This window comes from Schistocerca americana, chromosome 5 (genome assembly GCF_021461395.2).
Source record: "Schistocerca americana isolate TAMUIC-IGC-003095 chromosome 5, iqSchAmer2.1, whole genome shotgun sequence".
Classification (NCBI taxonomy): domain Eukaryota; kingdom Metazoa; phylum Arthropoda; class Insecta; order Orthoptera; family Acrididae; genus Schistocerca; species Schistocerca americana.
Window position 1 is genome coordinate 663,736,361 of NC_060123.1, and position 72,089 is coordinate 663,808,449.

Here is a 72,089-nt window from a genome sequence, read left to right on the forward strand (position 1 = left end):
GGTCATTTTTGAAAGACCCTGTACTTTCTTGTTATTCATGTCCCATGTTTAGTGACACAGCAAAATATTGTTCTTTGCTGTCGGTGGTATCGCAGTAAGTGTGTTGTTCCCCTTGTGGTCACGGGTATGAAACTCCGCACGTATGTAAACTGTCTCAGGAACAGGGTTGCAGCATTCTGCGACTGTATGCTGATTACGAACCTGTAGTATGCGTACAAGTATCGTTGTTAAGTGGAGTACAAAAGGCGGTGTAAATATAACGTCGATATTTATTTTTTACGGAAAATAGTTGTTTTGGGTATTATCTTTAATTTAATCGTTTCTAATTTATTAAAGTAATTGGCTGCACATCTAATTTCTACAGGTTAGATTAGCAACTGTTCAGTTATGAAAAGATATCTCTAATAAACAGTGGTTTATGTTGATTTACAGTAAACATCCTGCTGCATAGATTGGCTATATTGGTTACTGCGGTATCACTTCCTATCTGTACTACAGCGCATGGTATCACGCACGTTTTGTAAGGCGCATTACTCCTTTCGTTGTGTATATTTGGACTTGTTGCTCATTCAGTTGTGTTCCTCTCTTTAATATGACTCCACCAAATGAAATATCGAAAAAAAAAATAAGGCCGGCCGAAGTGGCCGTGCGGTTAAAGGCGCTGCAGTCTGGAACCGCAAGACCGCTACGGTCGCAGGTTCGAATCCTGCCTCGGGCATGGATGTTTGTGATGTCCTTAGGTTAGTTAGGTTTAACTATTTCTAAGTTCTAGGGGACTAATGACCTCAGCAGTTGAGTCCCATAGTGCTCAGAGCCATTTTTAGAAAAAATAAGGGAAATAGATTCTACAGAACATGTTCTTTTGAAAGTTTACATCCACAGAATGAGGTTAGGGCAAGCAACACTGAACGAAGTTCGTCGCCACCAAGTGCTTCCAAGAACCACCTTGTGAACAGTAATGAAGTGTATACTGAAACCAATGTCAGTGATTTAAGCCTCAGACTACGTTTAAGTGTACTAAAAACAATATTCTATCAAACCGATTGCTGTAATTTGTGTGGTAGAGACACAGAAATTTCTGGAAATGTCTTCAAAAGAAACGGTTTAGTTCTTATTTTGGGACTGTTTTGTTCAAGTTGTGTGAGTAAGAAACAATTTTGGGCATCTGAAAAATGTAAAAACGAAAACCATTTTCAGACAAAGTAGAAATTTCTATGGGCTGAGATACATCGGTAAAGCTCCTCTATAAATGTTTCAAGATACATAGGTGCTTTAGAGGAAATGGTGTAAGTAACTGAAGAATAATCAATGAAATCTGCAATAGTGGAAGCAGTTAAAGAAAATGATGGTAACGACATTTAAATGGCATTTGACGGATCGTGGCAAAAAATGGGTCATCAGTCTAATAATTCTTGTGCAGGTGGCATAAGTATTGATACCGAGAAGGTGCTTGATGTGGGAGTATTGTCGAAACATTGCTAATGAAGCACAAAAGTGGCTACAAATAATTAAAAGAAACAATTACGTGAACACAACTGCCAGAAAACATGTGAGGGATCCGGTGGAGAAATTGAAAGTGCCTCAGCGGTAAACATCTTTCAGCGCTCTCAAAATTGGTGATGGTGATTCCAGTTGATTCAAATCAATAACTGACAGCAGGCCCTATTATGGCCCCACACTACAAAAGTTATAATGTGTCTGTTATGTGCGGAAACGAATGGGTACCCGACTGCGTAAAACCAAGCATAGCTTTTCTAGCAAAAACTTGAAGATGGCAAGACTATTAGAGGAAGTTTGACTGATAAAACAATCAATCAGCTAAGTGAATACAATAGCCATGTCATTAGAAAGAATATAAACTACATGTATGGGATGAGAAAATCTGTATGGGCAACGCATTTCCAAAAGACTTCAAGTGATGAGAAGGTACTACACAGCTTGCGTTCAATTGACTGGTATAAATACAGCAAAGCTGAGATTGCAGGAACCGAATATACCCACAGAAACATCGTCCCTGAAGCTGTTGTAGCAGTAATAAAGCCAGTATATAGATATCTGACACATCGAGGCCTTCTTATGAAATGCTTCATAGGAAAAACTCAAAATGTAAATGAGTCTTTCAACTATTCTGTATGGACCAGGATGCCCAAAGACGTTTTTTTGGGCTTAAAAACACTGAATATTGGGGTCAACGAGGCTGTGATCGCCTTCAGTGGTGGAAATGCAGGCTGAATTAAGGCTCTGAGACAATTTGGAATTAAGTCTGGCCATAATACAGAAGCAGTCCTACAAGAAGTCGATACACAGCGAATCTCCAAGACAGAAATTATGATCAAAAATACTACAGAAGCTGCAGGATCCCTCAGGCTTAGGATTTCTCTTCATTCAGTAGTGAGTTTTCCTTTACTTCAAGTGCGATTTGTAAAAAGCAACTTTTTGCCGATGTTTCCCATTATCTCAGAAACTGCTTAAGCTAACGCTCTGAAATTCGTACGTCTTTGTACAGCAGTTTAATGTTTATGTGCATCTACAGTGGCAGAGACAGCACTCATATTTTGATCACAAAAACAATTTTTAAAAATTATATAAGTTTTTAAGACATTCATTAAAAATTCATATCATGATTCCTAACGAAGTTATATACTCGATAGTATATGGTCCATGAACCATGGACCTTGCCGTTGGTGGGGAGGCTTGCGTGCCTCAGCGATACAGATAGACGTACCGTAGGTGCAACCACAACGGAGGAGTATCTGTTGAGAGGCCAGACAAATTTGTGGTTCCAGAAGAGGGGCAGCAGCCTTTTCAGTAGTTGCAGGGGCAACAGTCTGGATGACTGACTGATCTGACCTTGTAACACTAACCAGAACAGCCTTGCTGTGCTGGTACTGCGAACGGCTGAAAGCAAGGGGAAACTACAGCCGTAATTTTTCCCGAGGGCATGCAGCTTTACTGCATCTGCATCAAACCTGTCTCAGGAATGAAGACCACAACAACAACAGTATAAGATATGACTCTTTATCTCGTCAAAATTATGCTTCATTACCATGGATACTTCCTGAGAAAACGGGATATAAACATCTAAAATTTATCAGGATCGGACATTAATACTCCCCTTATGCGACTGTAGAAGCATACAAGGTGACTTAGAATTTCTACTTGGTGTGTTGAATGGCAGCTTAAAATGTAGAAAAATGTAAGTTAACGTGGATGAACAGGAAAAATTTTCGATCACAGTATTAGTGATGTTCTGCATAAGAAAATCGATTAAATATCCAGGCGTCACGTTGAAAAATGATATGAAAAGGAACGAGCGCGTAAGGACGGTATTTGGGAGGGCGAATGGTCGACTACGGTTTACTGCGAGAATTTTAGGAAAGAGTGGTTCACCTGTAAAGGAGAACGCATATAGGACGCCGTGCGACCTATTCTTGACTACTGCTAGAGTGTTTGGGATCCGTATCAGGCCGTATTAAAGGAAGAGATCGAGGCATTGTAGAGGTGAGCTGCTTCGTTTATTACCGTTAGGTTCGAACAACAGTTAAGTGTTAAGGAGAAGCTTCGGGAACTAAATTTGGAATACCTGGAGGAAAAGCCACGTTTTTTTTTCGAGGAACACTAACGAGAAAATTTAGAAAACCGGCATTTGAAGCTAATTGCCGAACGATTCTACTGCCGCCAACATACATTGCGCTTAAGGACCACGAAGATAAAATACGAGACATTAGTGCTCATACGGAGGCACGCAGAGAGTCGTTTTTCCCTCGCTCTGTCTGCGAGTGGAACAGGAGAGGAAATGACTAGTAGTGGTACACGGTACACTCCGCCATGCACCATACGGTGACGTGCGGATATGTACGTGTAAGCAGATATAGATGTAGACGCTAAAGTTTCTTCTCGTTGCAATCGGGTTTGGAACTCTGGAAGGACGACTGCTTAAGAGCTTCTGTGCACGGCATAATTTGCCCAATATTTCCTTCGCGGTTTTCACGTAAATGGTACTTAGGGATATGAAGCACATTTCTAGCTTCTTTACTTATACCATTTCTTGAAACCTTTTAAGCAGTCTTTCGACCGCAAGTTGCAATCTACTTTGAAGCGTCGGTCCATTCACATTTTTCAGTATTTCCGTAATGCTCTCCAGTGAGTCAAAAAACTTCTGATCATTCGTATCACCCTTCCTTGTATCCATTCAATATCCCGTGTTAGTCTTATTTGCTATGGGTCCCCTGCATTTGAGAAATATTCCAAAATGTTTCATAAGCAGTCTCCCTTGTAGACTGATTGCGTTTTCCCAGTATTCTGCCGCTTCTCTACCTACGGTGTATGAATTGTTGTACCCATGTGTTTGTATGAAGTTACTGATTGCAGTTGAGACTCAGTAATATTGCAGATATAGGACAGTTCTGCGGTTTGTTAATAGCAAATTTTATACTTCTGTACGTTGAAAGTAAGTTGCCAATGCTTGCTCGACTTTGAAATCTTATCGAGATCTGTTCTTCATCTGGTAATTCATTACAAATAAATGAAGCATCTACAAGAAATCTGATGTCATTATTAACGTCATGAGGTAGCTCATCAATGTTCGCTCTGAGCTGTAAGGGTCTCCTCACAGTTTCTTGCACGTGGCTGAAGTTACTTCCCTATCTGTCGATGGCTCCCTATCCAAGATGCACTGGTGTCCATAAAATGAACTACTACAGTACAGCACAGAAATTAATTGAAAAAAGAATAGTACGCCATGAGACGGATAGAAATGAAGCTTTTATTCTAAGACAAATACACCGAAGTCACTACTATTGATGATGGTCCCCTGGACGTTACAAAATACTGAACACCATTCGTAATCACCACTTGATCACCACGGACGGCAGTACATTCCCTGGAACGTCCTCCCATGTGGGCCACAAGGTTGATAGGAAGTTCCTGTCGTAGGGCTTTCCATTCCTCCACCAGTGCAGCTGACAGCTGCTGGATGGCCGTTGGTGGCAGTGGAGGTGCTGCAGTTCGTCTGCCCAGTACACCCTAAACGCGCCCAATGGGATGTAAGTCAGAGGAAGGCCCGCACCTGCGCTGTTTAATGCGATGGCGCACTGTCATCCATAAAAGTGAAGCCAGGCCCGAATGCACCGCTGACAAGAATCACGTGGAGAGCGAGTACAGTGTCACGACAACATTGATCGGTGAGCCCAACGTTTTCAAACATTCTGAGGGCAGTACGCTCATGCAACGTTATGTCTCCCCACCCCGTAACACCTGGACCACCAAAACGGGCAGGTCTTCCTGTGTGATTTACGTTTTCCCACCCCTCACCACATGACGCTATGTCCAGCATTGTCGAACATGAACCCACTTACGCGTCACTATTGCAAGTTTCGCGTAACTTCTTCATTTCATTCTCACATTTAACAAGTCCATTTTCTTGTTTTTGTGAATCGGTGTATGTGTTTTTTGTTTTTATTTGCTCATTTTTATAACTGATCGTGACTGCAAAGCCGGAATTGGGTATCAATTTTAGTAAAATAGCATGTGACTAAGACACTGACTTTTATAACTAAACCAAACTGATATACACATGAATATCTGGTGTGAAAGGAATGAAGAGTCAACTGGATGGTAAAGAGATAGGAAATAATGACTCCCAGCTATTCAGGGCATTGCGACAATGCAAGAGTTGAAAATTTGTGGCAGACCGTGACCTGAACATGGATACTCCGCTTCTCTGGAATGGTTGCCTTAATAGCCTTGGCCATGCGGACAAGCTTTGAGTGGGGCCGTTGCTGTCCGGTGCAGCGATTGGCAGGTTCCTACTTTGGTTCTGAAGTAGGGCTGAGGCTGTTAAGGCAGAGCACCGAGTTTCGACTCCCGGTGCGGCACAAATTTTCAACTGTCGCTGTTGCATTTCTGCAATGCCCTGTGCGACTAGAAGTCATTACTTACTTCCTTTCTGTTTCCCATCCCATTGCCTTTCCATTCCTTTCATCCTAGTCTTTCATGTTTATGTCCCAGCTGCGCCGGCCGCGGTGGTCTAGCGGTTCTAGGCGCGCAGTCCGGAACCACGCGACTGCTACGGGCGCAGGTTCGAATCCTGCCTCGGGCATGGATGTGTGTGATGTCCTTAGGTTAGTTAGGTTTAAGTAGTTCTAAGTTCTAGGGGACTGATGACCACAGATGTTAAGTCCCATAGTGCTCATAACCATTTGAACACATTTTTTTTTTTCCCCAGCTGCTTCAGTGTGAGTGGTGTTTGTTGTGTCGGACATGTCTAACAGAACCGAAAACTTAATATCTAAAAGATGATATGCCTGAGTAAGCAAACGATTAGCATTTCAGCTCAACGTTACAAGGTAAGTAGGAGTAAAACCATCTACAGCGCATGATTAAGGAAACATTATACAATCGGTTTCTCATTCAGAAATAGCATTTCAGCGTTTGTTATTCATGAGCAGACTGTGGTACACATTGTGTAACACCTACCAGCACATATCTGTATTCGATAAAGGCAAGATCGCAGCCTACCGAGACTTTGGTTTATCGTTCCGTGATACTGCCGCTCGTATTCGTCGTGATCTCACGACCGACATGAGAACACCTACGGGTTCAAGACGGCCAAACTGTCCGCCAAGTAAGAATTCAACGGACCCACGCGACTAGCGCTCGACAGGACAGACGTACTGTCCGCTCGAACTTGCAGGGTGCTACAAGCAAGTCACGTACCTTCAGTCAAAAAATGGCCTAGTTTACAAGACAAATATCCAAACTGGAAAGTACAATGATGGCTTTAGCACCACAAACCGCCAGGACGGCGACTACTTCGTATCTTTCCTTGACGTGGCAGCGGAGAGAAGCACGCAGACAATGGAGCACCCAACGACAATAATAGACACAAGAATGGCACCACGTCGCCTTTTAAGATGAGTGCCAGTCCGCGTACAACATCATGATGGGTATCTGGAGGCTCTGTGGAGTATGAATGTCGCCAGATTGCATCCATCATCGTTTTATGGGTCCAGCACCTTGAGTGGCAGTACGGGTCGTCTTGTCAAAGGATGCACAACATGGTCACCTATGGTTCATATAGCCCATAATTTTAGAGTCGGCGTTAGATTTCAAACGTACAAAGCCCAGTGTCTGTGCCTGATCTTTGAGACATATGTGACACTTTGAACAAAATTAAGCAAGACTGCTATAGTAACCAGAATCGGACACAAGCAGGAGACGCTGGTCGATGGGCTGAGGGCATCGGCGGTGAATCACCGAAAACCATGAAACACAACAACAGAAATGGACGACCAACAATGACAACATGACAGAATGATGAGTCCGGAGTGTAAGCCAAATCCAGAGCCCAACTTAGCAATATCAGGAAGCAAGCAATGCTGCATGCAATGAGTGATACGCAGTCGGAACGTGACTGAGGTAAGGGCCCCTGCGCTTCGAGCTTTTAAAGCGTGGCTGCGTGCGCCGATACGCTGGAGTGGTGGGCGTGCCCATGCCTATCGATGAGTCTGCGACTTATTAGGAGTACCGCCTAGCGGCTGTCGTCTCGGTCTATACGTTCAGGTGGGCTTTCGAGCTCGTGAGGCCGGGATACCAGAACTGCCTGTTGCGCTTGCTGTTCTAAACTAAGTCGATACAGCAGGCGCTTCAGTCCGGAACCGCACGACTGCTACGGTCGCAGGTTCGAATCCTGCCTCGGGCATGGATGTGTGTGATGTCCTTAGGTTATTTAGGTTTAAGTAGCTCTACGTTCTAGGGGACTGATGACTACAGATGTTAAGTCCCATAGTGCTCAGAGCCATTTGAACCATTTGATACAGCAGGTTCTTGAGATATCTCTCCCATTGAAGCCGGCGGCGGTGGTCTCGCGGTTCTAGACGGTCAGTCCGGAACCGCGCGACTGCTACGGTCGCAGGTTCGAATCCTGCCTCGGGCATGGATGTTTGTGCTGTCCTTAGGTTAGTTAGGTTTAAGTAGTTCTAAGTTCTAGGGGACTGATGACCACAGATGTTAAGTCCCATACTGCTCAGAGCCATTTCTTTTTCTCCCATTGAAAACACCTGGTCGTGGATTCTCTAGAAATTGGCACACCACCACAACCCACCACTATGATTGAAGCAGCATGAAATGAGGTAGCAGTTTCTGCCATGCATCCTCAAATCGACTCAGGGCTTAATTTTGGCCGGAGGACGCCGAAGCGGCTTTCTGGCACTCCCACCGCTTTTTTAACTCACTGGAGCAAGTCGGAAATGGACATTAAAAATAGTACAGGTGTATTAAATCGAAACTATGATTTGCCGCTAAGCCGGCACCAGAGAACGCAACAGTGAGTGACCAACGTACTCTGTAACAACAATAACATGTTAGTTAATGAAATAAACTCTCAGACCAAAAAAAAGACGTACCACGAAGGAATTATCCGAAAGGGACGGAAATCAGTAGATGAATCTTACATGTACAGCAAACAAACGATTAAAATTTCAAAAGAATTTGATTATTTATTCAAGTGAAAATCACAAATTGAGCAAGTCAGTAACGCGCTGGGTCATCTCTGGCCCTTACGCAATCGGTTATTCTGCTTGTCACTGATTGATGGAGTTGTTGGATGTCCTTCTGAGGGATTATCGTGCAAATTCTGTCCCGCAGTCAAAACTCCTAGAAGATTGTAGGGTTCCGCCCTTAATAAACTCCTCCCGCACAGGCCATGAAGGCCCAAAGGTACCGACTGGCCGCCGCGTCATCCTCAGTCCAAAGGCGTCACTGGATGCGGAGATGAAGGGTTATGTGGTCAGCACACCGCTCTCCCGGTCGTATGTCAGTTTCCGAGACCGGAGCCGCTACATCTCAATCAGGTAGTTCCTCAGTTAGCCTCACAGGGGCTGAGTGCACCCCTCTTGCCAACAGCGCTGGGCAGACCGGATGGTCACCCATCCAAGTGCTAGCCCAGCCCGACAGTGCTTAACATCGGTGATCTGACGGGAATCGGTGTGACCGCTGTGTCAAGGCTGTTGGCTCCGCCCGTAATGCTCCAAACATAATTGGGGAGAGACCCAGCGATCTTGCTGGCCAAGGTACGGCTTATCAAGCACAAAGACAAACAGTACAAACTCTCGCCATTTGCAGGTAGGCATTATGTTGGTGAAATATAAGACTAAAACAGACTGCAGCAAAATGGGGGCCGTATGGCGGACGACAGGCTGCATTGACTGGAGTCGGATTGTCTTCAGTGATGAGTCTCGCTTCGAATTCAGCCTCGGTGACCAGCAAAGACATGTCTCGAGAAGCGGCGGCGGGACACCAACCTGTCGTCCGCCGTACTGCTCGGCAATCAGAAGTCACGGTCTGCGCTGCCAATTCTTTTCATAGCAGGACCCTTTTGGTTGTCATCCGCGGCCCCTTACAGTAAAGAAATACGTCGAAGATATTTTATGCCACGTTATGTTTCCCTTCGTGGTATGCCATCCTGGGCATACATTTCAGCAAGATAATGCCTGTCTGCACACGGCGAGAATTTCTATTGCTTTTCTTCGTGCTTGACAAGCCTTACCTTGACCAGCTAGGTCACCGGATGTCCCCCCAACCATATACGGGTTTTGACGCTCTAACGCGCCAGCTCGACAGACTCTGGCACGACATCTCTCAGGTGGACGTCCAACAACTCTGTCAGTCAGTGCCAAGAGGGATTACTGCTTGCGTTAGGGCCAAAGGCGGACCAATGCTTTATTGACGTGTTCAATTTGTGAAGCTCTTTCTCTTGATTGAACTGTCCAATTTTTCTTAAACTACTGTCATTTGTTTGTCTGTTCGCGTACATCAATTCTACTTATTGCCGTTCCATTCGGATAATTCTTTTTTCTTTCTAAAGCCTAGGAAGACGAGGATACAACCACAAGTTCTGCTTTGCCGAGCAGCTACAACGCAACTATTCGAACGTTGCGGCTGGCAGCAGCTGCAAACATGACGTCATTTTCACGAAAACTACCGACTTGTGCCGATACGTGTCGAGCAGAACTAGGGAGCAACGTGTCATTGCTACGGAGACAGACGGTAGCACCCGTTGTTTGCATTAAACTTACGGTTTTATTGTTTATATTATCATAAATTATATATTTTTATAACTTGCATTTCAGAACAGTTTTATCACAAGTTTTCAAAATTCGAAAGTTGTGACTTTTTCCGCTGGGGTAGGGGGTTGCATTGTTGAAGAGCTGCTTACCGTCACCTAAAATTTTAGAAATTAAGCACTGCTTCGACCCAATACCGATCGCTTTAGAACCATTTTTGTTGCTACAGGCGGCAACGCTGCGTTTTAAATTTCGCACCTCCACCCCACGAGATCTCCAACAGACTTTGATATCCTACCATACTTTGTCATTTGCTATGCTAATAGGTGTTGCAGTTTTAATGACGAGCAGTGTATTTCCTGTGCTGTATTTATTTGCTGCTTTCATTTGTCTTGATCCTGTTGACCATCATTCCTAACTTTTCCACTGTTTTTATTATTGGCTCCGACAGTCACTGCACATCATTCTTCACTTCCTGCCGTGACTCATCAGCTGTATATTTAATAGTTTTCACTCCCTGTCTTTCTTTTACTCTCTCTTTGTCGTTGTTGTCTTCGTCCGTAACGTCCACGCAATAACAGTAAGCTGTTCCGTGGACCTGTATGCTGAACTACGGGCTCCGCAGTTTACAGCGCCGGAGCACCTCTGGCAGCGACGCTGCCTAGACGCGCGCGTCTAGCTCTAGAGAACAGCTCAACCTTGACGAGCAGCCAACTCGAGAGCCCTTCCTGGCGAAGGGCTCGCAAGTTGCGACGGGCCCTTACCTATGGGTCTAGCGGCGCTCGATACGCGGAGGCCGTGCTGCAGCCAACGTCTGCCGCCAAGTGGAAGAGTGGTGGGGGTCCGCCACCTGGAGAGCTCTCGTTACTGTCTTCTCGCAGGGGCGGATCTCCACCTGTCTGCCAGATGCTGCTTACATTCACTCAGCAAATGGAGGGCGCATTTTAAAACGAAACTCGCAGCTACGTAACCTTTTTCTGGAAAGAGAGCGTTGCTGTTTTAAGCAGGATTAATGTGGTATCTGCCTGTGTAGCCACAGTCGATAGCACGCACATAAGCCACGGTTTGAGGTTTCCATGAATGCAGAAACCGCTGATATATCCGCAGTAATCTTTACTTTGCCTTCACTGATCCACAATAATAATTAATCAATTGCTGAAAGTTAAAAGACTCTGTCAGTATAATGAATTTCCTCTACTGCGTTTACAATGATCTAAGTCACAAACTGCTTTAAATGAACTCTCTGAACGTTTCCTCTCGTGTTTTTTTTTTTTTTTTTTTAATGAAGAGTGGGGGAGAGAGTTGTGCCGACAGATTAGTGTACCTAGGAAATCATGATGTTTTTTTGTCAGTACTTCAGTCTGGTGACTGATTTTACAATCACTTGAAACAATTCGCACTAGATATCAACATAAACAGTTTCGGCCATTTTCTACATTTCTTTAGACATTAGGTTGTGTTTTGTGCAGCATTTGTAAATATTTACACTTTGAGCACTCCATCTTCAGGCCACAAGTGACCCATCGGGACCATCCGACCGCCGTGTCATCCTCAGCTGAGGATGCAGATTGGAGGGGCGTGTGGTCAGCACACCGCTCTCCCTGTCGTTTGATGGTTTTCTTTGACTGGAGCCTCTACTATTCGGCCCAGTAGCTCCTCAATTGCCATTACGAGGCTTTGGGAACAGCTCACTCCGGCCCGGATAGTCACCCTCCACAGCGCTTAACTTCAGTGATCTGATGGGAACCAGTGCATAAACTGCGGTAAGGCCGTTGCCCTACACATTCACGTGCTGTATTTTATATATATATCGTTAATTCTCCAGTCACATAATTTTACGATGAGTAAAATTATGCACATTTTTACAACTACTCCTGCAACATTTGGACAGTCAAGCCGTACTTTGTCGCTCATCCACCATCGTGTAACTACAAACAGGAGAACATTATTTACCATGCAACACGTCATACTTGCAAATAAAGTGAGTTTCTTTAATGTCTTAGCAATTTTATCTGTCTTGAAAATGGAAATTTGTATTGATTTCCAGTAATCTCTATTTTAAAATGTATTTAACTTACAACTGATTCTTGGTAATATTCCAGCCGAATCCGATTTCATTTACTGATTACTTGTATGTAGTATAGTAATTATGTAACTGATAGGCAATTAAATACAGTAGTGCCAGGATTTTCTCGATTACACTGCTTTTAAATTTCGATAGCACATTTGTGCCTAAGTTAGTGGGCCGGCCGAAGTGGCCGCGCGGTTCTGGCGCTGCAGTCTGGAACCGCGAGACCGCTACGGTCGCAGGTTCGAATGCTGCCTCGGGCATGGATGTGTGTGATGTCCTTAGGTTAGTTAGGTTTAACTAGTTCTAAGTTCTAGGGGACTAATGACCTCAGCAGTTGAGTCCCATAGTGCTCAGAGCCATTTGAACCATTTGAACCTAAGTTAGTGTGTCCATTTCATTTTTATTAAAAAGAAGAGGACGTTAAAAATTTTAGAAAAAACCTAGAATAAATGAAGGAAAAAACGGAACAAAACTTGTGTTGGTAAAATATATTGGTCATCATTCACTCAGATCATCCAAATAACTTTTTAGTTTTTCTGCTGTGCTGTTACCATAATTTTCATTTTTATTTATTTTATCAAGAAGTGCATTTTCTCTTGATATTGTTCATAAAAGTCAACACGTGATATATCATTAAAGCGTATTTTGAAGACGAACAAGACCTTCATTGATTCAACTTCAATTCTCCTTTCTTTAAAAAAAAAATGTTGCCACGAAGAATTCATTAAGGAAACCGCACGCTCCCCAGGAGCACATGACCCAGAAATTGCCAGGCAAAACACCCCCTCCCCCCCAAATGAATCATGCTTTCCATGTTAACATTTTACTATTGAAATACGCAAACAATTTACATCACATTGACTAACACTTTATCTCTTCCTCCACTTTTTATTAAATTCTGCGCAAGTGAAAATTCATCCAAGTGTTCATCTTTGTCAACAGAAAAATTTGATACAATACTTCTAACAAAACTGCAACACTCCTGAATATCCTTCCACAGTAGCAGCTCCTTTTCAATGATCACCCATTCAAATGCTTTAAAAGGTGTGAGAAATGATGAAAACCATTCATTAATACGTTCAGTGCAAGAGTCATAGAAGAAGTCAGCATAACTATGAAATTCTTCAACAGTAATTTCATACTCTTCTTCCAATTTTCTTATCGGCTCATGTATAAAAGATGTGATAGATCTTTGGGACTTTCTACACTCTAATTTGCCCAATAATTTGTTTACTTCTTGATACACTTTCACTACTATGATTTCTTGTTTCTCTGTATATCTAGTTGTTGTGGAGGAAAGGTTTTAGCTGGCTAACAAAAGTGTGAAAGAAAATAGACAGAGGATTGTCACAGAATTGCTTAGGCATAACAGGACACTTATCAACTGAAATGGACAGGATTTTTAAACAGGAAATATCTCTATAATCCTTTCGATTACTGGTAACAGAGATAGCCATCTTGTCTTATTGTGTCCGAGTAGAGTTTTGTATTCAGGTTCAGCAAACTTAGAGAAAGCCTTGAGAGATTCACCCCTTACTGTATAAATGTGGAAATGCTGATAGATTTTGTTCACAATTAATTGGCAGTCAATGGGAAAGCAATCTGTGAGAATTTGGAAGGAATTGTGCGCCATATGTGCTACGCGACAACATCTATAATACAGTATTACTCAGTATTTTCTGTTGTAACCTATAAAACATACTGTTTTTATTTCTTTCCTTTGTTTACCATCAAAATTAGTGTTAGTATTGTCTGCAGAAGCTGTAACTACCTTTTCCTCTCTTTAAAATATCCTCCACATTATTCTGAAGTAAATCTGAAATTTCTTCAGAAAAATTAAAAAACTGAGCACTTTCACCATGATTCCATTTCAGGGTTAAAATACCTGACAAGGAGAAGAACTAACTTCAAATGCAGACGATTCTATGAATCAATTACTACAGAAACGAAATGAGCATTTGTCAGTTCACTTAAAACCTGCTGAACTTCATACAGTGCAATAACATTTCAATGACTACATTACATTTTGTGTGTCTATATGTTAATGTTAAGTCAGGACTGAACAATTTTTTTTAACAAGTGCAGTAGCACAATCCATTGACTTAAAGCTAAGGTTATGCATTGCACTGTGGTAGGCAAACGTAGCTTCTTGTGGTGTCATCCATTTCAGTTATTACAATAATGTTAGAAGCTAAACGAATGAATTAAAATTTTTGCTGTGGCCAGGATTTGATTCCATGCTCACTAGGCAAGTGTGCTAGCCATTACACCACCACAGCAGTATAAGTAATGCTCCTGCATGGACTACCATACTCCAGTGCCCTCCCTAACACAAACCTGAGTTCACCGTCTTCAGATCATTTTTCCATTCTTAAGTCGTCACTATTGCCGAGGCGCTCCGATATGGGAACAGCACCCCAGCTTTTGACGTAATGGGGACATCCTGCCTATACTTCAGGTGCAGGTGATCTATAGATGAGATATAATTAAATTTTCCTCGAAACCTACAAGTATGAGTTCCAAATTTATCTGCGATAATGTTAGCAAATAAGAAAGAAATATATCAAAACTAATTTCAGTGCCATTTCGTTTCTATATTTGGTAATAATTTTCAAAAAAGAAGTAAAAGTATTTTAACTCATCTAGGTAGCTTCACTGTTGAGATGAATATTGTTTAGAGGCATAGTTATTCTTGCAGCACAAAACTAAGCTCAGTTATATGAATGTAAATTAATTCTTGGCACTTAAAACTAAAAATTGTATTTAACAGACAACAGTTATATTTACAAATTTTACACAAACTTGTGATGTTACTTTGTTATTATGTTGGCCTGGTTCATATTTCAGCGTTGCGGTTGTGTTTATATTCAGTGGTAGTTATTTTATTTAAATAATATTAGTCAAATGAAGTTTTCTTTCGTGTTTCATTGACTGTGAGGTTAAACAATTATTAAGCGTAACAGTAGGTAGCCTCCCGATACTCACTGTGAGATTTATTTATTCTTCATTCATTTCATTGTGTTTAATAACGAGTGTAGTGATAACTGAAATTCTTTATCACTGTTATTTCATGACGTTTTTTGTTACTGCAAACTTGTTTGTAGCCTTCTGTATTCAAATCACTGCTTACTCATTGTTGTTTGCAGTTCTAATAACTTAGTGAATAGACAGTGTCCAATTGGGGTGGCCATCGTTTTTTCATGTATTCCAAAAGTTTTAATAAAGTTAATTGTTTTGTATCCCAAGCGCCATTCGTTGGAACACTACGTAAATGACTGCACAATTTTTGATAACTGAACTAGATTTAACTGAAGGCAGAGTAGGCGGAATAAGCTATCCTCAAAGATAGCTTGCTGTAAACCTCTCACTCGCTAATCGGTGTTCCATTTTGCTTCGGAAACGATAGCCTTGCCAACCTTTATTTTCTGTTAGGCACACGCGAGCACCGTCAAACACATTTTCGCAAAAGCTGATTATGTAAAGGAGTATGTTACAACGTATGCGCTAAAACGTCTTCGGACTGCTTTCAACAACCAACAGAAAATAGAACACGAAACAGTACTACCAACAGCGGAAAACATACATCAACAGTGTAGCGAAGAAAACAAGTGGCAATAGTGTAAATGATCTCTGTAACTAGAAGAGGATAATCTTTGTTGTTATTCGAAACCTAGATTTATGTAATTGCTTTGCTTCCTGTATAGTTCTCTCTGACTCCTTTCGAGTTAACGAGGAAGTAAAGTACTAAAAGTCATCACAGCTTTAATGATTGTGGAACGTAGTATCTAGATCAGTAAATAAAAAGTCTGAAAACAAGTTCTACAAATAGCGCTTCCTAGCCTTCCCAGCCGCTATCTTAATTACAAGACCATGTTGGATCTCGGAACATGTTTTCACATTTGGAAGAATCTTCATTTTCCGGAATATTTGTACTATCAACGAAAGAATGCAATACATAAAAATGAATGCCCTCATTTAAAATTGAAATAAGGAAATATATTAAACTTCCATTATGCAGCTTATCAGAAACAAAAGCCTGAAAAGTGTACCAAGGAGCAACTCTCAGCCCCTATAAGAAAATATATGACCTCAGTAAATTGTCCCGCAAACGTGGAAATTGTGTAAACAGGCAGAATACTGCGCTGCGGTCGGCAACGCCTATATAAGACAAGTTCAAATGATTCAAATGGCTCTGAGCACTATGGGACTTACCATTTGAGGTTATCAGTCCCCTAGAAGTTGGAACTACTCAAACCTAAATAACCTAAGAACATCATACACATCCATATCCGAGGCAGGATTCGAACCTGCGACCGTAGCAGCAGCGCGGTTCCGGACCGAAGCGCCTAGAACCGCTCGGCCAACGTTAAGACAACAAGTGTCTGGCGCAGTTGTTAGATCGGTTACTGTTGCTACAATGGCAGGTTATCAAGATTTAAGTGAGCCTGAACGTGGTGCTATAGCCGGCGTACGAGCGATGGGACACAGCATCTCGGACGTAGCGCTGAAGTGGGAATTTTCCCGTATGACCATATTGCACCGTGTATATCAGGAATCCGGTAAAACATCAAATATGAGAAATTGCTGCGGCCGGAAAAAGATCCTGCACGAACGGGACCATCGACGACGGGGACAACGACGTGACAGAAGTGCAACCCTTCCGCAAATTGCTGCAGATTTCAATGCTGGCCCATCAGCGAGAGCGTACGAACCATTCCACGAAACATCATCAATATGGGCTTTCGGAGCGGAAGGCCTACTCGTGTACCCGTGACGATTGCACGACACAAAGCTTTAGCCTCGCCTGGGCCGTGAACACCGACACTGGACTGTTCATGAGGGGAACAAGTTGCCTGATCGGTCGAGTCTCGTCTCAAATTGTATCGATCGTATGGACGTGTACGGGCATGAAGACAACCTCATGAACCCATGGACCCTACACGTCAGCAGGGGACTGTTCAAGCTGGTGGAGGCTCTGTAATGGCGTGGGGCGTGTGCAGTTGGACTGATACGGGACCACTGGTACATCTAGATACGACTCTGACAGTTGACAGATACGTAAGCATCGTGTCTGATCATCAGCATCCATTCATGTCCATTGTGTATTCCGAAGGATTCGGGCAATTCCAGCAGGACAATGCGACACACTCCACGTCCAGAATTGCTGCACAGTAGCTTCAGGAACATTCTTCTGAGTTTAAACACTTCCGCTGGCCACCAAACTCCCTCGACATGAATATTATTGAGCAAAACTGGGATGGCTTGGAGCGTGCTGTTCAGAAGAGATCTCCACCCCTCGTACTCTTACGGATTTATGGACAGCCCTGAAGGACTACGTCAGACATCAGTCGAGTCCATGCCACGTCGTATTTCGGCACGTCTGCGTGTTGTGTTCGGAAGGGGAGGGGGGTGGGGTGACAGGGTGACATACACGATGTTAGGCAGGTGTACCGTATATATACGTGTATACGAGTATATACACCGAAGAGCCAAAGAAACAGGTATATATATATATATATATATATATATATATATATATATATATATATGTGTGTGTGTGTGTGTGTGTGTGTGTGTGTGTGAAACTCGCATCACAGATACTGCGGAAATGGAAAGTGCTACTGCTACACTAGTTTCACAGAACGGATTGGTAGTCAGGGGCTGGTATTGTTAGAAAGTCAACAGATTGTAATAATACCTACAAAGTGTATTTTTTGTGCCAACGTGCACTGTTTTAAACGTAACAATGCCTACTGACATTACCAGACCAGAAGTAGGGTACATTAGAATGTCAGTGGTGTTCGTTCCAGGAGTCTAGAGCGAGTCGTTTATAACAAAATTTCTCACACTGACACTTGTAGTAGCACACACTAACGAACAACACAATTGCGTACACTAGTTATGCGGATTCTAATCAGTAACTAGTAAGTTCTCTAACGCTATAGATACAGCAATAAGGAATAGCGCAGTAGGCAGTACAGTTGAAGAGGAATGGACATCTCTAAAACGGGCCATCACAGAAGTTGGGAAGGAAAACATAGGTACAAAGAAGGTAGCTGCGAAGAAACCATGGGTAACAGAAGAAATACTTCAGTTGATTGATGAAAGGAGGAAGTACAAACATGTTCCGGGAAAATCGGGAATGCAGAAATACGCTGAGGAATGAAATAATTAAGAAGTGCAGGGAAGCTAAGACGAAATGGCTGCAGGAAAAATGTGAAGACATCGAAAAAGATATGATTGTCGGAAGGACAGACTCAGCATACAGGAAAGTCAAAACAACCTTTGGTGACGCTAAAAGCAACGGTGGTAACATTAAGAGTGCAACGGGAATTCCACTGTTAAATGCAGAGGAGAGAGCAGATATGTGGAAAGAATACATTGAAAGCCTCTATGAGGGTGAAGATTTGTCTGATGTGATAGAAGAAGAAACAGGAGTCGATTTAGAAGAGATAGGGGATCCAGTATTAGAATCGGAATTTAAAAAAGCTTTGGAGGACTTACGGTCAAATAAGGCAGAAGGGATAGATAACATTCCATCAGAATTTCTAAAATCATTGGGGGAAGTGGCAACACGTGGTTGTGTAGAATATATGAGTCTGGCGATATACCATCTGACTTTCGGAAAAGCATCATCCACACAATTCCGAAGTACAGAAGAATGGAAAAGAAAATTGAGAATGCGCTAGGTGACTATCAGTTTGGCTTTAGGAAAAGTAAAGGGACGAGAGAGGCAATTCTGACGTTACGGCTAATAATGGAAGCAAGGCTAAAGAAAAATCAAGACGCTTTAATAGGATTTGTCGACTTGGAAAAAGCGTTCGACAATATAAAATGGTGCAAGCTGTTCGAGATTCTGAATAAAGTAGGGATAAGCTATAAGTAAGAGTAAGTCGGAGAAAGACGAAGGTAATGAGAAGTAGTAGAAATGAGAACAGCGAGAAACTTAACATCAGGATTGATGGTCACGAAGTCAATGAAGTTAAGGAATTCTGCTACCTAGGCAGTAAAATAACCAATGACGGACGGAGCAAGGAGGACATCAAAAGCAGACTCGCTATGGCAAAAAAGGCACTTCTGGCCAAGAGAAGTCTACTAATATCAAATACCGCCCTTAATTTGGGGAAGAAATTTCTGAGGATGTACGTCTGGAGTACAGCATTGTATGGTAGTGAAACATGGACTGTGGGAAAACCGGAGCAGAAGAGAATCGAAGCATTTGAGATGTGGTACTATAGACGAATGTTGAAAATTAGGTGGACTGATAAGGTAAGGAATGAGGAGGTTCTACGCAGAATCTGAGAGGAAAGGAATATGTGGAAAACACTGATAAGGAGAAGGGACAGGATGATAGGACATCTGCTAAGACATGAGGGAATGACTTCCATGGTACTAGAGGGAGCTGTAGAGGGCAAAAACTGTAGAGGAAGAAAGAGATTGGAATACGTCAAGCAAATAATTGAGGACGTAGGTTGCAAGTGCTACTCTGAGATGAAGAGGTTAGCACAGGAAAGGAATTCGTGGCGAGCCGCATCAAACCAGTCAGTAGACTGATAGACTGATGATGAAAAAAAAAAACTATCCAACGGCCAGTCAAAAGTTGCGACAAAATGACCACCTACAGTGGCAATACATGCTTCCAGTCTGGTAAGGAACATTTACTGCACACGTGCTAACATTTCAGGGGAAATGTTCAAAGAGGCTACAGTAATATATCATTGCATATCATCGGCTGTAGTTGGTATGTCTTAGTAGACGGCGTGTTTCAGCTTTCCCCACGGAAAAAAGTCCACACGCGTCAAAACCGGGAAACGGGCCAACTCAGGTACAGGTCCTCTGCATCCAGTTTAACGATTTCGAAACATTTCGTGAAGACATTCTGCAGTATTTTGTATACTATCGGCTGGACAGCCATCATGTTGATACCACAGGTTCCTGCTAGTCTGCAGAGGAACGTCGTCTAGCATCTTTGGAAGAGGGTCTGTTAGGAGGCTGCGATACTTACGTGCGTTCTGTGTTCCACGTATGAAACAGGGGCCTATAAGCTGGTGGTTCACTATTCCACACCACACGTTTAAATCCACGGATGGTGACGTTCTACCTGACGAAGCCAACGGAAATTGTCAACAGATCAACACTGGATGTTTCGGAGGTTTACCTGATCATGATTGGTAAATGTGGCTTCATCATTAAACAAGGTAGATGATGCATTTGGCATATCCTGTCTTAATGCCTATGTTCAGCATTTAACATGATTCTCATAATCCTTTCCATGCAGCTCTTAATGGAGATATGTGATAGGGATACAGTCCATGTCGACAGGGAATGTGTAGGACATTTTCCTGACTCATGGCACTCCACTGTGCTGTTGTGCAGGAGCTAACGTGCAGATCAACTGCTACAGCGGTAGGATCATAAATAATTTTACATCTTCTGTCGTTAATTGTTTCCTTTTGTGAACTTTTCTAGGTGTTACACTACCACTGGTGGAAGAGGTTGATGGGTAACTGCCGAGATGGTTGATGTCTGTTATGATATCTTGCCATATACACAGTACAAGAACGAACTGCGTTCTTGCGTGCGTGCCAGCATGTACGGCAACAACCGGATATACTTCAAAAGGAGCGTCATTTCTTAGCCGGAGGGTAGAGATGTGCATTGTTATGAATGGACGCCACGTTGAACACTTCCAGTAAACACGTGTTTATCGCAAAAGTGTGCATTGTTAGACCCATGTTTACTGGACTTACTTTTCTTGTACTACTTTTCTTGTGCTACCACCTCTCGAAGTATTCGATACTTTTTTCAACACCCTATACATATAAAGGCGCGATTGCCATGATAACGTCAGTGCGAATGCACAACAGAGTCGGAACCTCTTGCGGGAACACAGGACTCGTCGTGTACAAGTAGCTAAATGGACACTGAACGCTACTTGTGAGTGACAGTTTGAGAATTTGTACAGGTGGCCCAGGTGGTTAAGGCAACAGCTCGCATTAAGCGGGAGATCCGAGTCCCCATTCGGCTAAAATGTTCGACTCTCGCCATCGAATTATTTCGATGCCCGACTGGCATCGGTCTTTCCTTCGAAACAAGAAATAAATGTTAACCCTATCTCACCGTGGCTGTGTAAATACATTGAGGAGTGGTAGATGCTTTCATTGTGCAACGGGAAGAAATGGGGCAAGAATGAATAGTTGAATGAATTTAAGATCACGATTATTTATCGAACTTTTTTAACATGATTTGTGAATGTATAGTTGCTCTCCCTTATGGGCATGCGAAAAGCAGTGAGAGTGTAGAAACCTAATATCTGTCCACCCAAGAGCATGAAATTTAACAGTCACGTCGAATATAATCTGGAAAGAGCATTCAGTCTTCGCATCTCTCCAGCATTACTTACCTTACGACCTGTAAAGGCATGGAAAGAATTCAAAATAATTCTGCAGAACGCGTTTTGGCTTCACTTTGACTAAAAATTCTGCTTAAGAACTCACAGTAACATTCGAGCTTAAATCGGTACAGATTCAAAAATGAATTTAGAAGCACGTGTGCAGACCACATGTGGTAATAATTTCTTAAATGGCTGGGTTAGGAGAAAGGAATCGTACATGTTTGAGAGGAATACATGATTATCAATTCTCAGTACAAAAGCAGCGGCTTTACCCTTGTGCTATGATGGGGAACGCGGTATAAAAATTCATTGTACGTGAAGCACTGAATAAAGGAAAAGTTCGATACACACTGACAGATACAGAGCAAACCTAAATCAGTGAGAATATAAGAAAACGGGACGCTAGCCACCTGGAATTACAAGTTAAATACTGATACTGTACTACGAGCATGGAACACGGTCAACCTCTTTGAACAACGTAGGTTAAAATTGAATGTGAATGAAGTTATATCCATGGACACGAAAAGTGGCAAACAAAATATTACACGAAGCTGAAGTTACAGGCGTCGTAGCTCCTCGCACGGAAGTGGCCATCAGAAAGCAACCTCAGTTCAAATAACCAGTATTCATAAGCAAACTGTGATACCAGTCGTCCGTAGCAATCGGAAGCAGAAATCAGCAGACTAACCCAGAATACAATACGAGTAAAGATGCTTTCTCTGCCGTTGAGCACGACTCGCTAATATGAAATTCGGCCCACGCAACTTCTGATTGGTCCATACACAATGCCTCCGAAGTATTCCCTAGCAGACATAACTTCCCCAGTCAATGATTGTAGTACGTTAAGTAATCGACAGCAGGGTGTGGTACGTCTTTGCAACAGATTTGCGACTTAGAACTTGCCTAAGCATTAATCTAACTTAAATTGCCGGATTCTTGTATCAACGAAAAAAAAGCAAGTAAACTACGCAGAAGTAATACTTCAAGTTCCAGAACATCAGCGGGATGCAATAAGTGACACTTGACATCATATAGGCCACCGTAGCACAGACATCCCTAGAAATACACTATGTGATCAAAAGTATCCGGACACCTGGCTTAAAATTACTTACAAGTTCGTGGCGACCTCCATCGGTAATCCTGCAGTTCAGTATGGTGTTGGCTCACCCTTAGCCTTGACGACAGCTTCCACTCTCGCAGGCATACTTTCAATCAGGTGCTGGAAGGTTTCTTGGGGAATGGCAGCCATTCTTCATGGAGTGCTGCACTGAGGAGAGGTATCGATGTCGGTCGGTGAGGCCTGGCACAAAGTCGGCGTTCCAAAATATCGCAAAGGTGTTCTATAAAATTCAGGTCAGGACTCTGTCCAGGCCAGCCCATTACAGGGATGTTATTGTCGTGTAACCGCCACAGGCGGTGCATTATGAACAGGTGCTCGATCGTGTTGAAAGATGCAATCGCCATCCCCGAATTGCTCTTCAACAGTGGGAAGCAAGTTGGTGCTTAAAACATCAATGTAGACCTGTGCTGTGATAGTACCACGCAAAACAACAAGGGGTGAAGCTCCTTCCATGAAAAACACGACCACACCATAACACCACCGCCTCCGAATTTTACTGTTGGCACTACACATTATGGCAGATGACGTTCACGATGCATTTGCCATACCCACACCGTGCCATCGGATCGCCACATTGTGTACCGTGATTCGTCACTCCACACAACGTTTTCCCACTGTTCAATAGCGCAATGTGTAGGCTCCTTACACCAAGCGAGGCCTCGTTATGTAATGTTTACCAATCGAACCCCATGAAATTGTACCGATGAATCAGCAAGGTTTAACTGTTGTCATGTGTCGTGACGAGACTTTGGGACCTCATCTGTGGTTGTTATGTGCTGCTGTGGGGCAAGACGTCGTACTGATGGACGATAATCCTCGACGTCATGGAGCACGGATGGTGGATGTTTTCTTCGAAACGGAAGATATTGCACGCATGGCGTGGTCTGCTCGCTCTCCCGATTGCAGTCCCCTGGAGCATGTCTGGGATGCAATACTGAACTTGCATCACGTCAGCATCCACCAACCACAGTCCAAGCTTGCGAGCAGCTCTGCAGGAAGAATGGGTTTTACTGCCTCAGCATGAGACTGATGACATCATTCACAGCATGTCCTATCTAGCTCGGAGCTGTCCTTGAAGTGACCGATTGTGTCATTGTGGTGCCCACTGCTGCTCAGATAGCTGCTCCAGATGTAGTACGATGCGCCAGAGCCAATGAGGTGTTGATAATGGCGTCTTTGTAGCGTTAAAGGCATTTTTAACCAACATAAACTAACTATGTCCAATCTCAGAGGTAATTAACGCTCACGGTCGTTATAGCGTGTATTTAAAGAAAACCTGGATTGCATTCTCATAGTGGCGCTACTAGTGCTACTCCCATGCGAATGGTGTTGCGATTTTTTCCCCGTCAGTGTATTTCAGAGTCTACCACCTGCAGTGGAGCACTCCTAATATAATCAACATCTTGCAGCAGCACAGTAGGGAGAGACGACGAAATCGACAGAGTCCAGCCGAGTGAACCAATGGCCAGAGGCAGTAGCAGAGAGAAGACAGAAAGCGTAGCATGAGGTGACTGCCAGAAGAGAACAGGCATCGTTCTGCTCTGTGGTCCAGATTAACACTACCAGTGGTCATGTGGCGAAGTTACCGCTGCTTGTGGTGGAGCTGCTACATCTGCGATGTCCACAGTCCCTACCACTGACTCGTCTTCGTCCATCGATGGCAAACGTATGAGACTATTATAACCCAGACTGGTTGAAGTGTCACTACCGTATCTTGAACGCACAGTGTCCTAAAGATAGCACATGCGTCTTTGCCATCTACAAGGGGTAGACACAGCAATGAGTTCATCTTCCTCGTTTTCCTCAGAACCACATGCAGACTGGTGTCCAAAATTTAAAGTAACAAAAGGAAATTTAACAAGGCTGCGTTTATTTTGCCTCAAAACAGTGTACACAGATGATAGTAAAGTGTGAACAATGTAAAGAATATATAATGCAAACGACTGCAACGTGCATAACGGTAGACAGAAACGTTATTAGTTTTTTGCAAATTAATGGATTTGCACACACATTCCTACAGCTGCTTAATGTGCTCAGTACGGATTGTGACCAGCTCTGGCAGCAGTATATGCCTGACAACGATAGGACATGCTGTGAATGATGTCATCAGTCTCATGCTGAGGCAGTAAAACCCATTCTTCCTGCAGAGCTGCTCGCAAGCTTGGACTGTGGTTGGTGGATGCTGACGTGATGCAAGTTCAGTATTGCACCCCAGACATGCTCCAGGGGACTGCAATCGGGAGAGCGAGCAGACCACGCCATGCGTGCAATATCTTCCGTTTCGAAGAAAACATCCACCATCCGTGCTCCATGACGTCGAGGATTATCGTCCATCAGTACGACGTCTTGCCCCACAGCAGCACATAACAACCACAGATGAGGTCCCAAAGTCTCGTCACGACACATGACAACAGTTAAACCTTGCTGATTCATCGGTACAATTTCATGGGGTTCGATTGGTAAACATTACCGCCATCCATTAAGGATCTTCCTGGATCTCGGTCTCTTTCCACAGTGTTTGGGTCCGGAAATCGTGTTCCACGTTCCCTCCAGATGCTAATCCATCGAGAATAACTCACCAAACCAAATGGGGACTCATCTGTGAAAACAACATTGGCCCACTGTTCGACCGTCCAGGTGGCATGTTAATGACTCCACTCCAGACGTTCCCTACTGTGAAGACGCATCAGAGGTAGATATACAGCATGTCTCTGACAATATAAAGGTGATTCTGCCGAAGCCTTCTACACACCGTTTGCCTCTATACAACAGGTCCAGTGGATGCTGCGAGCTCACGTGCCAGTTGCCGTAACGCGGTAATGTCGTGCCCTTACAGCCAAATAACGGTCCTATCTTCTGAAGTCACACGAGGTCGGTCCTGCCCTGGTCTTCAGAGTGCAATTTCGGTCCCTATAAACCTTCGCCATATGCGAGAAACAACAGAACAATTCACATTAAGTCATCAGGCCAAATCAATTTGCGACAGTCCTGGTTCCTTTCTTTCTATGGCCCTTCGCCGCAGAGAATCTGGTAAACATATTATCTGTGTCATACTGCACCGTCTGTGACTGTGTACACAATGATTGTGGATGTGGGGCTACGCGGAAAACACTACCTCGTTTCATAGGTGCGCCAACGTCATCGTTGGCATGGTTGTTCGCTGACTGGAATACCATCTCCCGTGTAGACCATGATCGTACGGCTATCTGGCTGAAAGTTTGTATGATCATATCGTGAATTAGACGAGGGAAAGGGAAACAGCGGTTTGTTGTTTTAATTTTGGATATTAGTGTACATGTACGCCTGAGTTAGTCAACTTCGTTTAACATTAACAGATGTCAGTTACGTTATTGCCGAAAGCTGTCACAAACTGTTATGAAGGTTGTTACAGGACACTCAATCCATTGGTATCTTCGCCTCGTGGTGTTTCTCCTGGTTGTGCATCACATACCGCTTAATTAATGTCCGGTATAAAAGCAGTGGATATATCAACGCCTCTCTTAAAGACTGGATTGGTGCATAAGTACGTGCATATGTTTAATGAACACAACAGATATACATAACATATACTTCAGTCATCAGTAAAATATTCTCCTTCACTATTTACAACAGTCTGCCAACTCTGGAGCGCCGGCCACGGTGGTCCCGCGGTTCTAGGCGCTCAGTCCGGAGCCCCGCGACCGCTACGGTCGCAGGTTCGAATCCTGCCTCGGGCATGGATGTGTGTGATGTCCTTACGTTAATTAGGTTTAAGTAGTTCTAAGTTCTACGGGACTGATGACCAAAGATGTTAAGTCCCATAGTGCTCAGAGCCATTTGAACCATTTTGAACCAACTCTGGAGCAACTTTGCGATTTCGCGACTGAAGAAATTACATAGTTGTGAACGAAGAACTCGTCGAGCTATCTTTCGAGCACATTTTCGTCCCGGAAAGGACGTTCCTTGAAGGTTGTACGATATAGAGCGCAAAAGGTGAAAATTTGACGGGCAAGTTCGGGTGAATAAGGTGGATCCGAAATAATCCCTATCTTGTCAGGCGGGCATTACTGTAGAGTAGCATCTCTTGAAGCAGTCTTCCTGGCCGTTGTTGTTGGACTGCGTCTGCAAGACGTCTCAGTTGTTGACAGTAAGTGTCGTCAGTGATGGTTACAGCTCGTGGAAGGAGTTCGTAATACTCCACACCACGTCTTTTTCTCCAGGTGCATTACATTACCTTTTTGTGGACGTGTGCAGGTCTGTGTACGGGGACTTTCTGCTTTTTTGGGGGGGAAGGGGGGGGCTTCACCTTACGTTAACATAAAAACACCATCTCTCGTCACCAATAACAATACATCATAGGAAAGGTCGGCGTTGTTCACAAGCTAATTTAAGAAGTGCAAGCGGGGATACATATATAGCCGCCCGCTGATTCTTTGTTATTTTGGCTTTGACCATGCGGTACCCTTACACCCCATTTTTTGAACCTTCTCGTTGCCTGCAAATGTCACACTGTGGTGGAATGATTACAGATCATCACGTCTGCCAGTTATCGAGTGCACTGACATGTATCATTGTGAAGTAATGCGTTTGAACCGTCTTCATCAAGCCCAGAAAGCCTTTCCGAACGAGGAGTCACTAATGCCAAAACGATCGTCCTTAAAAAGAGAAAACAATATTCTAGCCGTGCTCTGCCCAGTAACATTATCTTCACACACGGTTCAAATGTTTCTGGCTGCCTCCGCTGTTGTCACCCCTCTACTGAAATGTCGGAAATATTCCGATTTTTTCAATTGGCATTCCATTTTCTAGCGTCCACAGCTCCACTCACTATCTCCAAATGACAAAATGAAAATATGTAAACTCACATAGCAACAGTGAGCTATAAACAGATATATGACAATCGATAAATAAACTCGTATCAACCGGAATATCAACATTCGAAACAAAAACGCTACTAACTTATGTATCAACCTAGTATAATTACAAGCAAACAATGCGACGCTTAACGAAGTGGGAAGTTCAGCATATTAACTTTTTTACATTATCGTAAGTTAACGTACTTCTGTTAAACGGACTATGTGACTAACCAATTTAAAGTACGCAATATGCCATAAAGTATTTCACCATTTCATCTGGACCAATGACGCGCTCTTCAAATTAAAATGCCATCGAACATAATATTAGTGACCCCTTTAGAAGAACACACTGGTCGTTTTGATCTTTGCTCGGTGTACAGCCGGTGCCAGGCGGTCATGTCACACCCCACTGTTGGCATGCGTCACAACAGTACTTACTTTACTTTTTCGTGTGCGGAGACCAATCGTAGTCTTTCAGCCCAGTACTTGGCCATGTCTAGAAGTTCTTTTTTGTCGAGCAACAAACAGTCAAGGTTGCACCTGTAAGGACAGCTTGGACAGGCCAGGAGATATTCCATGTCCTGCACAGCATCACAGTCGCACATGTCATCATCCATGTCGCCACGGCAACACCTGATCATGTATGTTTTCACTGGGTCCACCCCTATTCTTATGCGATTCAGAGTCTCCCATCTTTCCCACTTTGTTGTGGAGCCACGAGGCACAATCTGAGCTTGTGGATGGTCAGATGGTGGATCTTCAATGGCCGTGTTTAAGAACCTTTTACGGGATCCAGGTCGTCCAGGCTCGCACTCAGTGCCATCATAGTTGGTTTGTCTGAGCCTCTCCGTGAATTCGTGAGATGTTATTTGGAATCTGGGACACGCAATATTAGCCGCTCTGTAAAGCTTTGACAGGGAGTTTCATAAGCCCTGCTGTTATTCGACTTGCTCGATTAAGGCATATGTCGACTTTCTTCGCGTGGGTTGCTCCATTCCATGCCGGGCTGGAGTATTCTGCTGTAGAGAAGCATAGCGCTTGCCTTATGCGGTGGTCCTCAGGATAGTAGGTTTTGCTTCCCTTGTTGCTGTTTATGAATTTCCACAAAATATTACCAACTAACGGATCTTTTCATAGTATTGTCTACATGTAAGAGATCTATCCAACGTCACACTCACAAGGAAATCCTTCAGTGCGAGGTCGCAAAAGAGGCCAATGATGTTTACGGCATTCGAGGCTCCACATATTGTCTACCACGCAACCACAATATTGGCTGCTAGTGGCAACAGAGGACGGGACTGGACGTATGCAACGGTGAGCATAGCATGAAGCTACGGAGCGTAGCTGATCTGCTTAGTCGACGGATAGAACAGTCCTACAGTTCTACTGGTGTTGATACAAAGCGGCGCAGCTATGGCAACGATAAACAAAGTAAGTAACGCTTTATATCTACAACAGCGGTTGCCGAAGTTGGCATTTCGTCAGAAAGGAACTCAAGGCATTTCGCAGAATAAGATGGAACTAAAGGTTGAAATATTAGCGTTCTGCAGGATGAGTTAGTGGAATGTGTGGTGTCATATACGCTCGACTGTACGGTCCATGTACATGAGGAGTACAATGATGACGATATGTCGAGTGATGTAGTTCATCATCCTTGTCGGACAGCAACAAATCCAGTCTCCTGTAAAATATAATAGAGGACAATTACTGTCCAAGCAGCGGGTACGAAACATAATCACGTACATGGAAGATCTGTGGGGCACGGGAAAAACCCACCGTGGTACAACAACAAAGTTAGGAAACTACTGCGAAAGCAAAGAGAGCTCCACTCCAAGTTTAAACGCAGCCAAAACCTCTCAGACAAACAGAAGCTAAACGATGTCAAAGTTAGCGTAAGGAGGGCTATGCGTGAAGCGTTCATTGAATTCGAAAGTAAAATTCTATGTACCGACTTGACAGAAAATCCTAGGAAGTTCTGGTCTTACGTTAAATCAGTAAGTGGCTCGAAACAGCATATGCAGACACTACGGGATGATGATGGCATTGAAACAGAGGATGACACGCGTAAAGCTGAAATACTAAACACCTTTTTCCAAAGCTGTTTCACAGAGGAAGACCGCACTGCAGTTCCTTCTCTAAATCCTCGCACAAACGAAAAAAATGGCTGACATCGAAATAAGTGTCCAAGGAATAGAAAAGCAACTGGAATCACTCAATAGAGGAAAGTCCACTGGACCTGACGGGATTCCAATTCGATTCTACACAGAGTACGCGAAAGAACTTGCCCCCCTTCTTACAGCCGTGTACCGCAAGTCTCTAGAGGAACGGAGGGTTCCAAATGATTGGAAAAGAGCACAGATAGTCCCAGTCTTCAAGAAGGGTCGTCGAGCAGATGCGCAAAACTATAGACCTATATCTCTTACGTCGATCTCTTGTAGAATTTTAGAACATGTTTTTTGCTCGCGTATCATGTCATTTCTGGAAACCCAGAATCTACTATGTAGGAATCAACATGGATTCCGGAAACAGCGATCGTGTGAGACCCAACTCGCCTTATTTGTTCATGAGACCCAGAAAATATTAGATACAGGCTCCCAGGTAGATGCTATTTTTCTTGACTTCCGGAAGGCGTTCGATACAGTTCCGCACTGTCGCCTGATAAACAAAGTAAGAGCCTACGGAATATCAGACCAGCTGTGTGGCTGGATTGAAGAGTTTTTAGCAAACAGAACACAGCATGTTGTTATCAATGGGGAGACGTCTACAGACGTTAAAGTAACCTCTGGCGTGCCACAGGAGAGTGTTATGGGACCACTGCTTTTCACAATATATATAAATGACTTAGTAGATAGTGTCGGAAGTTCCATGCGGCTTTTCGCGGATGATGCTGTAGTATACAGAGAAGTTGCAGCATTAGAAAATTGTAGCGAAATGCAGGAAGATCTGCAGCGGATAGGCACTTGGTGCAGGGAGTGGCAACTGACCCTTAACATAGACAAATGTAATGTATTGCGAATACATAGAAAGAAGGATCCTTTATTGTATGATTACATGATAGCGGAACAAACACTGGTAGCAGTTACGTCTGTAAAATATCTGGGAGTATGCGTGCGGAATGATTTGAAGTGGAATGATGATATAAAATTAATTGTTGGTAAGGCGGGTACCAGGTTGAGATTCATTGGGAGAGTGCTTAGAAAATGTAGTCCATCAACAAAGGAGGTGGCTTACAAAACACTCGTTCGACCTATACTTGAGTATTGCTCATCACTGTGGGATCCGTACCAGGTCGGGTTGACGGAAGAGATAGAGAAGATCGAAAGAAGAGCGGCGCGTTTCGTTACCGGGTTATTTGGTAACCGTGATAGCGTTACGGAGATTTTTAATAAACTCAAGTGGCAGACTCTGCAAGAGAGGCGCTCTGCATCGCGGTGTAACTTGCTCGCCAGGTTTCGAGAGGGTGCGTTTCTGGATGAGGTATCGAATATATTGCTTCCCCCTACTTATACCTCCCGAGGAGATCACGAATGTAAAATTAGAGAGATTAGAGCGCGCACGGAGGCTTTCAGACAGTCGTTCTTCCCGCGAACCATACGCGACTGGAACAGGAATGGGAGGTAATGACAGTGGCACGTAAAGTGCCCTCCGCCATACACCGTTGGGTGGCTTGCGGAGTATCAATGTAGATGTAGATGTAGATGTAGATCCGCAGCACAGTAAAAAACATTTATGAAAAGATCTCGAAGAAAAAGTGCAGCAATATGACTACGTAGTGCATAAGAACAACTACGGATATTGAAGGGAGGACAAGGTGCACTTACTGCAGAAACTGGTGTTTGAGCGTTTCAAGGATGGCCGCCTCAGTTTACAGGATAGTGAGCTACTACGTTATGCTCATTAAATTGTGCATGACATAGATTACAGTGATTTCAAGGGTAGCGGTGGATAAACATACTTATTCCATCATTCAGCAAGCAATTTGTTTTCAACTACGACGAATCTGGATCTGAAGAGAAAATACGTATGGAAAAATCACTGGAAATTAGGGGTACCAATAGAGTAGTATCAAGATCAACTTACATCATTGCCCTAACGCATTCGTATACATTCATGGCAACTGTTAATCGGGATGGTAAATTCACTGGAAACTCATTTGTTGAGGTGCAAGAAGTTGGAGGTGCTCTGTCCCCTACGATTCATTTTCGTGTGCGTGGTCTTGCAAAAGCAGTGGGGAATATTTACTTTACAGAAAACAAGAGTAGGGACATGGGCGTAAGGGAGCTAAAACTATCATATGGGCACAGCTTTTGGCCGGAGTAATTTGCTTTTGCTTGATTCCTTGTCCGTGCACAAAAATCATACTCCATTAGAGCAAACTATACACAATGTGTCACATTGCAGTTTTGGAATTTGTGGTAAATGGAAATGATCGTGTGGCGTCATTGTCCGGGAGGCCCCTTACAGGGCAGGTCCGGCCGCCTTGGTGCAGGTCTTGTTACATTCGACGCCACATTGGACGACCTGCGCGCCGGATGGGGATGAAATGATGATGAAGACAACACAACACCCAGTTCCTGAGTGGAGAAAATCCCCGACACAGCCGGGAATCGAACCCGGGCCCGTAGGACGGCAATCCGTCACGCTGACCACTGTCGGGGCGGACGGGAATTTGTGGTAAGGACTTATGGGACCAAACTGCTGACGTCATCGGTCCCTAAGTTTACACACTACTTAATCTAACTGAAACTAACTTACGCTAAGGACAACACATGTACCCAAGCCCGAGGGAGTACTCGAAACTCCGACGGGGGGAGCCGCGTGAACCGTGACACCTCATACCGACACACCACCTGGAAGCACTGAGCAAATTCAGCCTGTGAATGCTTTTTTTTTTTTTTTTTTTTTTTTTTTTTTTTTTTTTTTTTTTTTTTTTTTTTTTTTTTTTTTTGGAAGCATAAGACATATTACGGCATTATCTGCAGCTATGCCCTAAAGGATAGCCAATTTCACGATAAGCTCCACGGCATATTGTTTCACATTCGGTTGCATGCCATCACATATCGATCAGTTCCCATCACCCCTTAAACCAATATGATTCTAGATGCATTCTTTAAGATTTGGTACCTGTCTTAACGTCCTGCAGTTCGCCTTCGGTCTTGTTGGTGAGAAACTTTGTGATCACTGGAGGGCGCCATTTTTCATTCGATGTTCATGGTGCAATTTAATGTTCTGTTTTGATTTCTTGAATATCGATGTTGTCCATGTAATACATATTTGCGACAGAAGGTTGACCTCTGCGTCTCCCGGACACTAATTTTCTGTCGCCCTCCTGATGCACATGGTGCGTCATTAGCCTCTAATAGTTTTACTGTCATAATTGTTAACACGGCAGTTTCAAATGTCCCATACTAAAGATTGAACTTGCGACTTCGCACTTAAGGGGTTTCTTGTGAGGTAAGCCAGTTTATCTGTGTGTTACAAAGTAGTATTATTCCAGGAAACATTGAGTTTTCCGTTTGCTTGCCGAGATCTAAAGTGAAAAGCGCTTACTTGAATCTTCGAAGGACACCGTTTAAGGGAGTTATTTTGACAGTATTCAGATAAGAATCTGAGTGCCTTCTCCAGCTTCTGCGCTACCTCCTCAAAAGTCGCGACAGTAAAATGGAGGGTCGACATGGAGACGTGACAGATTGGCAGAAAGGATTTATCGTCTTTACACGTAATCATAGAGTTAAAAAGTTGCCCGGGTCATTTGTGTATCACTGAGGATTGTCCATGGTGTCTACAAGGAATGGTGTACCACTCTCGACCATGTAAAACGGCATAAGAACAGTGATCGTAAAAAGATCCAAACCGACAGGGAACGGATCACAAGATAACGCTGTAAAACATTCTCGCATTTCCCGCCGCGTCAGTTCAGAGTACAACCTCGAGCTTTCGACTATTACCTGCATCGCATTTGTCAGGAGCAACTGACTGCTGTGGTGGCCTTATATAGCTAAAGACGGCTTCTGATTGGTCCGTAATTACGTCATGCTCTCGCAGATAGTATCGAAGTTGCGCTGCTGGCGCCACCTCTTACGTCGTAGCTGAGAATTTCGACGAATATCCCTGGCTCTTCTCTGCATCGAGAGCTCGCTTGCATGTACCGCTAAGATTGTATCCACTGTCACAGTTGAAGATTTTCCCATCCATTCTTATTTCTATGGCCTCTTTAATTACAGAATCGCAGTATCTAGGAGCATGGGGCAAAATATTTGTTTGTGAGGCTGTGCTCAGTAAAGGCAAGTTTCTCCAGTTCTCGATTTCTAGTACGTCGTTGATGTTCTGCACGGCGACCAGAAACGGAGCGGATGGACTGACCGATGAAACTGCTATCGCACTCACAAGGAATGTTGTAAATCCCAGGGATACTGAGGCCGAGACTGTCCTTAACAGGTCGTAATTCTCCTTTAGATTATTTGGAGGTCGCAAAATAGATCTGATACCTCGTCTTTCCAGGACTCTGTCTATATTGCTGGATGTATGCCGCAGAAGGGAAGGTATGGAATTGGAGGCTGACCACGTGAATGTTCAACATTTTCACGTTTCCTTTTCTTGGAGAACGCTGACTTCATGTCACGTGTCCCATAGCCGTTCTTTCGGAACACATACTTCAGACGCTTAATGTCGGAACCCAAGTGGCCCTAGTAACAAACAGTTTCTGCCATGTGTACGAGTGTATTTGCAGAAGGTGCATTATATTTGGCTCCCCTTCGTCCATCTTCATTTTACGTTGCGTTGATGAAACGTTTATGGTCTGGCGACACGGCGTGGGAACTCTTGAGCAATGCCATTACAGTGCCCTCCTTCTTATGTGTGGCATTGTAGCGAGAAGGAAGCGACTCTGCCTTCCTTCTCTGGTTTCTTTATTACTAACCTGGGGTCTTGCTGCCTCGGTTGTCCCTCGTCGCAGTAGTAGCGCTCAGGCGCCAGGTTCAAAACTGGTTCAAATGGCTGTGAGCACTATGGGACTCAACATCTGAGGTCATCAGTCCCCTAGAACTTAGAACTACTTAAACTTAACTAACCTAAGGACATCACACACATCGATGCCCGAGGCAGGATTCGAACCTGCAACCGTAGCGGTCGCGCCGTGCCAGACTGAAGCGCCGAGAACCGCTTGGCCACACCGGCCGGCGAGCCAGGTTCAATGTAGGTTTGTGCTCCTGCTGAAATGGGGTGTATCGGCATGCCAGCTGTTAAAAGTTAACAACGTTTTGTAATGTAATCGTTTTAATGAAGAAGACTTTAAAAGACTCGTCACAGACTCTCCAGTATGGCAGCTCTTGACTGCGCCGTTACACTCAACACTTTACAACACCGTTATCACTTTCAATACTCGTTATAGATACTGCCCAGGACACGTGGCGTTCACTGATAATTAATACCGGTCACTTTAACTTTGTATCTTGTTTATCACTTCTATATTTGTGGTCAGTGGTGCATTCTGCTACTGCCACTGCCTACTCGCGACCGTCCTTTCGGAGCCGCCTCCGGTTACTCGACAGTGCGTTTTGAGTGGCGCCTTGCTGCTAACTTCGCACCGTCTTCCCGACGCACAAGGGAGACCCCTACCTTTCTCCCTCAGCCAACAGGGATACTCCACTCGTCTCCTACGCATAGACGCCAATGGGCGTTCAGATCGCTGTTGCCAGCCAGATCTGACGTCACGTTTGCGGACAGTGTGACGGAAGTTCGTCTCGGAACACTTTCTCAGATTGTAACATCCTACTCGCGAATAGTCGGATCTTGTCCCTACTCAGGTTGCACAACATTTCGTCTTATGATGTTATCGTTAATGCTCCTTGCTGACGCATAATTGTCACATGGACATGTATCCTGGCTGCTACAGAGCATTCCCGAGCGTTTAGATCTCGCAAAGGTTCACAAATGTGCGTAATAATTAGCATAAACACGTGAAGGGAATGCACGTATGCATTACACCGTGAACATATGAGCAGCATGTACCCAACATCCAGTTGACCATCGTGACAGAGAAAGAGGTGAAGCTGCTATTTTTAGGTGTCTTGGCACAACGAAAATCAACCACTCAGCGTACCGCAAGCCTGTTGTGTCGGCTACTGTGGGAGTCAGCACCGACACAAACAAAGAAGGAGAGACGTTTCGATGGCCGGTGGCATGAATCCAAAATCATCATTACAAAACACTTTCTAATTAATCGAAAACTTTATTTCTATTAAGGGAAGAAACATAACTTGATTCCTATCGTTCAAATGGTTCAAATGGCTCTGAGTACTATGGGACAACTTCTGAGCTCATCAGTTCTCTAGAACTTAGAACTACTTAAACCTAACTAACCTAAGGACATCACACACATCCGTGCCCGAGGCAGGATTCGAACCTGTGACCGCGGTCGCTCCGTTCCAGACTGTAGCGCCTAGAACAGCTCGGCCACATCGGCCGGCTTCCTATCCTTCCTCGGGCATGGGTGTGTGTGATGTCCTTAGGTTAGTTAGGTTTAAGTAGTTCTAAGTTCTAGGGGACTTATGACCACAGCAGTTGAGTCCCATAGTGCTCAGAGCCATTTGTACCTATCCTTCCTGGGGCTCCTACATGCAAATACTTTACTCTCTATTACTACTCGCATAACGCAGGCTAAGTAACGTCTTCCTATTACTCAGCATTGATGTTCTAGCAGCGATGGTCGGCTGGTGAAATCACTGTTGACAGGGGGCGCTGAACTTTGTCTTCCTGGAGGTGTGGCGGTGCCCGCTCTTTGCGTTGGCGTGCAGGTCGGCGCCTTCTAGATGCCGTTTCGCGGTGCTGCGCTGGTCGGTGTCCAGCCGATGCCTTAGGACTGTATACTCCTTCCCCCCCCCCCCCCCCCCCACACACACACACACAAAAATGCCTCTCCGTTGTCGTGTATTAAGCTATTTTACGACAATGGGGAGGGGGCGGAGGGGGTGGGGGGACGGGCAGAAAATCGGATGGCGTGAGGAGCCGCGGGCCGCAACTGGTATCGGCGTCGCGCCTCGGCATCCGTCCTGATCTCCGAGGGGAACGTCGGTCGCGAAACCACGGGAAAGGCGCCCCTCCCTTCCTCAGTCGGTCCTACGAAAAACGGAGAGCGCTGCGATGACGTCACGACGTCTTCACTGGTCCCTTTTGGAACACTCTTTGGCTTATTGTTGTAGTCTCCTTTAGCAAATATTTATTTGCAGTGCTCATCAGCCTTCAAAAAACTAAGATCATGGCGCAGAGCACTACCAACCTTCCATCCATCAGCATTGAGAGTCCAGATAGATGACGACTTTACCTATTTGGGATCCACAATATGTAGCAAGTTGTCCATGGACACTGAAATTACTAACAGAATCGCAAAGGCATCATATGTCATAGCTAGATTGAAAAACAGAGTACGGAACAATGGACTGCTTGCCACAAAAACTAAATTAAAAGTCTATAACGCTTGTGTTATAAGCACCCTTCTCTATAGCTGTGAGACACGGACAACTCTTTCTAGGCACGAATCTCGACTCAACAGCTTCCATCTCCGCTGTCTCCGGATGATCCTTCAGATCTCTTGGAGAGATAAACACCGAAGTCTTTCATCGTGCAAGCACAACCAGCATCTTTGCACTCCTGAGTCATCGACGTCTAAGATGGTTGGGACATGCCAGGCGCATGGATCCTGAATGGATACCGAAACAACTGCTGTACAGAGAACTTCAGAAGGGTTTGAGGCCAGTGGGACGACCGCATCTTCGTTTCGAGGATGTCTGCAAGAGACACCTGACCGAGACCAGAATCAATCCAAGTCGGTGGGAAAGCACTGCAGATGACCGTGTCAAGTGGCAAGTAACTGTGCGCAACGGCGTCAAGCTCTCAGAGGACGAACGCACACAGGAACAAATCAGGAAGAGGACAAAGCGAAGAGACAGAGCGGCTTCTGTTCCAAGTCCCTCAAATTTCACGTGTCCAAACTCCAGTATTGACTGCCACTCTCGAGTGGGACCTTTTAGCCACAACAGACGCTGCAGACTCTGAACCGAGCGTGTTACACCATCATCCCTCAAGGATGCACGGATGCCTTTATTTGCAGTGCCCATTAACTCAACTATAGCGTGTAGTGCCATTCAGGATTTGTCATATGCTTGGAAGGTTTGCCTGAAGTGCCGGACCACAATTTACGGCTCAGGACTTTGAACAGTTTTCTTCAGCCAATGGTATCACTCACCTTATGAGTGCTCTGGTTCATCCTCAGTTGAACGACTTGTGTGTACGTTCAGGCAACACACGTCGAGGAGCGGTATGTTGCGAGGAAGGGCAGCAGCGCCTTCTTCCGCGTGTGGCAGGCAAGTAGTTCGCTCATCCGTCGCCGACGCTTCTCCGAGGGTTGAATGAAAAGTAACGCCTCCACCTTCGTTAACTGGGTGTGGATGGGAATATTTTAATAAATCAAACGCAGAAATAATCCTTAGAATGTGATCTTTGATTACCAATATTCACTTTTCCACATAATCACCAGCCAATTGGATACATTTCTGCCAAAGATGAACAAGTTTTCCGAAGCCGTCTCGGAAGAAGTCGACACTCTGTTTCCGCAACCACAGTCTCACAGTTCTCTCAACATCTTCATCAGAAGCATAATGATGTCCAAGCAGATTGTCTTTCATTATCGGGAACAGATGGTAGTCAGACGGTGCTAAATCTATACTGTATGGAGGATGCCGCACAGTGGTGAGATTCAGTCTCTGAAGTTCTGCTGTGGTGGCACGTGAAGTGTTTGCTTTGGCACTGTTAAATGCGGAGGAAATAGTGGGTATCTGGAAAGAATACATTGAAAGCCTCTAAGAGGGGGAAGATTTGTCGGAAGTAATAGAAGAAGAAACAGGAGTCGATTTAGAAGAGACAGAGTCAGAATTTAAAACAACTTTGGAGGACTTAAGACCAAATAAGGCAGAAGGGATAGATAACTTTCCTTCAGAATTTCTAAAATCGTTGTGGGAAGTGGCAACAAAACGACTATTTGCGTTGGTGTGTAGAATGTATGATTCCGGCGACATACCATTGACTTTCGGAAAAGTATCATCCACACAATTCCGAAGACTTCAAGAGCTGACAAGTGCGAGAATTATCGCACAATTAGCTTAACAGTTCATACATCCAAGTTGCTGACAAAAATAATATACTGAAGAAGGGGAAAGAAAATTGAGGGTTTAGAAAATGTAAAGGCACAAGAGAGGCAATTCTGACATTGCGGTTGATAATGGAAGCAAGACTAAAGAAAAATCAAGACACGTACATAGGATTTGTCGACCTGGAAAAAGCCTTCGACAATGTAAAATGGTGCAAGATGTTCGAAATTCTGAAAAAAATAGTGATAAGCTATAGGGAGAGACGGGTAATATACAATGTGCACAAGAGCCAACAGGGAATAATAAGAGTGGACGACCAAGAACGAAGTGCTCGGATTAAAAACGGGTGTAAGTCAGGGATGTTGTCTTTGCTCCTACTGTTCAGTCTGTACATCGAAGAAGCAATGATGGAAATGAAAGTAAGGTTCAGGAATGGAATTAAAACTCAAGGCGAAAGGATTTCAATGATACGATTCGCTGACGACATTACTATCCTGAGTGAAAGTGAAGAAGAATTACATGATCTGCTAAACGGAATGAAGAACCTAATGAATACAGAATACTGATCGAGAATAAATCGAATAAAGACGAAAATAATGAGAAGTAGCAGAAATGAGAACGGGGACAAACTTAACATCAGGACTGATGGTCACGAAGTGTAGTTAAGGAATTCAGCTACCTAGGCAGCAAAGTAACCAATGACGGACGGAGCAAGGAGGTCGTCAAAAGCAGACTACCAGTAGGAAAAAGGTCATTCCTGGTGATGGTACGAATTTTAATTCATTGCTGTGGCCTTCGTCATTTATCATAGATAACAATGAGACTCAACGTCTCAGAAACACCAACCATACATTCTTCCGCATCATTCGTAATTGCTAGAATGAGAAGAAAGTACCCTCCGCCGCACATCATTAAGTGTAGGTGTAGCTGCGCTTCAGACAAACACGGCACTTACATGCGTTTAACAGGTTACACAGACGGATGATGAGGGACCCAGCCTCAGTATTTCAGTATGTCCCATGCAAAACCCGATTACAAATTTCTGTTTCTGTGTGGTATATAGTGCCACACTGCTACCGCTACTTTCATTGTCTTTTTTTAAAACCAGCATGTCTTACGGGAAACAATATATGGTTACGTCTGTATTCTATTTACAGTCTGTGATATACTTTGAAGAATTGAATTTCCCTTTAGTTCTCCCAGTTTTCGTTTTTGCGCTGTCGTTTAACGCAGCACCGACAAAGACGTAACAAAGACGAAGCAAATAAATTCAGTAGAGGGATTGCGTGTAGCGCAGCCTGCAGCCTCCAAGGAGGAACCGTTCCACCTTTCATGACCAGGAAAATGGCGAGAAACCTCCAAAATTCATGACCTGTCTCTCAGAGTGCTAGTTTAATGCTCTGCTACTGCACCACTACTCTCAGAGGAAAAGTAGTGGGACATTATAATGCTGTCAAGGTACAAGCTGCATTAAGGGACGGTAAGAGGATTGTCTTTCGGTGTGGCATTAGAGAAGTCTGATGCAGGAGGCGTTGTCGTAATCTTTATGAATGTAAGAAGCTTGAAATGAACTTCGTCAGCCGGAGTGGCCGTGCGGTTCTAGGCGCTACAGTCTGGAACCGAGCGACCGCTGCGGTCGCAGGTTCGAATCCTGCCTCGGACATGGATGTGTGTGATGTCCTTAGGTTAGTTAGGTTTAATTAGTTCTAAGTTCTAGGCGACTGATGGCCTCAGAAGTTAAGTCACATAGTGCTCAGAGCCATTTTGAAATGAACTTCGCAGAGTCAAGTTAGCACAATACAAAGGAGTAGACGGTCGATACTAAGTCTTCACAGCTTGCAAGATGGGTCATTTCATGATGGATTCTCAGTCTTTCATAATCAGTTACTCTAAATATGGTAGGAGCATATCCTCGAGCAACTAAGGTGACGGATGTCATGCAATACCTCTTAATATCGTGTCTGACCTTTTGCCCGGCGTGGTGCAGCAACTGGACGTGCCATGGTCGACACAAGTCGTTGTAAGAACCCTGTAGAAATACAGAGGCGTGTTGCCTCCAAAGCCGTCCATAATTGCGAAACTTTAATCGGTGCTGGATTTTTTGCCCGAACTGACCACTCGATTGTGTCCCATAAATGTTCGATGGTTTTCATGTCGCGCAATTTGGGTAGCAAAATCATCCGCTCGAATTGTCCAGAATATTCTTGAAACCCATCCCTAACATATGTGGCCCGACGTTGTTTGGAAACTTGAAGTCCGTGAATGGCTGCAAATGGTCTCCAAGTACCCGAACATAATCATTTGCAGCCTGTGAAAGGTTCATTTGGACCAGTGGATCCAGTCGATAACGTGGAAACACAGCCCACACCATTATGAAACCATCACCAATTTGCTTAGTGCCTTGTGGACAACTTAGCGCCACACTCGAACCCTAGCATCAGCTCTTACCAACTGAAACCGAGACTCATCTGACCAGGACAGGATTTTCCAGAATGGTCCAACCGATATGGCCATGAGCCCAGGAGAGGCCCTGCATGCGATGTCGTGCTTTTAGCATAGGCTCTCTTGTCGGTCATATGCTGCCATAGCCCATTTACGTCAAATTTCGTCGCACTGTTCTAAAGGATACGTTCGTCATACGTCCCATGTTGACCTCTGCTGCTATTTACGTAGTTTTGGTTGTCTGTTAGGACTGACAAATCTGCGCGAACGCCACTGCTCTCGGTCGTAAAGTGAAGGGCGTCGGCAACTGCGATGTCCGTGCTGAGAGGTAACGCCTGACATTTGGAATTCTCGGGTCACTCTTGACACTGTAGGTCTGGGAATACTGAATTTCCTAACGATTTCTGAAATGTAAAGTCCCATTCATCTCTGTCCAAGTACTATTCCGCATTCAAAGTCTGTTAGTTCCCGTCGTGCAGCCTTAATCGCGTCGAACACCTTTTCGCATGAATCGACTGCCCTTTTATACCTTGTGTGTGCGATACTACACATATATGTATATGATATGTACATATCACTATCCCATGGCTTTTGTCTCGTCGGTGTATATCGACGATCTTAACGTTACATGCCTCAACAGCAGTGCATTAAGTACCCCAAGAACACTGCCTGACAATAAAAAAGTGAAGCACCCAGACAACATGGTTGGATGGCAATTTATTTTGTACACGTACGCACCAACAGCGGATATGTAAATGATTTGAACTGTAATTTTCCGTGACATGTAGAACAGACTTCACAGTGCATTACTGGTGTTCGCATGTAGTATCGTCCCCAGGCCCAATGAGGTATATAAGCGGTGTGAACAGCAGCAGCGCCTTGACACGGCCTGCGCGGCTGTCCCCAATACAGGTTCGAGTCCTCCCTCGGGCATGGGTGTGTGTGTTGTCCTTTGCGTAAGTTAGTTATGTCAGACTGAGTGGTGCGTAAGCCTTGGGACCCATGTCCTCAGCGGTTTGGTTCCATAATACCTTACCAAAAAATTCTAAATTTTTTTTCCAGCAACGGACATTGAGCGATGACTCTTAAGGACGCGCCGCGTACTCGTCTGAGACAGCGTTATCAGCACCTGACAGAGTTTGAAAGGGACCTCACTGTAGATCTCCGTTTGGCGACGTGTCGGACAGTACTTTATCCAGATTTGTGGAGCATTCGGATGTGACAATGGTCAATGTTTCACTGCGTGGGAGCTCGAGGCCTGGCATACTCGTCGTGAAGTGTCCTGCAGACCACGTCCGATCACCGCGAGGGAGGATGGCCGTACTGTGCACCAAAAACATTGTAACCCCTTCTCTTCTGCGCCTGCCAAGCGAGAACGAGTAGTGAACACTTTGCAACGTTCTGTGTCATCGTGCACCACTGATCGGAGTCAAGCAGCAGCCGGATTACGGAACTACCGCCCCTTCTGCGACTGCCACCGACGCAATAATAGGGAAGAATAGACTACCGATGAATGCTGCCGCGTTGTGCTCCGCGATAAACCGCCGTTCTGCACTACCCCTGCACATTGAGAATCTAATTGCATCGCTCGTGAAGGGAGTGAGGCAAGATTGTAGCCTATCCCCTGTGCATCTGCACATTGAGCAGTCTTAAAAGGAAACCAAGGGTAAATTTGGAAAGGAAATGAAAATTCAGAAAGAAGGAACAAAATCTGAGGTTTGGCAGTGGCATTGTAATTCGGTCACCGACGGGACACGACTTGGAAGATTAGGCGAACGGGAACTGTAATGCCTTGAAAAGCACCAATGTGAAACGTGACTAATGGAACGTAGTCGAATTAAATAAAGTGACGCTGATGGAATTATAAGGGCAGTCGAATGAAAACGAGACATATGTAAAAAAAAGTACTGTATGTACACTGCTTATTATTTCAAAAGAAATCGACATAACTGTTAATACATTTATCCCACTGTCAACGCCTTCCTGGAAAAATGTTTGCGACTGCCTGTTGAACCATGATTGTACCCAGGCGTGAACTTCATCTTCCAAAGCAAGTCGGCGTGCCACTTGTTGACAGGGTGTAACAGCCGTGTTACTCCCGTCGTCATGGTGCGAGGAGCCATCGAGTACGGCTTCAGATGACGGCTGGTAGTGGTTGAGGGATCGCTGACGGCACAACGCTACACGCCTATCCTGCGTCGTCATTTGATCTCTGTCTTTAGACAGAGACATTTCTCAACAGGACAATGCTGCTTCACACATGCCACCTATCTTAACTTCCTGCAAGGTACTGAGGTACTCCCGTGGCTAGCAAGATTACCAGATCTGTCCTCTACAAAGTGTGTGTGAGACCAGGGTAACAAGGACCAGCTTGCCTCAGGAGAGAATACACCGGCTTTGTGGTACCTTTCGCTACTGAACAAGTGCATGCATCCAGGCCAGGCCGGGCGCAATATCGTACCGTTAAGTGGGCTGCAAATTTTTTTGTACATCTGATTCGATTTTATGATCACTGAAATGATATCACATACCTTCTCCACCCGTTAAGTTCCGTTTCGTTTTCTCCCATCACACTGGGTGCTCCATTTGTTTTATCAGGTACCGTATTCATTTAGTTCAAATGGTTCAAATGGCTCTAAGCACTATGGGACTTAACATCTGAGGTTATCAGTCCCGTATTCATTTAGTCAAAGGCCCAGTAGAGGCAGGTCAGTTTATTACTTTAGCTTATCCTGTCGTACAACTTTCTGTGGTGTTATAAATTTGGTACTGAAGACACACTGCTTTCATAACAATCATACAGTACATAAAAAATCATTGGAGCACATAATTCCAACGAATAAGTCATCCCAACCAACGAAAATGGTTACCCACATTCTAGTTTTAATAATCTATGGCACACATTTAAAGGTAGTTAAATTGCTGATAAATCCTCAGTTACTTTCAATTTCCTCTTCAGGAAATTAATTTTTTCTGTGCTTTACGATTTGTAATTTCAGATCTATAACATCGAAACCTCTCATAATCTATGTATCAAAGGTAAAATCCTACCACACGGAGAAGACGCCATAATTACATAAGAAATTGAAGATTAACTGCAACGTTCCGCCCAAAACCATAAACCAGGGTGGTGAAAAATATGTCGAAAATATCCATTTGGAAATCAGGTTCAGTAGGTTACTGATAAGACTCAAAATAATCGTTGAGAACAAAGACATAGAACAAACCTCCTGCTCCAATTATTTAGCGTGAAACTAATCATGATAACGACAAAGACACCAGAAAAATGATAAACGAATCCAAGCTACATCTGCCAAAACTAGCTTAAAGAATGAAAAGACCCGAATACAGTATTAAATTTTTTTTTTTTAAATCGCGGCAGTCCTTTCGTTTCTGTATGGGACTGAGAGCAGGGTACCAACAAAGAAAAGAATTGCTAGAGTTCACAACTATGAAATGAGATTCCCAAGGAGAACTAAAGCGTGTGCAAGAAAGACAAGTATAGTAATGACAGTAGTACATACGTATTAGAAGTAGACACAATCAGCACCACAATGTAAGAATACAGACACAGATGGGAGTAAAATGCCGGCCGGTGTGGCCGTGCGGTTAAAGCCGCTTCAGTCTGGAACCGCGTGACCGCTACGGTCGCAGGTTCGAATCCTGCCTCGGGCATGGATGTGTGTGATGTCCTTAGGTTAGTTAGGTTTAATTAGTTCTAAGTTCTAGGCGACTGATGACCTCAGAAGTTGAGTCGCATAGTGCTCAGAGCCATTTGAACCATTTGGGAGTAAAATGGAGGGAGGATGGAGAACAACAGGCTCCCGGCTCTATGCCATGCGGCAAGAAGAAGAATCAGAAGACGTGTTCGAAATTCAGGAGGGAAACAGAAGTAAAACATCTGAAAACGAAAGAGGGAATGCCCTAACAATTTAAGAGAAGAATAAGAACTAGAAGAAGAATCTCATCTCAATGCAAGGGAACTACTACATCCCAAAAGCTACAGGTGAGAGCAAACAAATGTACTGATAATAAATGACGAAACATACGTAAAAAATATTAACTACTAAACCTGTCTGCAGACATCTGCTAAGTACGCACACACACACACACACACACACACACACACACACACACACACACACACACACGCACACACAAACACAGAGAAAGAGAGAGAGAGAGAGAGAGAAAGAGAAAGAGAGAGAGAATTTCTAACCTCACACACCACTCAACAATTGACGCCATAGAAAATAAAATATAGGAATGTGATAATGATTTTCCATATTGGCTGTAATCTTACAAGTTATGTTACGTAGGTGGTGGGAAGCGGATTACGTAACACTCCCTTTATTTCGTAAACGGTTCAAGATATCGGAAGGTTTTCTACTAATGACAGTACACAGGAGGACACGTAATTTTGCTATTGCTTAATTGTGTCAACTCTATTATCAACCGAGATACTGAAGCAGGTATATTATAAATGAATGATACACCTTTTTAACGACATTCGAAAGTTACTGAAAACGCGAGTGCAGTGATGCTTAGATTAAAGGTAATTCCTCTTGGTTCCACTTTATACGACCTAGAAACGGGGATATCACTTGATGTTTTTCTTCAAATGAAAGTATATGCATACTTTTACGTAAAGTAGGGTGCTTCGAAGATTTATGTGAAATGTGTCTACGTAAAGTTGTTAGAATGCGGACACTAAAACGTGGCCTCGACCGCAAAAATATAAAATAAAAAATTGATAAATAAACAAAAAATTAAAAACTTTGGCTGTCCAACAGTATACAAGAGATGCTGGGGAACTAGCTCCACCTCCCTCTCGCAGAGATGGCGTCCGAGATCTGTGCTCCTGCAAATGCAAATTGATGTATGGTCATAGGGAATTAGCGATCGCTTTTGATGTCATGATAGTCGTACTCGATGCACGTGATGGGGCAGGATTAATCTCTTCACTCATTCCAAAATGAGCGAAACTAATATGCATTAGTAATTGCTTAAAGCTACACACTCGTCATCAAGACAAACAGCTTTGCTCGTTATGCAACATACCGTTAGTAATTTAGGCACTCCGTATAACGAAAACACCATCTCACTGAAGCAACACCCTAGTGTATTCCTGATTATATTTCTTACATAAATATCACCTAATCATGGGAGAAGTTGTAGAAAGTATGTAAATGGAAGTCTATATCACAACTACCAAAGATTTGTTCAAATTAAAAACCACCATGGACTCTCATTGCAAAGTGACTCTTGGAAAATATATCTACAGAAACTTAACATGAAATTCTGAAGTTAATTATGTAGAAGTTTCGTTGACGCGGCTAGGAAGATCGCATTCGTAAAGTAACAAGACAAATAACCGAATAAATTCCGCACCCAGGACATACAGATAAATGCGAGCCGCTCAGAGTACGGGCTCCGGGCTCCCAAATATGCTACCAACACGTCACGCTATAGCAAAAAGCAACATTGACACCTTCAGACGGTACAGTTACTGCAGGACGGCCGCCAAGAAGTGAAGGATCAGTCCCCTAGAACTTAGAACTACTTAAACCTAACTAACCTAAGGACATCACACACATCCATGCCGGAGGCAGGATTCGAGCCTGCGACCGTATCGGTCGCGCGGTTCCAGACTGAAGCGCCTAGAACCGCTCGACCATTCCGGCCGGCTCGGGAGAACAGATTCAGCACACAGAAAAGCGAAGGGTTTTTCGAAAATATTTCACGATTAAAAAACCTCGGGGTATTTCTGGTTCAAAATGGTTCAAACGGCTCTGAGCACTATGGGACTTAACATCTGAGGTCAACAGTCCCCTAGAACTTAGAACTACTTAAACCTAACTAACCTAAGGACATAACACACATCCATGCCCGAGGCAGGATTCGAACCTGCGACCGTAGCAGCCGCGCGGTTCCGGACTGAAGCGCCTAGAACCGCTCTTCCACCGCGGCCGGCAAAGGATCAGAATGCCGGGGGCCAATGAACAGAATACAAAGTTCCTCTGTATTCACTGAAAACTCTCTTTGGAGGTGCGGAAGCAGTCTTGTAGCCAATGTGACGAACGTAAATGTGCCTCGAAGCATGAAAATAGAGGGGAACACCGCAATAGTTTCCCAGACAAGGCGTACAAATGCACATAAACAATTTACAGTTTACTAGGGTGGTAACGAGTTTAAACTGTCTTTTACTATTGGTTGACGTAGCATACACAGTGTCTAGTAGGGGAGACAAAGCAGAGGATTGAAGGATCAGATGGTTATGTTTCGACTGAATTTTCTCATATTGTGAAATGAAAAGGGGCGATCTGCTTTACTTGCCAACAGTCATTCTATACCTAAGAACGCATAAATACTTCTTTATTGTTGACAACCGGTTTCAACAAATTTTGCTGTCACCACCTGGTCTTCAAAGATTTCGTTACAAAACGTGTTAAACGTGAATGGAAACCTCCTGTCAAGTTTCATGTTAACGAATGAAATGTAACACATTATCCAAATGTTTGTCAGAAACAAAACATTTACAATCAAAAAGCACCTTGTGCACATGGCGGTATATGTAGCGCTCATAGGTGATTGTTAAGTCTTAAAAATCAGAATACACATTAGCACACCTTTTTACGTTAGCCTGACACGTTCCATTCATTCATGATCCACTTCAGATGGTGTGCATTTTTTCTCACGTTTCATCGGAATAGAAAGGCAGAATTCTTCATGACGTCCATGCTGAATATTTATTTGCTACATCTCAAGCGGACACTTGGGAGCTAAGCTACCCTTGTGGCCATGCGTAAGGGGTTAACTCACGGAAACTGCAACTTCAGAATGTGTCGAACAGATCCATGGGAATCACGCCAGAATGCCACTCGACTTGAGGCAAGTTTTTCTGTTGCGTCTCCACAGTAAACACGGGATGACCTGGATTCCACTTCCCTGCGTGAGAATCCTTCAGTCAGCACCAGCTGCCATCATTATATCCGTACGTATTATAAAAATGAATGTATGTATATGTGTATGTATGTATGTATCTTGTTCAACATCTCCTCCAAAACCACTGGACCGATTTTTAACTAACTTGGTACACCTAACACTTACCGTCTGGAAATAATCGCTGTGGACGCAAGAACCGCCTACCTATCAAAGGGGAGGAATGGAGATGCAAAACAAGTGCAGCCCAAGACGCGCGAATAGCCAGACTTCATTCAATCAGCACTTGAAAAGAAGAGCGCTTAGCGACTTACAACAAACTTTACACATAATTTCAAACCTTTACGAAACTCTTTCTAGCTGAAAACTCCCACAAAATGATAAAAAGAGAAACGTTTATCGCTTTCTACTAGAAATACCGTGAGAATAAGAACAAGAAACCCCCTAGATGGATAGTGGTGCTAACATGGAGAGAGAAGGGGAAGAAAGAGGTGGACAGTGGGGGAAGGAGGTGATGGACTAATAGAAGACTGTAGTATTAAAATAAATGCAACTGAAATGACACAGGATCATGAAGCGATTTGTACCAGTCATCTTACATAAACAAATAAAAAAAGAGTTGTTGTTGTTGTTGCTGAGGTCTTCAGTCCTGAGACTGGTTTGATGCAGCTCTCCATGCTACTCTTTCCTGTGCAAGCTTCTTCATCTCCCAGTACTTACTGCAACCTACATCCTTCTGAATCTGCTTAATGTATTCATCTCTTGGTCTCCCTATACGATTTTTACCCTCCACGCTGCCCTCCAATGCTAAATTTGTGATCCCTTGATGCCTCAGAACATGCCCTACCAACCGGTCCCTTCTTCCTGTCAAGTTGTGCCACAAACTCCTCTTCTCCCCTATTCTATTCAATACCTCCTCAGTAAATACGTGATCTACCCAAAAAGAGTAATGCACAATAAAAAGAAAAGTGGAGCACACATAGCAGTCAGTAATCTCTATACCGCAACTGTTTACTACGATTTTCAGTGTGGTAAACATTGTAGTTGAGGCACGGCCTCTATCGATATCTTAAGCAATCACCGTTCAGCCCCCATCCTCCACTTTCTTTCCAAGATATAGGATCCGCATAATAGAGTGAATACATTTTGTACCAACAAGTAAATAGGCAAAACACGTGATGTAGCGAGCTTGACTAGAGACGCCTACTTATCTATGTTTACACCGCAATAACCGAAAGAGGTCGCTGTGCCTTCCATTCTTATCACAGTTTTCGGAAAATGATGTGGAATACTCTGGGGTAAGCAGAGAACACTGGATGCATACAAATGTCTCGTTTTCAAAATGCTTATCCTGTAATCGTCAGTCTACATTCTGTATCCTCTCTGCTTTACCCATCGTTAGTGTTTTTGCTGCCCAAATGACAAAACTCATCTACACACTCAGGATATACAGGGTTATTGAGCTGCTCCTACCGTGTCGTTTTATGCAACCCGCAATGTTATACCTGACCTTCACAAACCAAGCGCGAGAGTTTCGTATTCACTCGCTCGCTAAGCACAAACTATTAACCTGCAAAGAAATAGATAGGACATTTTGTAGAAAATATAATTTACATGAATGTTGCACTGGGATATGTTTTCGCCAGAGGTTGCAGTTTTCGCGTTATTCGAGAAGAGCGTACAAAAGTGAACTTCAAACGCACCCCCACTCCATTCAGCACACCATGTATCATCATTTCTACTACGTTGTTCATGGCACTCCCTCCTAGCACTATACAAATATGTGTGACTGCACGGATTATTTTCCACATTCGACCTTTTTTGGTCTCCATTAATTGGCCTTGTTACACCAAAGGCTTATTCGAGCACCTACAAATTGTAAGATTGACGTTTGTGTAAATCATACGTTACAATTTTGTGAATTTTAAAAGCATAAGACAAACAGTTACATTGTCGTATTCGTCATGCCTTCTGGCTACTAAACTACTGTGCTTGTAAGGATTAAGTTTGGATCGAATTGTCAACGTAATTAGTTTTAGTGTAACATTTACGAAAGTTGGTGTTCTTTCTTTCATTACTCTTGTTACAACGTAAAGTCAAGCGCCGGCACGACAGTCTAGAACGATAGAGAAGAGATGGCTGTGAGAAACCGTCAGCCAATCGGACGCTGACAGGCCCCTCTCCAGGATGACAACGCGACAGCAGCGGCCTCTGTGCGAAGAGGACATAAGCGCATCGTCCGACTGGTCGCGGCCCAGCCGAAGAGCAGTTCTACAAGAAGCGTGGAGACCAGCGACCTGGATAGAAGCACCAACTCTATTACTTCGCTTGTATTAGGATTGTTTGTACGGAAGAAGCTTGTTAATTTGTCTGTCGCCCTTTGCTTGAGACAAACTTAAGTACTGTATGTGTTCCTCTTATAATAAAACTCATTAATACGATTTGCTTAAATCTATCGATCCGAGAAAGCAGATTTCCTAGACACCCCATATTCGCCGACTAGGCAGAATTTAACAACTCTCACGGGAACGTATAACTTAATAATGTCAACAAAGTAACCGACTATGCCGGTGGCGTAGTGACCTAAAAAAAGGTCGAATATGGGGGGGCAGTTCGTGTAGCCGGAAACTTTAGTACAGTGGTAGGAGGGAGTGACACGAACGACATACTAGGAATACTGACTAGGGGTGAGTGTGGGGGTAAGGTGCGTTTGAAGGTAAGTTTTGTATGTAAGTTTTTCTTGAATAACTCGAAAACCGTGACATCCAGTGAAAACGTGTCCCCATATAGAATTTAACTACATTAAATTTCCTACAAAAAGTTTGCTCATTTTTTCCTGTAGCACTAATAGTCTGCACGTAGCGAGGAAGATAATATGAAAATTTCGCTCATGGTTTGTGACGGCCAGGTATAGCATTATAGGTTCCATAAAACGACAGCGGTAGAGGAGCTGAATCCCTCGGTCCAAGGAGCAGTCAAATGAAAATGAGACAGATGGAGAAAAGTAATTAAACTGTTCATCATTAGAAAAGTAATCACCATAACTGCTAAACCATTTGTTAGACATGACGATCAATGCCTTCCTGGAAAAATATTTTCGGTTGCCTGCGGAACCACGATTGTATCCAGGCGTGCACCTCTTCCAGCCACGAATGTCTTTCTTCAGGACTTCAAAAATACGGAAATCGCTTGGGGAGGGACCGGGACGTAATGGATGATGTGCAAAGGCTTCCCACTTAAACTTTTACAGCGTAGTCGAGACGGCATTTTCAACAAGTGGGCGTCGGTATGCTTCGCAAGGCAAGGATCACAGCCTGGTACTGTCATTGTTCTGTAGGCAACCGCAAACATTTTTCCATGAAGACAGTGACTGCGTTGTCTCATAATGAGATATATGTATTATTAACAACTGCTTCGATTACTTTTGAAATAATAAACAGTGTACATACTTTTTTCCATTGTCTCTTTTTCATTCGAATGTCCCTTAGAATTCCATCAGAGTGGCTTGATTTAATTCGACTACGTTCCATTTATCACGTTTCACTTTAGTTGATATTCATCATACAAGCTCTTTAAGACATTACAATTCTGTTCACCTGATCTTCCAAGCCCTTTCGTGTCGGTGACAAAATTACAGGGTTATTGGTAAACCTCTAGTTTTTTATTGTTCTCCCTGTATTTTTACTACCTTTTCAAATTTGTCCTTGGTACCCTTTTCTGACTGCTCAATGCACAGGCATAGACTACAACATTGTCTCACTCCCTTCGCAAGCGACATTCAGAATGTACAGCGTGCTTACGGGCAAATCTTATGCACGTCCATAGCCACATCAGTTTTAGACTGAATGTGTGTTAGCGACATAGATCATGTACTGCGCATCTAAATACTCACTCCATAGATATCCTCATCCTATGATAGTTCTTACTTGTTAACCTACATCTAGGTCTACATAGATAATCCGCTAGCCACCGCATGGTGCGTGGCGGAGAGTACCCTGTACCACTATTTGTTATTTGCTTCCCTGATCCACTCGCAAACAGAGCGAGGGATAAACAACTGTCTAAATGCCTCCCTATGAGCCCTAATCTCTCATATATAGAGAAGCAAGAATAAAGAGGATAATTGGTTCAAAAAATCTGATAAAATCCAAGTAAATCATGGAGTTAGCCAACAGAATAGTTTGTTAACTACAGGATCAAAATATCATGCAGATTAGATACTTAGTTCTAAGATCGTATGTAATCGAAAGAGACTTGAATTTTTCGGTAAGATGGATAAAAATAGTATATCGTTTTAAAAATCTTATGTTTACATAGGGAAAATATGGGGAATTTTTTATCTTTGCAACTGCGTCTCAGTACTGTACCAATGACGACTGTATTTTAGAATAGGTCCGACAAGCCTCGACACAACTTCAAAACTACTAAAGAACATTACAGGCGATTTAAAACAATGCTTAGTAAAATTTTCTATGTCATCACTGTGTTATAATTTTAAGTAATTAGATTAACCCATATTTTAAATACACACTGTTACAGCCCTTTAACATTTAGATCTGCTTCAATTCAAAACAGTCATTTAGTGAAGCTACAAAAAGTTAGGATCAAGTTAATATCTCGATAAAGAAAAACATCTCCTAGCCGAAAAAACTCTTCTTCAGATGTTGCTATAGGCTAGCAGACACGTTTCAGGCGCCTGAAAATTGAGTTATCAACCCAGCATTTGGTGAGTTACTATAAAATATACTTGCTACAATCGTTGGGCAAACTTTAATTTTTGCCATTTTGGCCAGGATTTCTGTACAAATACTCCACTGTCCAGCAGTGAAATCTTGATTTGCCAACTCATAGTGAAATAATATGCAAGCATGTGACCGAAACGAGATTCCTAGGAGCTGTTAAATGACGTACAAAAACAGGTATAATAAAAAAGATGATCTTAGAATGGAGTTAAGATTTCAACCAATAAATGATGTTATAGATCAATACACTTAAATGGAAGGACCATGTGGAAGGAGTGTTCTGGGGCTATGACTATAAACCATGAAATATGTATCACATGGCAAAAGAAATCATGGGAAGAAGTAAAAGAGATGGCATGAAAAAAGCTGAGCCATGAAGAAGGAAGAGATGTGATGCTTAATCCTTCAGAGTGAAGATGACGGTACGCATGGATGAAAACAAGAGAGTATAGCAAGTGCGGTCGTATGGGCCAGGTGCTGCCTCGCCTCTCCCCGCCACGGGGTACTCTTGGCTGCTGGGTTTCGCCCTGGTCAGCTACGCATCTCCAGAGCTACCTTGGACGCCACCGGACACAGCCAGGGCGGTCGTGTTGATGGCAGTCTCGGCTCAAACGCCCAGCCGACGTAGCATTATAGGGATGGCAAAAACTGACTAGTTAAAAGTGAAACCAATATTTTTAGGTATTTTTCGTGTGTTAAAATTTATGATTTTTCAATTTTTTTTAGACACGAGTAATGTCTGTGTAAGAATGCAATGTGTTGCGGCGGTGACACTGAATAAAAAGTTCTCGGGTTACCAGTCGCGTCAAGTGATTAAAATTATGCACACTTTCGGCCGAGCACACCTTGGCCGTTGTCAAGTGGGATGCTGGTACGGCAGTTAAATACAATAGCTCCCGGCTGTGACGTCACTGGTGTTCGCAGCATCGCGATATAAGGGCACGTGCCCGCTTCAACCGGGCGACCGGTGGATCCCACGCCGTGTTGAGATGTAGGCCACCGTCTGCATTTAGTGCGTTATCGGTGACTTTTATTCCAATGGCTTCTTTTTGTACATAATCCCATCAGCCGTTAGTACAAGCCACACGACGGGTATTTCATCAGATTTTATCCGGTGTCCGTTTTCGTAAGCATGCTCAGTTAAAGCAGATTTGTCAGGGCTGCGTAGGCGATAAAACCTCTCACGCTCCTTCTTGCGTTTTCCATAGAGCATAATGTTTGTCCGACTTAAGAATGGCCACAATCCCAAGTGATCTGAGACTCCTGCTTCTTTAACTGGTCTCAGAAATTGACGGATTTTTGTTGGAGGCCTGAAGATCGATTTGATCTTCTGTTAACAGTCAGCTTATCTTACTCGTGCTCCTCATCGATGGTCTTACTGTGATTCTTTCTTGAACTCACTTGATTTATTTGATTGACATTATAACCGTTGCTCCTGAAGGCTTTGCGTATGTGGCTCTGCTATAGGGGCAGGTTGTCTACGTCTGATGTCATTTCTGCACGATGCACCATTGTTAGTAAAACAGTGTACTTGTGTGCCGGATGATGATGGCTGGCGGCGAGCAAGTAAAGATTGGAGTAGATGGGCTTCCTATAGGCGCTGTGGCCAAGGCATCCATTTCGTTTGCGGTGAACGACGACGTCGGGGAAGGGCAATGTACGTCTACATTCATGGTCAACTGCATGTTACTGTCAATGCTGTCGAAGTCTTCCAAGAACTCGTTAAGTTTCTCACATACGTGTGGCCAAATGAAGAAAGAGTCGTCAACGTAATCGAAAGAAGCAACTAAGCTTTAATCGTGTGTCAGGCAATATATTGAAAATTCTCCATATAGAAGTTTGCTACCCATTGGAACACCACCCGTTTCTACATCTACATCCATACTCCGCGGAGGGTACTTTGAGTACCTCTATCGGTTCTCCCTTCTGTTCCAGTCTCGTATTGTTCGTGGAAAGAAAGATTGTCGGTATGCCTCTGTGTGGGCTCTAATTCTCCGATTTTATCCTCCTGGTCTCTTCGCGAGATATACATTGGAGGGAGCAATATACTGCTTGACTCCTCGGTGAAGGTATGTTCTCTAAACTTCAACAACAGCCCGTCCCGAGCTACTAAGCGTCTCTCCTGCAGTCTTCCACTGGAGTTTATTTATCATCTCCTTAACGCTTTCGCGATTAATAAATGATCCTGTAACGAAGCGTGCTGCTCTCCTTTGGATCTTCTGTATCTCTTCCATCAACCCTATCTGGTATCGATCCCACACCGGTGAGCAGTATTCAAGCAGTGGGCGAACAAGTGTACTGTAACCTACTTCCTTTGTTTTCGGATGGCATTTCCTAAGGATTCTTCCCATGAATCTCAGTCTGGCATCTGCTTTACCGACGATCAACTTTATATGATCATTCCATTTTAAATCACTCGTAATGCCTACTCCCAGATAATTTATGGAATTAACTGCTTCCAGTTGCTGACCTGCTATATTGTAGCTAAATGATAAAGGATCTTTCTTTCTATGTATTCGCAGCACATTACACTTATCTACATTAAGATTCAATAGCCATTCCCTGCACCATGCGTCAATTCATTGCAGATCCTCCTGCATTTCGGTACAATTTTCCATTGTTACAACCTCTCGATATACCACAGCAGCATCCGCAAAAAGCCTCAGTGAACTTCCGATGTTATCCACAAGGTCATTTATGTATTTTGTGAATAGCAACGGTCCTACGACAGTCCCCTGCGGCACACCTGAAATCTCTCGTACTTCGGAAGTCTGCTCTCGATTGATGGTAATACTGGCCGTTGTACGGAAAATAAGAAGACGTAAGAGTGTGTCTAAATAGATCGACCACGTCACTTACAAAGAACTGCTATACAAGGTCCAAAGAGTCTCTCGTACGCACATCCGTAAACAGTGCCACCACGTCATAACTGACCATAATGTCACCCCCACTAAGTCGAAGACATTTAATTCGGCTGATAAAATCTACTGAGCTTTTGATATGGTGTACGCAGCGTCCCATATGTGGAGCGAGGAGATTGGCAAAGTACAGTGTGTCTCACGAGACGCCCGGGAGGGGTCCGACAGTCGCTGCGGCACGGTCCACCGGTCGCCCCCCCCCCCCCCCCCCCGCATCACCCGGCCGCCAGCGCGACCGACTCTCGGACACTCAATAAAACTGGAAAAAACGAGATTTTGCCTATGGAGTGCGTGATTGATTCTTTTGTAAAAAAATTTTTTGTTTATTTGTAGACACACTTTCATGTTTATGACACAGTCATAACCGGCTTCGGCCATACAATGACCATCTTCCAGATGCTAAAGGCGGAATACACTGAACACAGGTTCATGCGTTGTCATCATTGTATGGCCCAAACCGGTTATGACTGTGTCATAAACATGTGATTGTGTCTATAAATAAACAAAAAAAATTCTATAATCTGCCGGTAGTCGGCTTCCACTGAGTTAAGCGTAAACAACGTTGCCATCTGATTGACTTAAGCTTACCCTCAGTTACCGTGGGTGCTCAGAATCATGCCGCTCTGTGGTAAGAGCTACCGAACATCTCCTGAATACCTTAGCCAGCACTCGACGAATTTAGGCTGCCGAAATCTGGGAAATGACTAGCCGCACACTGTCTCCCAACTCTTCGAGCGTGTGGGGATTGGTCGCATACACCTTGTCTTTTAACATGCCCCAAAGACAAAAATCACAAGGATTTAGATCTGGAGACTGAGGAGGCCAGTCAACTACCCTATCATCAAAAAGACTTAGTATTGCTGTAAAAGAAGCATTGGCGATGTGCGGTCTTGCTTTACCCTGCATGAAATAACAGTACACCCTTTCGTTAGGAGTCAGTTCTCGAGAAAAATGATGCAGTATATTGTTCACATACCTGTCAAAATGTACCGTTTCGTGGGAAAAGATAGGTCCAATATTTCTTCTTACACTAATTGCGCACCACACTCCTTTTTTAACATCACGCATAGTCTGTGAAGTAATTCATGAGGATTTTCGGACCTTCTTCTGAGAATTTACGTACCCTGATAAATACAACCATGCGTCGTCATAAAAAAAAATCATCTCAGTATCAACTTACCCTTAGTGCACAGACTGTAACGGCCAGTTGCAATGGCGATGTGAGCAACAGTATCTCAGTTCCTCAGCTGATGCACCACCGTTATTTTGTATGGTTTCAATTTCACTTTGCACACAGTTCCGTGAGCAGATGCTCTTGACACAGCAGTCTGAAGTGCCAAACGGCGCAGAGATCTTCTCGGACTTTTTTCCAAGGCCTCCCCTGTATTTTCGGTTAAAACATTGGGTTCTCTAGGCCTTCGTTTGTCTAACACAGATCCAGTCTCTTGAAATCTCTTCACTAATCTGCGTATCGTCGGATCATTGGGAACACGCACACCAGGAAATTTTCGTATGAATTCAAGCTGACATTCCACGTACGATTGTTTTCGCTTAGTTCAACACAAGACACATTATTTGATATTTCGTGTATAGCATACCGAATGGAAACGCGACAGGAAACTCAAAACGAAGAACCCGAACACTCAGTTGCACAGTAGAAACACACTGTGTTTCTGTCTGAGGACCGGGCCCAGCGACACACGGGCAGGGAAAGCGCCGGACTCGGTGCACATGCAATAATGACGCCTAGCAACAATCTTTGAAACGATTAAACTCGACAAAAAACTCAAAAGAAAACACCAGTACACTCAGTCGCACAGTTTATGGGACACTCTCATAGTATTGGTACCCGAGAACTACGCGTAGCGACAACCGGCAGTCGCAGCGGCAACAGCCGGCAAACGCGACTCGCAACCCGCGGACCCCACCCGGGCATCTTTCATGAGACACCCTGTACTTCGCCCGCTTGTTTGGTGGTGAATCATTGGTGGATACGATGAAGCGCAATAGCCTCGCATCCTTGTGGATCTTCGGTGAACCATAAGCAGTAAATGGTCTAGATGCCCGTTGGGAAACTTTCTTGACCATACTGTCTTTCACCAAAGAGCGCTTGAGAAGTTCAAATGTCTTCCTTATTATTCTCGATGTTCAGCCGTGTGTGAGTTTGCAGTAAATCTCTTCATCCAGCAATATTTGTTTGTAAAACTTCCGTTGCTTTGAAACGTGGATATTACAGGAAATGAGAAAAAAGATCAATGAAATTAAAATAAAAACACCGACAGTAAGAAACAAGCAACAAACACATGACAGAAGGATCGGTAAAGCATTGCTTTATAGTTTCGCCCATCTTTTACGCTTAATAGTAACAGATTAGCTAGAGGACGTTTATAACGAAATTTTAAAAAGCCTAATAAGTAAAATAAAATCAATCGTCACATTTACAGAGAACTAGTAAAGTATTTATCGATAAGCTGAGTGTGGAGCAAGAATGGGAAAGAACAGCAGAGGGCAAACGTAGTGCTTTTAGTTTATTCAGCACAAACAAGATGGAATACCACCTACTTCATATTGAAAAGATTTATAAAACTGTCATCATTAATTGTGCAAGTGCACCAAGGATGATTTCTGCTGCAGGCACTGAATTGCTGCAAGATATACTAGATCGATTAATGCCTTTCGATGAGGCTACAAAGGAGGTTTCTGGAACCGAGTATATTACCGGAAATCTTGTCATTCCCCCAGTGACTATTCTCGAAAATGCATAAAGAAATCTCAATCCTAAATATAATGTACCCAGAGTCGTATCTCAAAAGCTTCTGAGCAACCTTGAAGACAGAAGTGCAACCGTATCATATAACTCTTTGCTGTGCAGCTCTACAGTATCAGATGCACTGGTTTAAAAAGAAAAAATGAACTTGAACACCCTTATTGCCAGCCTTACAAATTTGAGCCAAAAGGTAAATAACTGTGTTGACGAAATCAGTAAACTTTCATCTTCATTTAAAAGGGACGAGATCAGAAACCTTCTCTGGTCATCGCATGATCAGGAGGTGGCCAAGAGTTGCGTAGTGGAGTCTGAAAGTTTGTTTCCGAACGAAACAGAGCTTTGTTACCCAGAAGCAGCGACCGTTTCGTTTTTTGGGAGCAGAGTATAAGGTGTGTGTTTAGCTTGTCATTTGAAACCCAAAAATATTACTCTTTGGTAGGAAGTTCCGTGGCTTCTGAAAGATTCCTTTCGTCTTTGAATCATATTGTTTCTGATGAAGGGAGTCGACTTACAGATTAAAAAATTATAGAACGACGATTTATGAGCAGACTGGACAATAAGTATTGGCCAATGGATTAATTCATTATTGAAATTTTAACTGGTCATTTAATTGTTCATGAAAATTGTTACATTTTGTGTACTGTCTAAATTGTTCATTTGAACTTCTGAAAGGGCATTTTTAGTTTTGTTAGCAAAAATCAGCTATATTCGAATTCCTGTTAAAAAGTAAATGAATATATATGACTTCAAAATAGGTTTTACATTTGGGACTATTAAAGAAAAAGAATTCTACATATTTACATATAACCTTATTATTTGTCTGCCACTTCAATGAAACAATGAAAGAGAAAGGAAATTATGGCAACAGCAATAAGTTACAGACTTAAAAATTTGGAAATGGTCTACTTAACACTCAAAACAGAGCTCTCAGACCTCAGTTTTTCACTCTTCAGTACTGACTATTCGTAATGCCCAAATAGTGGAATGATGCTCTACTGCAAAATCATTTTTGAGCAGAATTTAAAAAAATTAGAGTTAGCAGAAGAATACTGGTGATTTTTTGAAGTATTCAGTTCCCATGATCTTTTCGACAAGTCTTCTTTTATTCACCTATAGTATTTGATATTTTGGTTTTACATACCTTCGAATGTATAATGCAGATATATGAGGGAGTCTTAGAACTTCTCAGTCCTTGTTCAATGCCTGCATTTGTTATTGGAAACAATAGCAATAATGAAACAAAGAACGGTTATTTCAGAAATCGGTAATTCTTGAGCGATTTAACCGGAGTTGAAAATAACTGCTATAAGAGAAAACTGGTTGTTTCAGTGATAGTCGCCATCCCTACATGACCAACTGAACACCTGTGCAACAGACCTCCAGGAAACTGCATTACAGGAGTATGCCAATGCACCCAGCCACTTCTTCCTGCTATCCCCACTCTCGTATTGACACAACTCATCCCCACAAATCTCATTCTCTTTTACTACAACTAACTAGCGACATTTGGAATTTGAGCGCTTGAGAACCAGCGAGAGCTGTGTCCGTTGAGCAGGCTCCCATTGGTGGCTCTGTTATCAAGCCTGCTGTGAGTTTGATAATGATCTACCTAGTAGCGGCAGCGCTATCGACAGGGGTCCTCGAAGCAACTTGAAAAGTTTCCCCTATCGCTATCATGTTATTACAAACTGAGCTAAAGAAGGACTACAAGTAAAATTCAAACAGACTGTAAGAGCTTTATCGAAAATTCATTCGACATAAACATGACATAAGACAATGACGTCACTGACTGACTCATCATCGCCCAGCCCAAACCCCTAAGAGCAGAAACTTGAATTTGGAGAAGTTGTTGATCTTATACCATAGGCGTCATTTAAGAGGAGATTTTTCGAAATTCCTCACTTAATGTGTTGAAATAGGGGATGAAAGGTTTTCACTATTAAAAAATCTCGTGTACCAGTATTTCTGAAAATATAACCTCTATGGGTGTGACATACTGGGTGAAAGTTTCTTCATGAAAATAAATCATTATTAGAGAACTACTAAAGTATTTTTAAAGCTACATCTACAAAATTGATATTTGACTTCTCAGTTACAAATAAAAAACATGTATTTCTATGTTTGTGGAAATTCAACCCGTAAGTTGGTGAAGTAGGGAATGAAATTTTTATGAAACATTTAGTAATAAAAGCATTTTAAAGCTAAATCTATGAAAATTTGAATTTGGTTCCTCAGTTACAAATAAAAAATATGTGTTTCACTGTTTTTGTAAATTCAACCCCTATGGGGTAAACAGTGGATGAAAGTTTTAATGGAAATATTTCATTATGCAAATATTTTTGAAGTTAAAGCTACCAAAATTTGTATTTTCCTTCTCTGTTAGAAATAAAATATACGCATTTCACTGTTTCTGAAAATTCACCCCCTAATGGGGGTACAACAGGGGATGACTGTCACATAAACTATTTCATTGTGAAAGCATTCTTAAAGCTAGATCTATGAAAACTGGTATTTGGATTCTAGGCTACAAATGAAAAAAACAGCCATTTCACTGTTTTTGGAAATTCCACTCCTAAGAGGGTGCGTTAGGGGCAGACTGATTCACTGACCCATCATCACACAGACCAAACCGCTAGATAGAAATTTGAAGTTTGGAGAGGGTATGCAACTTACACTGTAGGCATCGTTTAAGAATTGTTCTAATTCCACTTATAAGAGGGAGCAACAGAGGATAAAAATCTTTTTGAAAAAAGTTGCTATTGAGGCACTTTTGAACACAGAAATAAGAAAATTGATATTTGGTTTCTCAGTTAGAAATAAAAAACATGTGTTTTAGCTTTCTTCGAAATTCAACCACTAAGGGGATAAAATAGTAGGTGAAAGTGGTTGAAAACAAATCATTGTTAAGGTGTTACTAAACTATTTTTAAAGCTACATCTATGAAAATTGTATGTGACTTCTAAGTTGGAAATAAGAAAATACATGTTTCTCTGTTTTGGAAGCTCAGTCCCCTAAGGGAGTGATATAGGGGATGAAAAGTTTTATAAAATTATCTCATTAAGAAAGCATTTTCGAAGTTAAATCTATGAAAATTTGTAATTGGCTTTTCTTTTCGAAATAAAAAATACATATTTCACTCTTTTTGGTAATTCAGCTCCTAAGGTGGTGAAATAGGGGATGAAAACTTTTAATAAATATTTAGTTGCATTAAATTTAAAATTAAATTTATGAAAATTGATATTTCACTTCTCAGTTACATGTAAAAAAATATGGGTTTGCGGGTGAGAGATACTATGCAAAATTCACCAAAAGAACGCAAATGCATTATTAACAAAACCCTTGAACTCCAGCTGCCAGAATCGCTTTTTCATCAGAACTACATTCAGAAAAGACCATGCTTGCACGCATTAATTATCGTGAAAAGGTTATAAAATGTAGCAAAAATTTGTGAGTAACATAAAAATTCGATTACAGAAGTACAAAAAAAAATTATGTAGATCATGTAGTCTATGTGACCATAGCAGCAGGAGTTAAGCTAGTAAATTATAAACCACAATTATTGCGCGATGTTTAAAGCTTTCCAGGCATACTGATTGTTCCATAAAAACATGGGAGAACTGCCGGATATCAGTAACGTCCTGCCACGATATTTCGGCACAGATTCTTCTGGCCATCTTCAGGTGAGTACCACTGTAGTACTACTACAGTGGTACTCACCTGAAGATGGCCAGAAGACTCTGCGCCGAAATATCGTGGCAGGACGTTAATGATATCCAGCAGTTCTCCCGTGTTTTTTATGGAACACAATTATTGCGATCTTATTCTCTTTCATTCAGAACTAAATCAAACAAATTGTACTTCTAATTATGGCCAGATTTTAATCTAGATTTACTTTCAAAGTATGTAAGGGTAGCCAGAAGGTTAGTGCAGTCTTGTTTTCATTGCTGAGTTCAATCCCACAACCTCCTAACTTCAACAAAACACAAGCAAGAATTATTCTACCATAAACAGGTGCTTCTATGTGGGCCTTAAGGAAGCCACAAATGAACCAAAAACATAGGCATCTTAACTAAAAAAGCCAAAATCATAAAAACATAAAATAACAAGAACAAAACAAACAACAAAGGAAAATATAAAGTATTAGCAAAATCATAAACCTTAAATAAAACCAACTATAAAGGTAATCTAGAAACTAAAGTATAAAAAATTAAATAAACACCAGCCTGTAGACGCTCAGGTTGATAACCTCAACCTAAAAGCAAAAGTAAAGTGGGAACCAATCTAGCCTCACAAAATATATAAAAAGGAAGAAGACTTAACCTAGCAAATGAACAATGAAGCATAATTATTAAAATCAAAACCATAAAAACAAAAAAATTAGAATGATATGAAGTTAAATAAACTATACCCCTAGCAGTAATTATTAATGAACAAATCCAGAAACTCAACAGAATCAGAATAATATCTAATTATATTTAAATCAGCATATGAATATACACAAATCATAAAAACAAAACTTGACAGAAACATTAAGGAAGGAACCAACCATTAGCAATTATTTAATAAATAAAGAGGTATCAAAAAACAGTCATATTTTAACATAAAAACAATCCAAAAGAATTTTAAAAATAATTAGCATGACATCGAATTATTGAAACCAAAACAGAAAGACCTAAAGCCCCCATAGAAACAGAAAAAACTAAAACAAAAAAAAAATACAGGAAAAAATTATCATATTCAATAATCAAATTCAATAAGAAAAATAATAATTAGTATAAATAAAGAAAGAACAATATACTACAATCTCAAAAGAACCATTAGTAAGTGTTTACATTTAGTAGAAAAAACATAAAAACAAGCAAAGGAAATCAATAACGAAGAAAAAACAGAGAATATAAGCAGTTTTAATAGTTTAAAAAAAAAAAAAACACTGGTCTTGCAAACCACAAATAAGTCTAGCCCCCACTTTTAAAACTTCAAGGGTGACAAAACTTTCCATCATTGGTCCCCAATGCTGTTGGTAGTAATTGCTTATATTAGTGTTTCTCATCAATTTGTGTACAAGTTGCAAGTCAACAATGCTTTAGTTCTCAGTTATCATTGTGCATGTTGGCTTTTATTCTAATAAGCCCAGCAAAGCTTTTGTAATTCTTGTAGGAAAAAGACCTAGACGAATTATATGCTCCTGCCAACGGCGGTACCTATCTCGTCAGTGGGATGATCGTTTTCCATTGTAGTAAAAATTAAAAACTGGCTCCGGGCTGCTGCTTTGAAAACAAGGTTTATCGCATTATCTGTATTATACATTGAAATAGAAGTTGTGAGGAGGATTATTTGTCATGAGATAATTGATGTCTTAGCCGAAAACAAGCCTCGTTGGAAATATTTCTAGGTGTAATGCTAACTTTCTAGGTTAATACCTATATTCTTGATTCTACATTAAAATATATTTACTTCTTTCCTTTTCCTTCTCTACAATAACCACAAGGTCTGACTTGATTTGTTGCTGTTCTAAGGTAAGAACGGCTATTGCGTTTCCCTCCTACTCGCCTCCTTCCCACCCTAAAAGCGACACCACAGAGCTTGAGTTTGTCGTTCAATCGTTTCGATATAATTTTCCTTTGCTCGGCAGTAAGATACATGCAGACGTAATGATAGTCTTTACGGCCAGAGTCCAACATGTATTTCTTTTAACTAATTCAACCATTTATTACGTTTATTGTAATACGGAATCTTATTTTTGTAGGGTCTCAAAAAAATGAATATGAAAACTGGAGACTGAAAAGCCTCTGGTCTATGGTATCAGTCCGACTCTGCTTTTAATATGCATGTCGAGTGCTAAACGAAATCTCACTTGCTTAAAATAGTTTATGTAGAAAATAACAGTGATTGCTTTCAAATATTGGAACGCATCCAAACAGAGAGAACTCTAAGTAATTCATTACATCACGACGCCCACATAATATTATATCCTTCACCACATATCGCTAACAATATTTGTAAGTGAAATTAAAAAAGTCCGACAATTTATCCTAAATACATTTGTGTGGACGCATGTACATCGAAATTAAAAAATATATATTAATGAACGTACGGGTTTTACTTGCTTGGAACAAGAGCGCAGCCTTTAAAAGCGCCCGATACATTATTTTGAACTTTAACACTAACATAATCAGAGGAAGCTGAATTTCACCAATAATATTGTGCGATAATCTGTAGGAACTTGAGCCCGGAGTGGTGAAACTAACTAATTGTGTATTTCTCACGAAAAGGGAAACTAAATAGGGCCACGGCGTTCTTTGGCTGTCTCGCGCTGGACTTGGAGCTTAATTTAGTTGTCAGTGAGTACTTTCACACAATATTACTCTGTAGTTTCACTCTCTACACATTTTCGTGACATTTATATCGTTTCCAGCAGTCTTTCTACTCTCTGCCCTGCAACTTCCTCTAGATTTCTTACTGCTACATCTCCCAGACAGATACAGTTTCAGCTCATGACCTCACTTTCCGTGTCACCTTGTTCAACACATTGTAGTACACCCCGTAGCGCACACAAGGGTAACATCTCTGACGATCTAATTGTCCACAGGTTTGTACATCACCTTTCCGTTTCTTAATCCTGCTCACTTAGGATGAGTAAGGCCCGTAATAAAGTATAAAGTGATCCAATCTGCGAATGAATTAACATCTCACATCAGTAACCTTTCCTCATTGGTTTTGCTATCCCATGCTCCTTACCTCTCTCTCATTAACTCATTTACCGTTTACTGTCAGCGTAAGCGTCCACAGTGTCCAACATTTTCACACTACGCTGTCCTCGAGACAGTACGCCGCATTAGTCAGATCGTTATATCCCTAAGTCTCTACAATCAACTAGGCGATGGGTAAGGGAAGTGGACAGCTTCCTATCATCCGGGCAACGACAACCGGCTATATTCTGTGGGTTTACTACGACAAACGAATGTAACCGCGACGTCAGACACCACTCAAGTAGCAATATTACATTCAGAGTTAGCAAGAAAATACACAAGGAATTACAGTTAAATTACCGCTAATTTTTGGCTTCTTGTTTTTTTTTTATTTTTACCTGTGGTTAATGTAGTCGAACAACAAGAATGTTGATCCGGTTGGCAACAATATTACTACTCGCTACTTCCTTTGTTCAGGAAGTTAAATTATTGTTGTTGTGGTCTTCAGTCCTGAGACTTGTTTGATGCAGCTCTCCATGCTACTCTATCCTGTGCAAGCTTCTTCATCTCCCAGTACCTACTGCAAGCTACATCATTCTGAATCTGCTTAGTGTATTCATCTCTTGGTCTCAATCTGCGATTTGTACCCTCCACGCTGGCCTCCAATGCTAAATTTGTGATCCCTTGATGCCTCAGAACATGTCCTACCAACCGATCCCTTCTTCTAGTCAAGTTGTGCCACAAAGTTCTCCCCAATCCTATTCAATACCTCCTCATTAGTTATATAATCTACTCATCTAATCTTCAGCATTCTTCTGTAGCACCACATTTCGAAAGCTTTTATTCTCTTCTTGTCCAAACTAGTTATCGTCCATGTTTCACTTCCATACATGACTACGCTCCATACAAACACTTTCAGAAACGACTTCCTGACACTTAAATCTATGCTCGATAATAACAAATTTCTCTTCTTCAGAAACGCTTTCCTTGCCATTGCCAGTCTACATTTTATATCCTCTCTACTTCGACCATCATCAGTTATTTTGCTCCCCAAATACCAAAACACCTTTACTACTTTAAGTGTCTCATTTCCTAATCTAACTCCCTCCGCATCACCCGACTTAATTTGACTACATTCCATTATCCTCGTTTTGCTTTTGTTGATGTTCATCTTATATCCTCCTTTCAAGACACTGTCCATTCCGTTCAGCTGCTCTTCCAGGTCCTTTGCTGTCTCTGACAGAATTACAATGTCATCGGCGAACCTCAAAGCTTTTATTTCTTCTCCATGGATTTTAATACCTACTCCGAACTTTTCTTTTGTTTCCTTTACTGTTTGCTCAATATACAGATTGAATAACGTCGGGGAGAGGCTACAACCCAGTCTCACCCCCTTCCCAACCACTGCTTCCCTTCCATGCCCCTCGACTCTTATAACTGCCATCTGGTTTCTGTACAAATTGTAAATAGTCTTTCGCTCCCTGTATTTTACCCCTGCTACCTTTAGAATTTGAAAGAGAGTATTCCAGTCAACATTGTCAAAAGCTTTCTCTACGTCTACAAATGCTAGAAGGGTAGGTTTGCCTTTCCTTAATCTATTTTCTAAGATAAGTCGTAGGGTCAGTATTGCCTCACGTGTTCCAACATTTCTACGGAATCTAAACTGATCTTGCCCGAGGTTGGCTTCTACCAGTTTTTCCATTCTTCTGTAAGAATTCGTGTTAGTATTTTGCAGCTGTGACTTATTAAACTGTAATTTCGGTAATTTTCACATCTGTCAACACCTGCTTTCTTTGGGATTGGAATTATTATATTCTTCTTGAAGTCTGAGGGTATTTCGCCTGTCTCATACATCTTGTTCACCAGATGGTAGAGGTTTGTCAGGACTGGCTCGCCCAAGGCCGTTAGTAGTTCTAATCGAATGTTGTCTACTCCCGGGGCCTTGTTTCGACTCAGATCGACTCAGCGATCCTAAAAATTCACTTTACCTGTCACACATCACTATTTGCGCAAATCCCTAGAGCCTGAGTATCTTACGAAACTTCACTCACCTATTTCTCAGAGTTTTATTATCCAGCTGTCAGCTAAACTTATTCACTTTATTTAGTATCTCTGCCAGTTTTTTTTAAGTATTTGACGTGTTCTACTAGTTCAGTCTTAACGCTGTTTTAGTCCAAGTAAATGCCTTCGATTTCATTTTAGAATTACATTTGAAACAAATTTTATTCAGTTCATCAATAGATAAGATCGTCAGCACAAAGAAGTGCTTTTTATTGTTATGCATCGCTGAACTGTTCCTCATTGTGTACTTTAAAACTACATCTGCGAATTGCATTTTTGATGTATATTCTAAATAGGGTTGCAGATAAACTACATCCTTGTCGCACATCTTTGTTTGGTGGGACTGTGTCTGTCAGTTATCTACCTACACTTAAGAGCCAAAGAATCCGGTACACCTGCCTAATATCGTGTACGGCCCCCGCGAGCTCGCAGAAGAGCAGCAACAAAACGCGACATGGACTCGACTAATGTCTGAAGTAGTGCTGGAGGGAACTGACACTATGAATCCTGCAGGGCTGTCAATAAATTCGCAAGAATACTAGGGGATGGAGATCTCTACTGAACATCACGTTGCAAGGCATCCCAGATATGCGCAATAATGTTCGTGTCTGGGGAGTTTGGTGGCCAGAAGAGTGTTCCTGAAGCCACTCTGTAGCAATTCTGTATGTGTGGGGTTTCGGATTGTCCTGCAGGAATTGCTCAAGTCCGTCGGAATTCACAATGAAAAGAATGGAAGCAGGTAATCAGACAGGATGATTACGTACGTGTCACCTGTCAGAGTCGTATGTAGACGTATCAGGGGGCCCATATCACTCCAACTGCACACGCCCCACGCCATTGCAGAGCCTCCACCAGCTCGAGCGGTCTCCTGTTAGTACACGTCTATCGGATCGATACAATTTGAAACGAGACTCGTCCGACCAAGCAACCATGTTTCCAGTCATCAACAGTCCAATGTCGGTGTTGACTGCGCCAGGCGAGGCGTAAAGCTTTGTGTCATGCAGTCATTAAGGGTACCGAATGGGCCTTCGGCTCCGAAAGCCCATATCGATGATGATTCGTTGTGGTCCGCACGCTGACACTTGTTGATGCCCCAGCACTGAAATCTGCAACAATTTGCGGAAGAGTTGCGCTTCTGTCACGTTGAACGTGTCTCTTCAGTCGTCTTGGTCCCGTTCTTGCAGGATCTTTTTCCGGCCGCAGCGATATCGGAGATTTGATGTTATATCGGATTCCCGATATTCGCGGTACACTCGTTAAATGGTCGTAGGAGAAAATCCCCACTTCATCTCTACCTCGGAGATACTGTGTTCCATCGCCCGTGCTTCGACTATAACATCATATACAAACTTACTCAGATCTTGATAATCTGCCATTGTAGCAACAGTAACCTATCTAACAACTGCGCCAGACGCTTGTTTTACATAGGCGTTGCCGACCGCAGCGCCGTATTCTGCTTGTTTACATATCTCTGTATTTGAATACACAAGCCTATATAAGTTTCTTTGGCGCAACAGTGCAGATCCAACACAGAGTATGTGTTTTCATTCATGTTCGGAATTGCATGATACATGCAATGTGAAGGATATCACTTATACTTCATTATATTTCTCAACTTTTGTCTTAAATTGTCTTAAAGAGTGTTTTTCAGAATCTAAAAAAACTAAGTTCGACTCTTGTTGTTTTTTGTTTTTTAGTAACTTGTTGTAAAATAAATACGTCGTTTTCTAAACCACATTGGTTCTTCAATTAGCAAATATTTAGCTGTGGCTCTAAGCCTACTATGATATATTACATAGCTGTAAGAGCCTAAAATAAATAAATGTTCTTCCATTTTTAATTAATTATGCGATAATTGCATCCATATTTGTTCTTATCCGATTTTTTGTGTCTGTATCGCTACAATACTGGCCATTAAAACTGCTACACCACGAAGATGACGTGCTACAGACGCGAAATTTAACTGACGGGAAAAAGGTGCTGTCATATGCAAATGATTAGCTTTTTAGATCATTCACACAAGGCTGGCGCTGGTGGCGACACCTACAACGCGCTGACATCAGGAAAGTTTCCAACCGATTCCTCATACACAAACAGCAGTTGACCGGCGTTGCCTGGGGAAACGTTGTTGTGATGCCTCGTGTAAGGAGGAGAAATGCGTACCATAACGTTTCCGACTTTGATAAAGATCGGATTGTAGCCTATCGCGCTTGCGGTTTATCGTATCGCGACATTGCTGCTCGCGTTGGTCGAGATCCAATGACTGATAGCAGAATATGGAATCAGTGGGTTCGGGAGGGTAATACGGAACGCCGAGCTGGATCCCAACGGCCTCGTATCACTAGCAGTCGAGATGACAGGCATCTTATCCGCATGGCTGTAACGGATTGTGCAGCCACATCTCGATCCCTGAGTCAACAGATAGGGACGCTTGCAAGACAACAATCATCTGCACGAACAGTTGGACGACGTTTGCAGCAGCATGGAATGTCAGCTCGGAGACCATGGCTGCGGTTATGCTTGACGGTGCATCACAGACAGAAGCGCCTACGATGGTGTACGCAACGACGAACTTGGGTGCACGAATGGCAAAACGTCATTTTTCGGATGAATCCAGGTTCTGTTTACAGCATCATGATGGTCTCATCCGTGTTTGGCGACATCGCGGTGAACGCACATTGGAAGCGTGTATTCGTCATCGCCATACTGGCGTATCACCCGGCGTGATGGTATGACGTGCCATTGGTTACACGTCTCGGTCACCTGTTGTTCGCATTGACGACACTTTGAACAGTGGACGTTACATTTCAGATGTGTTACGACCCGTGGCCCTACCCTTCATTCGATCCCTGCGAAAGCCTACATTTCAGCAGGATAATGCACGACCGCATGTTGCAGATCCTGTACGGGCCTTTCTAGGCACAGAAAATGTTCGACTGCTGCCCTGGCCAGCACATTCTCCAGATCTCTCACCAGCTGAAAACGTCTGGTCAATCGTGGCCAAGCAACTGGCTCGTCACAATACGCCAGTCACTACTCTTGATGAAATGTGGTATCGGGTTGAAGCTGCATGGGCAGCTGTGCCTGTACACGCCATCCAAGCTCTGTTTGACTCAATGCCAAGGCGTATCAAAGCCGTTATTACGGCCAGAGGTGGTTGTTCTGGGTACTGATTTCTCTGGATCTATGCACCCAAATTGCATGAAAATGTAATCACATGTCAGTTCTAGTATAATATATTTGTCCAATGAATACCCGTTTATCATCTGCATTTGTTCTTGGTGTAGCAATTTTAATGGCCAGTAAGTAGTGTATTTAGACCTATTCCAATGTTAAGCATTATGTACCATCCAATACATTTACTACATTTTTCTTTCTTTTAAGACTCAGAGACTGCTGCAAAATCTCTATCCTGTGACACCAAAAGATCTGAAATCTGCTCTTCCTTAAAACCAATACGCTTTGCGTCCCATAAGTTTGCTGATATCCATTTGCTCGTCCTTTGTCCTTATTGGACTCGTCATTCGCAGATATCCTGGTTTTTCCAGGCAGTACTGCGAACTGACATTATCACCGCTTTTACAATTACTTTCCTTTATTCTTGATACATCACATTCTGAAATATGATGCAGTTACGCTAGGTAATGAAGTGGAATTTGAACTGTTGACTTTGGTGTATAGTCAATGCATTAAAGCTAGGGAAGATACAACTTTCTATTTATGGCGGTTATCCGGTAATTTTGACATTTTGTTGTACCTAACGCAACACGTTACTTAAACAGATTTAAGATTTGACGCCTAAAGTGCCTAACACTCTACACTACTCTGTTCCCACAGACAGAGGTGTGGCGGCCTCATTCAAGGCTGCCGAAGCTGTGAACGCGGCAGCAACACCGTTCGACCTCAAACCCCGAAATGATACGCGTCGGGGCAGCATTTGTTTCGGAAATTCCCATGAATATTTATTGAAAGGCACATTCTCTAACTGAATGGCTGAAAACAAAGCCGTCCGCGCGGGGAAATTGGCTTGAAGCTGCCAGAAATATTTATGCGGCATCAAATGCAAACTGCAAAAACAATATGAGCGCTTGTGACATTGTCTGTACAGTGAAAGCTGCAAAATACGTACTGGTAGAGCTGACGATCGGTGAGGCGAGAGTTCAAAGCGAACTTCCGACGTAAAGCAGCTCCTAAATCTCCGTCCCGAAACTTTCCGCGGCATTAATGACAGTGCAGTATATCACGACAAATAAAGTATCTCCTACATCAGTCATTACTACCTGAAAGAATAGAAAGGCTGAGCGTACAAATTATGCAAGTGCTTGCTAAAATAAACTGAGTAAATGACTGCCAAAGTTAAATGGCTATTTATAAATTAAGTTGAGTTACTGTCGAAACGGTCAGTTAATCTGTCTATAGTTATGGGTATGGTTAAAGATTGTAGTGTCCCTGCATTTCTTTTTATAATACGTTAAAAATACTTATACTCTTTGCGTCTTAAATCTTTTTCACAAGGAAACCGGTACAATTGCAAAAACATTTTATTTACTATGCTATATTTTGAAGATCTTTTGACACAACACACATGACAACATAGTACAATACATGTTCTTTTAAAACAAGCATATGTGAGTAATTAAAGCGAAATTAATATAAGAAGCTGAAAACAATAGTTAAATAGCAAACAAAACAAAAATACCAAAACGAAAATAAATTGTTTGGTTCCAAGAGATAGTTCATTGTCACTATCTACAATCATAGTCAGTGTCCACAGAATCACAATCATTTCCTTCTGAGCTATCTCATAAAGAATGTCCTTCCTGGGCAACACTTGTGATGCTATAACATTATGTTGTATATTTTACAGTCGTCCCCTTCTTTAACCATGTTCTCTTCATTC